This window comes from Miniopterus schreibersii (assembly GCF_964146895.1).
Source record: "Miniopterus schreibersii genome assembly, chromosome: 2".
Lineage (NCBI taxonomy): Eukaryota > Metazoa > Chordata > Mammalia > Chiroptera > Miniopteridae > Miniopterus > Miniopterus schreibersii.
Window position 1 is genome coordinate 128,552,821 of NC_138102.1, and position 72,089 is coordinate 128,624,909.

Consider the following 72,089-nt stretch of genomic DNA (forward strand, 5'->3'; position numbering starts at 1 on the left):
AACATTAAACACAAAATTGCAATTACAAACATTTTAATAAAATGGAATGAGCTTTCTAATAGAAGCAAATGTGGAAATCTAGTTATCATGGACACCAAAAATATGTCATTTGATCACCTTACCTTTTGCACAGAATCTTACTGTGTGAAGTCACCATAGCTAAAATTTCAAGACTTTCTTTGGCCTTCTGGTATTAGACAAATCGTTTACAAACCGTGATTCAGTAATTCATGGATACTGGAATATGATACAATTTTTTTGTTAAGGGCTTTCCATCAAAAATTGTAAAACAACTTTGTAAGGCTGTACAAGACTGTAAACTACTTTGCTAATATACCATGGGATGAAGAGGAAGAAGGAATAATAAGACCTTTTTTAAGGCTAAAGTCATCAATGTTATAGATGCATTCCTTAGAATACACTATGATTTACCGCAAAGGATCCTTTCCCATTAAATACCACCTGAGTACTTCAATTTTCAACATAAAAAAAAAATAAACATGAATTCACCACTGTATTTTAAAATAAGTTACAAAATGCTGACAAATGTTACGCAGTAACAATGCAACGAGAGAGAGAAACAACTTCAAAATGAAATGTGTTTTTTTTTGTGTTTTTTTTCCTGAATGCAGGGTCTAAGTATGAAATTAATGTAAAACATTTATACCCATGGCAGAGTTTTAGGATACTCTCATATGGAATGGAAAACACTCTGTAGTATTTACTATCTGCAGACACCCAATTTAAAATTTGTGTGACTTCAAATAAATTCTACCTAATATTTTAAAAGACTCCCATTACAATGTTAATATAGCAGGAAGTCTTTAAAACATTAAAACCTGTCTGTACTAACCAAATGTTTATACATCCCATACAAAAACCATAGTAGCTGCACACTCAGCAAATGCCAACCACCTGAAATTTTAAAGAAACATTGGTTAAGACAAATCTAAATTAATCTGAACAGCATACAATTGCCTGAATATTTTGAATATTCAAATTCATATTGCTTCTTTCTAATGCCAAGAAAGAAGAGTATAAGAACTTCCTCCCAGAAGCCTAGACATTTTAGCACATTTTCCATTTCGACTTAATGAAACTTTAATCATGAATCCTCTGATTTTTCTAAATCAAAAATCTCACATAACTAACACAAGGAATGCTATATGTAAGGCCACATCTTAATAAATTTATAATTTTTGGTTGAATATTTATTAAAAAATTAGTCTAAGGCTTCTAAGAGTCAAGTCGCTAAAAAAAAAAATACACCAGTGTTTAAACTGAAGATTAATGTAAAAAAACAACAAACACACACACACACTTTAAGAACAGAAAAATAGAATGCTTTGCTACAAAAATCCCACTTAATGTATTTTAGCACAAAAATGTCATATATGTACAATGGATAAACGTGCATTTAAGTACATACAACTGTGGGAAACATTTACAAACGGCTATGGGATGCAAATGAACTTAATGGATTAAAATTTAAAAGGCAGGTATCTGTAAAACGCCAAGAATCTCAATACTGTATTCTCGGTAAAGAATCAAACATAAACTTTCTCTTAAAATAACAAGCTGAATCTTAAAACACAAAGTTGGACCCATCTTATAAGACACAGAAAATGCAATGATCATTCAGATAATAAAAATCAAAATGTCGAGAGCACTCCAACAGAAAGTCTTATAGTAGCATCTCATTGTATAAAACAGTGTGTATTTAGTTATTGGCACATTTAAATATGTAAGGGAAAGTCTTTACCCTTCCAACAATTTTCCCTTCATTATAAAATGTTATGCAACATTCATTAAAACCTCTGTGTTTAAGAACTGACCTTAAAAAACTAGTAAAAAAAAAACAATGTTCTCCACAGGAGAATTAAATGAAAATAATACCCTAAACTACAATCCATAAGTTACTTGAACTCCCAATTGTAGTTAACTGCTTAAGAATATGCTAAGTAAACGGGACACTAAATGAACTAAACTATGATCACCAGCCACTGCAACTTAGTCCAAATCTTGCTTATGAAAACTGACAAAATAAACACTTCCAAATTTACACTGGAATATTCTTTCCACAATATATGTCCTCTAACTAAACTAAAGGCAGCGCGTTTCAATTCAAAGTGTTGCTTCAAGAAGCAATACCATTCAGGTGCTGTTATCACTCACACATAACTTTACTGACTGAAAGGAATGTGACTGCATAGCACCAATAAATGCTATGGCTTAAAATTAAACTCACATTTGTTTTCATATCCACTATAATTACTACTACGAAAAAAACGAAAGGTCTCCAGGACTTACTCTCTCTCTCTCTCTCTTTTTTTTTTTGGTGTCTATGTAAATAAAGACTTATCTCTTTGGGTTGTTTTTAATACATTAAAAAAAGAAGTATTTTTCAAATCATATCAGCCCATAGACAACAGAAGGGATATAAATAAAACAAGGATTGCAATTTTCACCTTTATAGCTATACATTCATGTGTTATCAGGTAGAACACGACTGTAAAATTTAACTGGTCAAACCAAGAAGTTATTTCCTTCTGACAACACTTAAAAATATTGGACTAGCAGCAAGCAATTCTAGCACACTCACACTGTCTGTAACAAGTCACGTAATGAGATCAGCCATGTAGGGAGAAGAGAGTGACATAGAATGAGCAATTAAAGGGTTCCACTGATAAAAATTGAGAAAGTAAATGAAGGATTTAATTAGCATAAAATTTCCAGTTTCACTTCAAGTTCAAACACAGTTGGATTTTTATGATTCCATTTTAACATCATTCAGAGAAATTTTTATTCTCTGAATATTTACTTACCTTTTAAGCTTACTATTAACTAATTTCCTTTGCAATATATTTATGTCCATACTTTGCATTGGGCATTGTAATTAAAATATCAAAAACTAGAAAATGATAAAAACTAGAACACCTATACACAAAACAAGAAAATCAATTTTGATACAACCCTCAAATAATGTTAAAAGGGCAAATGCATTTCAACAAGATAAAACATTTAAAAATTTTGAAAGCAAACAGTTCTGATAAACACCAATGATCCCATGCATAAATACTCTCACGAAATGTTGTAAAATAAAACTGATAATATGAATAATTTGAAACAGCTAATTTTGTAAGAACTACTGTGACAGCACACAAGATGAAAGTGAGGAACTGCAGTGCAAATTTCTGGAAGGCTTTTACAGTTGCACATGACATAATATCTAGGATACCTAAAAATACTTCAAGCATTGTCCTAAAATTTGGCGATACTTTTTAAAACCAATGTGTATTATCAGAAGACCTCTCAAAGACAATCAGATCTTAAAAACATTAAAAGCAAATTATAACCTGCTTAAGGATGTTAGTTCAAATTTCTGTAGTGATTCAAAATAACCTTCCTATAAAATGTCTAATCAAGGTGACACTGCCTATGCTAATTTTGCAATTAAGAACATATGCTAGGCAAGTGCTTATACTGGGGGCCTATATGCAAGGCAGGTTTGGGGGAAAAATCTTTGATTAACTCTACCATGAATCAATAGTTTGCATAAAAATACACAGAATTCCTTAAACGATGGAGATAGAGTATACCTATAACCTCCCAATACACACACGGGAGAATACAACCTGACGTTAATAAACATCACACCCATCAGAAATCTATATAGTAACCGGAAAATAAAACTAAGGCTCTCTTTACTCAAATCTGCTGAATGACTGTATTTACACTGCCCATGGCTTCAAAAATTAACCATAAGCACTATCAATATAAAACCACAAATAACTGCCGCATCAAGTCGGAAGTGTCAAAATATTTCTTCAATGCCAGCAGTTTACAATTAAGCATTTCAGTACATCTGTGTTGTGATTAAGCTGCATTACTGTAGCAAATAACGTATGGGTTTTTACTAAAATGTTAAAACCACAGAATTGTTTTGACCCCTAACACATTGCCTGAATTGTTGTGAAATGTCACTTTTTACAGGTTTACATACCATTCAGCAAAATCACAAGCTAACTAGGTAAAAACAGCTAGAAAAGCAGAATATAGAAATATTAAATATCCATGTAATCACCTATCCTAATATCAAAACCAAGGGCAACAGACACTTAATTAGTATGTTTAATTCACTGACCGCAAGATTAGATTAATGCATATCCAAAAATGCTATTGCAACGCTTTTTTAAAGGACAGTATAAATGTCATAGTAACATTATCTTTAGATATTGCTAAACACAAGACTTTCCCTGAGGTGTAAACATCAAATAACTTGAACAGCTTTACACATCAGCCCCATTAAACAGTTTATTACAACACTACATCTATTGTAATCAAAGTGGTGCTGTTTACAGACATTATCATATGAACATTTTTAACAAGAACAAACTACTATAAAAACAAGCATTTACTTGACATTTTTTCAGTTGCTTGCACATTATAATGGCCAAAAAGTATATAACCAGTAATAAAGTTGCAAAAGCTATAACTTTTTAAATCACACAGGTTTTCCTCAAATAAAAACAGTTAAGCAACATAAAAAATAAAAGGAGAGCTACTGGTTACCATTTATGCAGATTTGCTTTATTCAGATCTATTCCTGTTCATTTTATCCATGAATCCTTACAGGCTCAGTTCAATCACAAGAAGCAAACTGCTGGACAAGCGTCATGTTTCCCTCATGAAGACTGTTTTGTCTTGGAAGGTGTTCCTCTTCCTTCAGCTGTAATGTGTCAAAATTTGTGATGTAGATTTTGCTATTCCCCATAATACACAGAAAAACGCTGGCTTAACTATACATACACAAGTCGTGCATCTATTTCACTGTTACGTATTCTAACACAAAGAATTAACTGAAACAGTAGCTGCCTTTGTGGTGGAGAAATGCTCCCAATTTATGTGATGATTAAAACTTCAGACATTCTGATTTCATTCTTCTTGGACCTTATTGCCTTATAAATTTAATGACTGAAACAGAAGTGAAAATACAGCAGCTACTGTTTCTGTGATGGTGGAAACATAAGTCATTTTCTAATGTATGCACACTACAAAAATAAATTTTAAAAATGCTTGAATGATTTTAATGTAAATATTTTTCATTCAAACACAAATTCTATAGAATGCATTAACAATTAAATTCGAACTGAATATAAAATGCAGTAAGTTATTTTACAAATTAGTTGTATTTGACAGCATACAGGAACTTCTGCAAATGTTATCAATCAAAAGGTCCTCCATGTTACAAAATTTGTAAATATATAGCTCAGTATGCACATTTAAATAAATATAACATCCACGTACAAATCTTCAGACGTAATACAAATTTAAAACATTTACTTTACTTTCACTCTAATCCTCCTATATTTAAATATCTAATGTAATATATAAAATAACCAAAAACAAGCTAAATAGGAATCTACAGTGATAAATTTCATTGAAAACTCACATGAAGAAAAAAACCCCCAATAAATTTGATAAACTAAAATTTTTGGAATACATAATTGTGCAAACTTCAAGTAGAGATTCACAAAAGAGACAATCAATTAACTTGGATAAGTGATCACTAAAACATCACGTATTTAAAATATAAATCCCAAGAGAGTATTTCAATAATAAGATGATGTAGTAAGAGGTAAAAGAGCACAATATTTAGTGACATTTTGCCATAAAATTAAGAAATATTTTTGCTCTACAATTGAGTAATTAATATTCTATCAAACTATAAATTTTATCCTTTATGTCCTTTCCTCTCCACTAGGCTCTAAGAATCCTAAGAGCATCAGTACAAATATACATTCACATTGCCTAGCAGTAAAAAACCTAAATTTTTATAACTGCAGAAGGAAAAAACAATGTTATAATCCTGGACTTTCTCTTAAATAGTTTCCATTTGCCCATGTTTTTCAAAGAGATACTTAAACCATTTCTAATGTTACCTGTTATTGTACCCTTATTTTATTGTTGTTGAACCTTTTGGTGGAATTATTTCATTAAAAAAATCTAGAAAGGCAGCTTTAATGTTTTATTTTATTATTTGCAATGCACTTTTAAAAACTAGTATCACAGTATTAAAGAGATAAGGAATATGAAAAAACGGATTACTAAAAAATAAATCTATATTTTTTGTTATGCTGGGAGAGATAAGTCATAAAGAGGGAAAAATTATTTAAAGTCACAGTGAGCAAAACAAAAATACCCAACCCTTCCAAAAATCATGTGACATACACTGCAACTTTTTATCATTTATCACTCCAGTGGAGAATTTTACTACTTTTAATGTAGAAAATCCTGTTCGTGAAATTACAACACACACCTTTATCCAGGACGAATGCACCCATCTTTTGCATGATTATACTTTATAGTTAGAACTTTACTATTAATAAACCTCTCATTTTCACCATACAGACATAAAAATCTGGGGGATATTCTGACAGTTTTTATTTCTATTTCTAAACACTTTACAGTTATCCATTTGAAAATACAAAATTTACAATCTCAAACGAAAGCAATTTTGAAGGCAATACAACCCATTTCCAATAATCCAATTCCATATTATAGTTTCAAATTTCTAAGTAGACATCTACATAAACAAAGATATCAAAAAGAAGCTTAAAAGTGACAAATACATTCAATGCTGTTGTTTTCAGAATACCATTTGGTCAAATTTTTTCATGTCAAAGCCACACAATTACTTGCTTTAGCTATCAGTTATAAAAGGAAGATCTATGTTAACAGTTATTAAACAATGAAGATGACAAATGGAACCTACAGCTCCTTAAATAAAATCTGTAAAATGAGACTAAATATAATTTCAGAACAGAAACACCTGCATGCTGAGATTAATGTAAGATTAAATCAATAGTAACTAATCACGAGTGTTTCTGTTAGAAACTAAGCAAATTTGTTAGCATCAGTATCTCAAACTCATGGCAAACTCATCCTTCAAGTAAAAGATCCAAATGTATATTTGATATGGCTCTTTATAGATTTTTACATTAATATATCGAATTTTAATAATTCTAATATAATTTTAGAGATGTACTTTTATTAACTCAGTGAAATTAAATTCTCTTTTACCTCAAAATTTCTCCTTAACAAGAGGAATAGAGATAGGGTGGGCAAAAGAAACAGAAGTATCTAAATATAAGTTAAATCTTTTTAAAAATCAAAATTCCTTCCTGCATTGACTAGTATATATTGCACAAAATTCTGTCTACTGTAGATGTTTACAAAAAAATCCTTACTACCAAAACATTTTGTATTTTTGTCTTACTATCTTTAGAGTTAGTACTTACCTCATTTAAACTAAAGCCTTTTATTACACTATAAAACCTTTACATGATTGTTGTTCTAGGCATTTCACTAAATAAAAATGAACTTCACCACAGTCAAACAAAACTCAGCTTTGTCCTCAAAATTTCACGAAGTGGACATTTCAAAATAAGCTGCTTGTGTAATTCAGTATTCACTTTGAGAGTTAAAACATGCTACCACAGAAAACAAATTAGTAAATTTGGATAGCATATAAGGCAAACCTAGGCCTTGTTGGTTATTAGGCTTTTGTTAAACAATGCTAACTAAATATTCATTCAAAACATTATTCATTCAGAACAATTTAATTTACAAACTAGAACAATAATAATAAACTTCACACTAAGATGATGGTGAAAGAGCAAAGTGACTCACATTGGCATGGAATTTTTTTAAAAGAGGGAACATTGTTTGTAAACAACCATATTCTTAAACCACAGTGAGCAAAAACACACTATATACATTCATTCAAGGGATCACTTCCTACCCTTCTGCACTTCAATTAAGATAGCTATGTAATCTAGTCAGACAAGTTTTGCAAATAATACTAAAAGCAAGGAAAATTAAGAGTGAAAGAAGTGAGAGCCAGAAGAAGCAGGCAGTTAGGATATAAGGGAAAACACAAAGCTGGACAATACAAAGCAGATCTCAGATTACCTAAGAGTTGCAGAATAATTTTTAAATCTAATTACCACTAGTATCATTCATCAGATAATTAAAGAGAATTTAATTTTCACATAAGCCTCAAAGTAACACTAACTCTTAAGATGAAACAACATAAAAAAACCTTTTGTTTTGGCTTTTGTTTTCCCCAAATTAATGAAAAACTATAAACTGAGTAAGAAATGCAAAGTACCCTAAATCTTGTACAGTAACATCTAAGATCATAATATTTATGGCAAAAGTAATCATTCAATAAAAAGTTAGTTATTTAATCCATATTCCATACATGATGCTTAAATTTATCAAAGAAATGCATAATGATTTGAGAATATAAAAAACCTCATTTATCAGGGAAAGGGAGAGATGAATAAAGAGTATTTAAAAAAAAAATAATTTGGTTTCAACTCTTCAGTACACAAAGAGAAAGTGACTTAACAGAATTTACTGAGTAGGGTTGTTCCAAACAAGTAATAAGTGGAATGCAACCTATATGAAAATAACTCAACTATGAAAGCAAAATTATTTCTGTTAAGTGTACAATCTTAAAACACTGAAATACTTTTGTTTTGCTCAGAGTGGTCTGAGAATAGAGGCAGAAATTACAGAATATAAAGCACAATGTATTTACATACCAAAAATTTACAATACTGATATCCCATTGAAATACTATCTATTTGAACCTAGATATTATATGTTTTAATAAAAGCTAATACATTTTTAAAATGAGAGAATGCAATTAACATTACCAACAGTTCAAACACAAAAAAAATTAAGATGGGACAGACATTTACAGCTTGCCAACATCATTATGTTTCCAGTTAAATTAAGAACTTGCTCTTTTAGCCATTCATCATTCACTTTAATAGATTACATTGTTTTATTTGTATACAGACTTAGTGACATTCACTTTAGCTTCCAAGTTACTCTTACTCCATTTGGTCAATTTAAGATTTACCTGAAAGCTCAAAAGGACTCATATTTTAAAACTTCTAAAAAGGTCAACAGACCTTATTATTCAGGTGATTAAATGTGCAGATAGCTGTTTATTTTTAAAAGTTTTTCACTTGATTATATTTAATCCCATTCCCCATCCCTTTATTCATTCTCAATAAATAAGTTTGCTATAGCAAAGATATAATATTCCAGAATAACATAAATGTTTGCACTGGAAATGCTTATGTAAAATTTTTGCTTGGATGAAGGCACATAACAATATTACAACTCAATTCTGATTAATGTACAAACAAAACATGAAAATTTTGGTATGGTACACATCAGTGATTAAGAAAAATGTCAACAATAGTTTGCAAGTTAGGAATTCATAGTTAATGTCTGAATCTAAAGAAACTCAAGCCATGATATAGTTAGGTGTACCCATTACTGAAATGTAATGTTAGTTAATTCAAAGTACTTAAAATCAACAATGAACTTTAAGGAGTTACTTGGCTGACTATGTTAATTTAAATAGAACCAGTAAGAAACCTCATTAATTAATTTTGGGTACAAACTGGCTCAGAAGCCCCTGATGGAGACATCCAATCTTAAGAGATGACTGAAAATATATGCAAGTTTTATTACCATGCCTTCAATAAATAGAATCTTGTTGATAACAGAGTCTAAATAAAAATATGACTTGTAGGTCTTGTACCCCATTATATAAATGAAATGGCTGATAAGCATTCAAGTAATAAGTTGGCCACAATTCATCTAAAGCAACTGATGGACACTTATAAGTTTTTCATAAGATGAAATCACATCTATTCAACCCAGGGGGACAAAAACCTGTCTCTTTAAAATTTAATGTTTAAGTTTACATGATATAACATTCAATTCTTTACTCATATCCAGAAAAACAGTATTGATTTCAATAAGATTAATTTTAAAAGTGAAAGATATTTTGCATCATATTAAAGAAATGTTTTGAGAAGTATTTAAGTTCTATAATACAATACATAGAGGACTATTTTAAAATTAAAACTTTGATAAATATTCAAAATGCATATTTGAAATGCAAGGAAGAGTATTAAAACTGGCCTTTTCACTTCAAAGTGCCCTTAAAACTGCAAATAATGTAATAGCGTATTGGGTACCATAAAAATAAGGCCTACATGCTTATTTGCTAAATTACCCCAAAAATTATCAATTGTTAAAATGTGTCTATTATAGTTAAAGAAACTGCTATTCTATCATAAATTATACACTTGGTAAAATCTTCGATTTTGTCCATAACAATTTAAATACTAACAATTACCATCACTTAATTTCCAATGTTTCCCATGACTATGGGAAATAACTGTGTAAAGAGTAGTTACCTCAAGGGGTTTGTTTTAGTCTAATCTGAATATGCCACCAACATATAACGGAAAAATATTTGTTTACAGAATAGCCTTTGTGTCACATGCACCAGCCTTTATAGTGCCCTCCTCCCTCCCACTTTTCACATGAATAAATGCTGTTCACAGTTATAAAAATAAAATTACACGTGAAAATGAAGTAGAAACAGACAACTCTTCCCACTTTATGAAAAATGTACACAAGAAAGTTTTAAAATACAGAAAAAAAGACAATGATTATGGTTATGAATGAAACATCAAAGAAAATTATTTCAAGGTTATTCTAACCTGGGATGTATAATTTGATACAATTAAAAATTCTTAGATATGGACTACCCTGAAGCCATTTTATGGAGTAAGTTTCATTTCTTCTTTGCGAATTAAAGGATGCTGTCGTTTTTTTTTCTCTTTTAAAAACAAAAACCAGATGCTAGTAAAAGTGTCTTTACTACAAGTTGTTTTTTTAAAAGTAGAAAAGCTCTTTCAATGTTGAGAAACCATCCTGTACTTTTAAAAGTTTTAGGGACAGAGTTAGTTCCAGGAGAGAAACTTTAAATTTATTTTTTAAAGTCCAAGCACATTTTATATATATGTATATATATGAAATAACTCCTTGTATTATATATTTTAAATCACATGTAAATTATGTGAATAAGAGAATTCCAATTTATAGATTTTAGAAGTAGACAATGAGTCCTCTTGATTATTTTCTTGCTTTCTTAAGACCCTTAACAATCTGAAAGCTAAAAGTTGTAACAGCAACACAATACTTAGAGGTCAAATTTTTTTTTTACCTGTCATTACTTACCCGTCATTTGTCTCAGATGGTTCCAGAAGATTAAATTCAGAACAAGTAGTTGGACCATTTAAAATGTAGGTATATACTGTATAAACAATAGCCTCGGAGTTATAATTACCATTAATAATGCATACACTAAATACAACAAGAACAAGGAATACCCACCTTCTAACGATGACGATACTCGCGCTCTCGGTCACGCTCTCGGTCTCGGTCCCGATCTCGGTCCCGGTGTCTCTCTCGTTCTCTGCTTCTCTCTCTATAATAATCATCATGACGATCTCTACTTCGGGATTTATGGCGCCGACTCTTTTCTCGCGATCTACTATGGTCCCTCTCTCTTGATCGTTCACGTCTTCTAAAAGAAATTGCTGGATTAATGCTCTCCATAATTGGATAGTTTAAAAAGATTTTCAATATTTTTGTGTGTAAAAATATCTAAGGCAAAAATTTTTTTATAAGCCAATTTCAGACTCATGATACCCTGAACTATCAATGATTTACCAATTCACCTACAAGCATGAACTAGAAATTCCATTTTAAAATATTCACCCAAATATTGATAACCTGTCACACCAGGGCAATACGTAATATCATGTTTTATCTATTTTAACTGGTAGTCTAAAACAGACATGTATTGTTCACCAAATAATAAAGAGAAAGGTAAGAGAGAAAATTTCAAAGGACTTCTGTTTCAAGGTAAAGAATATATAAAAGGTAGTTCTGTAGATATAAAATTCATGAAATCACTCAGTATACAATGAGACTTAAACAGAAATTACCACCTATTAACACAGGTTACCTAAACCTATATGTAAGTATCAATTTTACATTTATACCTAACCAAAATGTTACTCCTCTAAGAAATTTTCTAATAATATATACATGTTTGCTGGCAGGGCTGGGAAGAGTGGTGGGAAGCAAAGAAGAAAATCTAGTAATTATGACGACTAGTAAAGACTGGGATACTATTTACATTGTTACTTAATAAAGAGAAATGTCTCATAAATCGCTTTTAAAAAAACACACCCACAGGTAATTTAACAAAGTATGTTGCCTAAAATACTTTTAGAAATTCTATTCTAAATTTGAAATTCATTACTAGGTGCTTATTTTGGACTTAAAAAGTTTAAAAGAAGGCTTTATCAGCTATGCCTAATTTGTTGAGATACAAAAGTCCTTACACTGGGTCACAATGTAATAATTATAAAGTTGGGGACCATGACAATGAAAACCTCCTTTTCCTCAATTTTTGAAGATTCTACCACCAGATAAAGTACACAAAAAGACAGATCTAAGAGTATCATGTGAAGATTAAAGATCTACCGTTCAAAAACATTTAAAATTTCAAGGTCAGCAGTAATGCTAAAAAATGGAATTTACCTAGTTAAAAAAACTAAGAATAGATAATTCATCCATTAACTCCTTTGTTCAAGAAATATTCATTTAGCATCCATTCTGTATATTCATTAGAAATATTGTAATGACAGCCACTATGGAAAACAAGTACAATGGTTCCTCAAAAAATTAAGACTAGAGCTACCATACAACCAAGGAATACCTCTTCTGGGTATCTACCAAAAAAATTAGGAAACATTTATTCGTAAAGATATATGTACCCCTATGTTCATCGAAGCATCATACATGGTAGCCAAGACACAGAAACAACCAAAGTGGTCTTTGGTAAATGATTGGATAAAGAAAATGTAGTTCATATACACAAGGGAATACTACTCAGCCATAATAAGAAAGGATGAAATACTGCCATTGCAACAACATGGACGGATCATGGGAGTATCATACTAAGTGAATTAAGTCAGACAGAAAAGGACAAGAACCATATTATTTCCCTCATATGTGGGATATAAAACAGAAAGCAACAAACAAATAAACAGAATACTCAGGCAGCCCGGCCAGCATGGCTCAGTAGTTGAACATTGACCTATGATCCAGGAGGTCACCGTTCAATTACAGGTCAGGGCACATGCCACAATTTCCGGCTCGATCCCCAGTAGGGGGCATGCAGGAGGCAGCCCATCAATGACTCTCATCACTGATGTTTCTCCCTCTCTCCCTCTTTCTGTGAAATCAATAAAAATTTATTGAAAAAACAAAACTCAGACAGACAACAGTATGGTGGCTACCAGAGGGTAAGGGAGGTAAGAGGATTTCAAAGAAGGTAAAGGGGGTCAAATATATGGTGATTAAAGGAGACTACACTTTTGGTGGTGAACACACAATATGTGGATGATGTACACTTGACTCTATGTCACTCCAGTAAAGTTATTTAAAAAAGAGAAATATTATAGTTAATAGTATGGGTAAGGCCCCTTCCACCTTTCAACATGTATAGTGAAAAGAAGTGTGAGTTAATAATAAATGGAATAGATTATAGTAGGCACTACGAAAGAAATAACAAAACATGACAAAATGTCCTGGGAGAAGACCCTTGCTAGAAGTTAAGATTGTGTTGAGGCATGAAAAATATAAGAAGCCATGCCCTGGCTGGTGTGGCTCACTTGAATGAGCATCATCCCATGGTCTAGGCATATGCCTGGGTTGCAGGCACGGTCCCCAGGTGGGGGCGTGCAGGAGGCAGCCAATGGATTTCTCTCTCGCCCCCTCCCTTCCTCTCTCTCTAAAATCAATAAAAACATTTATTTTTTAAAAAAAGCCAGGTGACAAGCTGAAGAAAAGGGCTCCTAACAGAAAGACTATCAAATACAAAAACAGTGAGATGATCAAGTGCTTGAGAAAGAGAAGGGAGACCAGTATGGCTAGAGAATAGTAAGTAAGAGGAGAGGTACACGATGAGGCTGAACAGATAGACAGGGACTGTATCACACAGTACCTCAATGTTTACAGTCTTATTCTAAGAGTAACTGGAAGCCTTTGAAGGGTTTTAAGCAAACGAACACTGGACAGTTGATTTAGAGTTAAAAAGCAAACAAAAAACAACAAAAACAACCTCTTCATTGCTGAGTAAACAGTAATAAGTACAATCAAAGTCCTATTTTAAAGTCCCAAACATCATTTTTTCTATTTGTAAAAGTAGCAGTTTTAAATAGAAATGAGACAGGAAAGTTTTACCTTGATCCAGAACCATAAGACTTGGATTCAATTCCATGAAGGCAATCTTGCAAAGAGCTGATAAGAACTTTGCAACGATCATCAGCAGATACTTTGGATTGTTTAATTAAAGAAATTGCAGTTACCAATGTCTCAATAGCACTCCCATAATCACCTGTTAGGAGAAGAGGGATTGAAGTCAAGTGAGTTTTATTTTCAAAATACCACCAAACCACCTGCAGTAGGAGTATAAAGCATTCTATACAAGAAGTGAACTTTAAAATGACCACAGAAGGTATCTTAATTTTTTTTAGTGTTTTGTCATTTGGAAAAGGCTTTTAAAAATGTGCACAAAATTAGCACAATCTGGTATTATTACAGCTGTGTGAAGCAAGTTTATCATTTTGTAAATATGATAATAAATGAGTGACTCTAAGGCTCCTGACTCATTAAATGTCAGGGCTAAGATTTAAACCTACATCTAGAATTTTTAAATTAGGAGTTTTTCCATTACACTGTGACACATAGGTTTCTTCAATACCTTTTAAATAAAGCATAGGTAATGATTTTGGAATATAAAAATTACTATATGTAAATGGTTATCTTAATAACATAAATAAGAAATATTAATACAGGAAGAAATATACAAACCAGCACTAGCATCAGACACAGCTCTTGAAATAGCACTGCTTGAGATTGCCCTATTTCTATTCATGATTTCTTCAAACTCAGCTTCACTCAATGGCGTTCTTGCTGTATCCATTTCCCTATAAAATCAGAATAAACCTTACCTCATATTCAACAGATTTTCTAAGTTAGTCTTAACAATATATAAAGCAATTCATATTGGATGCTTTTGAGAAATACCTTAGATCTAAGTATTTACTTTTCCAGATTGAAGCATGCTATTTTTCTCCTACAAAGAAAGCAAATCTAACCAAAATTCTCTTATACCACTATCTTATAGCTGAAATGAAGTAGCAGCTTAGAAATCTTGTTTTTCTGGAGGGCAGGAATGACATATTTACACAGCTACAATATATTATTTTTCAGTCACACAGAAACAGATATAAATTTTTTGATGAATACACACACACATACACACACACAAAATGTTGACTGCAAAATATAGCCTACACTATCAAGGACAGGAATCTGGTTTCATTCCGTTTGGATACTCTAAGCAGAGAGCCCAACTCACAACTGAAGGATAATAAGATATAAGATCTCAGACTATCCAGTTTGCCACCAAATCCCTAGAAAAGTATCTGGAAAATAAAAGGTACTCCATAAGTGTAAATATTTGTTGGGGGGAAAATGAGTAAAATGCCAAGATTTTCTAAAGCTACTTGACAACTTTAAAAACTGTACATGTAGCCCAGCCAACATGGCTCAGTGGTTGAGTATCGACCTATGATCCAGGAGATCAAGGTTCGATTCTGTGTTTCTGTTTTTATCTTGCTCTCCCTCTCCCTTCCTCTCTCTGAAATCAATAAAAATGTATTTAAAAAAAAAAAAAAAAAGTTGTACATGTAACCCTGTCCGGTGTGGGCTCAGCTGTCTGAATGTTGTCCCATGCACTAAGAGGTCACAGACTCAATTCCTGGTCAGGACACACACCCAGGTTGCAGGCTCAAACTCCAGTATGGGGTATACAGGAGGCAGCCAACTGATGCGATTGATGTTTCTCTCTTATCAATGTTTCCCCATAGCTCTCTCCCTCTCCCTCTCTCTCCAAAACACTCAAGAAAAAACATACTTTTAAAAAACATATGGAGGAAATGAATCCCCAGTGAGTTAGTGACTTGCCCTAAATCACATGGCTATGTAAGTGGCAGAGGTGGAGTATTCTCAACCCTGTTCTGTATCTTTTTACCATACCATACTGCCTCTTCTAATAAGAGAATATAGCACAGAAAATTAAATATCTGGGGAAAAGGCCGTAATTTTTTAAAAACCTCAGTGATGGAGTATACAGTATCTTTTACCAAACTTACAAAGTTTACATTCAAAGATACATACTAACTTACCTTCCAGGAGGACCATAGTCACCCCTATCATATGGCGGAGGTCGGCCATATGGATCTGTTGGTGGTGGACCCCGACTATCTGATGTAGGCATGCCGCTGTTAGTTGGTGGAGGAAAGAAAGCCGGGTTCACATGTGGAGCTGGCGGTGGAGCACCTGGAGGTGGTCCAGGAAGATGCGGAGGAGGAGCAAGTGTAAGGGGTGGCCCAAGAGGACCAGGTGGGCGAGGTGGAAAGGGGCCTGGAGGTGGAGGTGGTCCCTGTTGTGGAGGTGGTGGACCAGGAGGGGGGCCGTAGCCAGGAACTGGAGGTGGAGGACCAGGAGGCAGCGGACCCAAAGGAGGCTGCCCAAAAGGTTGTCCAGGAAAAAGAACTGGCGGTGGAGGGCGATCTCCTCGATTAGGAGGCCCAGCTAAAGGAGGAGGCAGAACCTGACCAGGAGGTGGAGGACCTGGTGGACCAGGTGGGCCTGGAGGACCTAAGGGTGGACGTGGTGGAGTCTGTCCAGCTACAGAATAAAGGGGAGAGAGAGAAAAAACAACAACACTTCAATAATGTATTTTAACCTTTCTGCCAACATTATACTTTTAAAGCATAACTCAGAGCAAGATTCTTTCTCTTTAAATAAAACCCACATAGTAAATGCTACACTAACTACAAAGGTAAAGTATATCCTTACAAATTTAACTTCCTCAATTTATGCTTAAGAAAAATTATTGAAATAAAAACTTTACTAAAGACAACAATGCTTAGCGATAGTTTCCATCTTTCAGCATACACACATTTCTTACAGTGAAATCACCCACCTTATATTCTACTCTGATGCCAAGCTAGAAAGTGAAACAAGGAAAAATTGTCTTGAAAGAATTTTTTAAGAGGTAAGAAAATAAGACGGATGTAAATATTCTATATATAAGTCAAGCAAGTTTGGAGAAAAATAAAGACCTTTTAGGCCAAAAATGGGTATTTCCTCTATGCTGTGCCCCATATGCCATGGAATCCTAGTTTCCAGGAACAAAGGCCGAGTTCCTTTAACAAGATGCTTGATCAAATTTCCTGGATTCCAAAAATAGCATAACAAGGAGAGTAAGTCACATCAATAATGCATTACTTGAAAAGAGAGAAAAGGAAAAGAGGTATTAGATAGACACATTTTATCCATGGTAATTTAAGAAAAATTTTACCTGGAAACGGTGGGGGTGGCCCTCCTGGTCCTGCTGGCCCAGGAAATCTGTCCCCACCAGGAACAGCCCCTGGAAAACGGCCCCGTCCTCTACCACCTTGTGGAAATGCTGCACGTGAACTGCCTCCTGGAGGACCAGCTTTACCTTCCCCAGACATTTGTCCTGATTGTGTAGCTGCAAATATCCAAATACTCATAAATAGCATTTATTAAAATAGTTCTCCGAAACGTAACCATTGTTATTAGAAACAACCATATTTCAAAGTTCATTTATACTATATACTAATTTGCAGATATGCCTTGGGACCATCCAAACTACTTGAGAAGTATTCATTAGGAAAACATTCACATCTATCTAAGTTCTTTTGAAGTCTCAAAATATCCAGGCATAAATGTATTTCCAATGAATAGATTATAAGTTACTTTCAAAATACAGTATTCTCTGCAGCAGCCAAGACCAAAATTCTCCAACAGAAAGATTAATTTCATTAAGCACAAACCCTTTAAATTTTGTAACAGTCTTTAGTTACTTAAGCCTTAAGTGCTAAAACATTAAAAAAACACCAACCACTTGAATTTCTGTCAATTACATGATCATCCACTTTATCTCTTTAAGCGATAGCATTCATAGTGGGCAATGGCAAATCTTTTCTACAGTCACTTTACCAAGTGGTGAAAGGTCTTGGTGCCAAGCAGAAATCAACGAATATTTTCTGGTTATCAGTGGTTTCTCCACCACCATAACACACATCCACATAAGTTTCCTTCAATCTAAGGATTAGAATGTAGTTTCTTCCTTTCTCTAGGATGGGAATGACAGGACAAGAATGGCAGGGCTACAGAACTTGCACACTGTTGAATAATATTGGGTTTGTGACACCTAGAGAAAAATGGGAGTAGGTTTCCAGCACATAGGACCACAGTCATAACCAGTAATTAAATCAAATGTAAAGCATGGACTTTCTAAAATGGATTCTCCAACAAACTAAATATTAAAATGACTTTTCTAGTATAATATCTAATAAATGCTAGCAACACTGATTAAAATACACATCTTTTAATAAAAGCCTCAGAGGAATTGCTTACTTTTCCTGGACTGCATTTCAAATTGACTCAGGAACTGTTTATTGCATGGAGTTACAACAGGATTCTGACCATGAAGTTCTCTTTTAGGCAACAGATCCATTAACTTTTTTGAGGATGCTTCAGATCCAACACCAACAAGAGCAAACCTAAAAGTTGTTTAAAGGGGTGAGGATAGAAAGTGAGGAGAGGTTAATGTTACTATTATTAAAAAGGAAATAAAAGGAAATAGCCTGAATTCAATTTTATCTAAGAAAACATTTCTTAAATTAAAACTATGTAAGTTGATACTTTCATCTTTAACTTTTTAAAAAAATATATCTTTATTGATTTCAGAGAGAGGAAAGGAGAGGGAGAGACAGAAACAGCAATGATGAGAGAGTCACTGATCGGCTGCCTTCCGCACGCCCCCAACTGGGGATCAAGCTCGCAACCTGGGCACGTGCCCCAAACAGGAATCGAACCCCGATTGCCTGGATCCCAGGTCGGCACTCAACTGCTGAGCCACGCCCAGCCGGGCTCACCTTTAACTTTTTAAATAACATACCATACAACTCACTCATTTAGTGTGCAGTTCAGTGGTTTTTAGTACATTCACAATTTCACAGCCATCACAATTTTAGAACATTTCACCACACCAAAATAAAACCTTATACCCATTAGCTGTCACTTCATTTTCTCTCATCCCCCAACCCTAAGCAACCACTAATCCCCTTTCTGAATCTATGGATTTGTCTATTTTGGACATTTCATATAAATGGAATCATACAATATGTAGTCCTTTGTGACTGGTTTCTTTCACTTAGCATCATGTTTTCAAGGTTTATGCATGTTGTAGCATGTATCTGTACTTAATTTCTTTTTATGGCTGAATAATATTCTATCATATGGATATAACACATTTAAAAAATCCATTCATTGATGGACAATTGTTTCCACTTTTGGTTATTATGAATAATGCTACGATGAAAAGATGCTCAACATCATCAACCATCAGGGAAATGTAAATCGAAACCACAGTGAGATGCCATTTCACACCCACTACGGAAGCTTTAATAAAAAGACAACAGGTATTGGTGAGGATGAGGAGAAACTGAAACCCTCATACACTGCTGATGGGAATGTAATGTGGCAGAGCCCCTTTGACAATCTAACAATTCCTCAAAAAGTTAAATATAGAGCCAACACATAATCCAGTAATTCCACACCTAGGTGTATATATATATATACCCAACAGAATTGAAAATATTATGTTCATACAAAGCTGGTATATGAATATTCATAGGGGCATTATTCATAATTAGCAAAAGTAGAAAGAACCCCAATGTCCATCAAATGATGGGTAAAATAAAAAAGGGGGTACATCCATATAATGAAATATGTGGCCATAAAAAGAATTAAGTACTGATACATGCTACAACATGGATGAACCTTGAAAACATTATGCTAAATAAGTGACATGGGGCCATTTATTATTGTATGATTCCATTTATATGGAATGTTCGAATAAGGCAGTCCGTACAGACAGATTGCTAATGGGTATGAGATTTCTTCTAGGGGTGATGAAATGTTCTGGAATGAGATACAAATAGTTGAACTACTTTGTAAATATACGAAAAAAACCACTGAACGCTTTTAAAGGGTGAATTTTATGGTATCTGAATTATATCACAATTAAGAAAAATACATTTAAAATGAAAAAATGATTAATAATTTTGCACAGCTATAGTATATTCTAGGTGATCAGAAGGACTTTTAGGAGCTTAGAACTCCTTTCTCCCTAATGTTCAAAATGATTGTTAGCTAGAGCCCTCATTCTGGTCAACAAAAAAATTCTGCAGCTTTGAGGCAAGATTAAATTTAGGAACAGTTTAATGAACTCATTAATTTAACAAATATTTATTGAGCAACACACCACCTTCTACCTGCCAGGCAACATCCTAAGGCTAGGGATACAATAGTGAACAAAACAAAATCCCTGCTTTCATGGAGTTTATAATGTAGTGGGAGACAGGGCAATACACAAACAAAAATACACTAGTAACAGAAAAAATAAATTTTGTACAAGATGGTCAGGGATGGAACTTTTTTTTTTTTAAACCAAGACTCAAACTCCATTTTCTTTCTTTCTTTATTTATTTTAAATATATCTTTATTGATTTCAGAGAGAGGAAGGGAGAGGGAGAGACAGAGATAGAAACATCAATGATGAGAGTCATTGATCGAGCCCGCAACCCGGGCATGTGCCTTGACCGGGAATCGAACCCCGATCGCCTGGATCCTAGGTCGATGCTCAACCACTGAGCCACGCCCGGCCGGGCAGGGATGGAACTCTTAAACAGAGTCCTGAATGAAGTGAGATCCATGTGAATATCTGGGGGGAAAAATAAACCAAAAGAGGAAACATCTAGAATAAAGGTCCTAAGAAAGAATATATTTCATGCCCAGCCAGGCTTGGCTCAGCGGTTGGGCGTTGGCCTAGGATCCAGGAAATCGCGGTTCGATTCCCGGTCAGGGCACATGCCTGGTTGCTGGCTCTTGCTGGCTCGTTCCCTAGTTGGGGGCATGCAGGAAGCAGCCGATCAATGACTCTCTCATCATGGATGTTTCTGTCTGTCTGTCTGTCTCTCTCTGTCTCTCTCTCCCCCTTCCTCTCTCTGAAATCAATGAAGATATATTAAAAAAAAAAAAAAGAATATGTTTCAGAAACAACGAAGATACTAATGTGGCTGAAACAGGGTAAGGAAGCAAAGAGTGGTAGGAGATAATGTCAGAGAGGTGGTGGAGAAACATCACATAGTGTGTGTACGCCATAGTGAAGATTCTGGCTTTTACTCTGAGTGAGAGAGAAACCATTAGAAAATTCCGAGCAGATGAATATTGATGTCACTTTTTTTCAACTTCTACTATGTGTAGTATAGACTTTAGGAGAATAAGATGAAAGCAGGAACACCAAGTAGGAGGCTACTGCATACGTTCAGAAGACAGTTTTATATAAAATGATTCCTGCTATAACACAGTTATAAAAGGCAAAGACTGGAAACAACCCAAATAACCAAAACTAAGAATGGTAAAATACCTACAGTAACATATAAAGTATAATGGAAAGAATTAAGACATTAGAGAGAACGTGTATTTACTGATAAATACTTGTTTTACTCCTTGTATCAAACACATTATAAAACATATGAATTGTAATCCTGGGTTTTTTTTGCAATAAAAATATGAAGTACTTGTCCAACATCACAAAATAAATGGAGGAGCTCAGATTCAAAGTCTTACTTAGCAACCACTGAAAAAACTTGAAAGTATATTCACTAAAATGTTAAAAGTGATCCTCTATGGATAGTTAGATTGTGGCTTTTTATTTTTTACTTCTGAATATCCTTTATAATGTTCCTATAATGACCTTATCGCATTTGTATAGTTTAACAGTTTAAAAAAATAAAGCAAAACCTCCATGTTACATTACTGTCCTGTTGCCCTGTTCCCCCACCCTTTAATCACAGGGATAGTATCGTTTCTTCAAACTGTCATCTCAATAATCCTTTCAACCGTAGATGGAGAAAACTCAGGAAAATTAAAGAACAAACATAATCTCTACACTTCCAGCTTCACTAATTTTAGTGAGCTAGATCACAACACAAATGGAGTACAAATCTTTGCCCAAGAACCTCCTGCCAATGTGGATAATATAGCACCCTACACACGCAAATAGTAAGCATTAACTTGAAGAAAACTTACCCCAAAACCGTAATCACTAGCTACTAACTTATATTACGGAAAAAAATCTTACCCCTTTGATTGGCCATTTGCCCGATTTTCAAAAAATTTTATCTCCAAAATATCATTTACTCCCAAAGAATGAACTGCTTCAGTTAAGTCTTCATCTGTTGTCCACTGCAAGACATTTCCCCCTCATTAACCATCAAAACATATTGAAGATTTTTACTGTTTCAATTCAGTTTTTAAGGGTAAACAGAATAAACAAGAGAAAAGTAATGCTTAGTGGAAATCTAAGGGCAGTTACTGCAAGCCAGTCCCCGATTTTTAAATAGAACAAAAGTACCTAAGGGCAAAATGCATTCCTTGATAATTTTCAGAAATTAGAAGATACAAACCTTTAGAGATAGGACAGGTTTTTTGTTGTTTTTTTAACTCTGAAAAAGTTTCTGGTCTCTTCCAACTTTAAACTGCAAAGATTTTACATTTTCAATAAAACCAGTATCACTTGTCACTTCTCCTCAAAGGCAATCATTTGGGGAAATAAATTCCTTTTTTTTTTTAAATGTAAGATGCAAAAAAACAAAAAATAAAAAAACACCACCAAAACTAACATGTATTAAGTACCTATCACATACTTTATATCAAATATTTAACTCTTAAAACAATCTTACAAGTCTTATTATTATTCCCATTTCACATAAGATGCAAGAGAGAGGTTAAAGAGCTTGTCCAACATCACAAAATTAATAAATGGAGGAGCTCAGATTCAAAGTTTTACTTAGCAACCACTCTCCATAACTGCACTGCTACTGTCTCCAATATTATAAAACTTCTCAGACTGGGTGGTAGAAGATTGGTCAATTAAGTTTTTTTAAATGTAAACATTGTAAAATAAAATGCTATTAAAGAAATGGAAGAGTGACACGGTTTTTAATTTTTTTATTTATTAAGTTTATTGGGGTGAGACTGTTAACAAAATTATATAGGTTTCAAGTGTACAGTTCTATAATACATCACCTGCATACTGCAGTGACTTTCAAACTTTTTCATCTCATGGCACAAATACAATACTAAAATTGTGTGACACACCAAAAAATGGTTTTTGCCAATCTGACAAAAAAAATAAAGGTATAATTTTGATTCATTCAGACCAGATGGCTATTGCTGTGTTGGCTGTTGTCATTTTTTTCTTTGACAATCTAAGGGAAAAGAGGTCAGTGCACCTGACTAAATAGTTAGGTACTGTATATTTTAAAAATTCTTGCCGCACACCAGTGTGCCTCTTGCAGCACACTGGCTGAAAATCACTGGTATATTTTATTATGTGTTCACCATCCAAAGTCAAGTCTCCTTCTGAGAAGTGACAAGTTTTGATTTCTAGACAATTTTTAAACTTTCCAGTATATAAAATACAAGTTTCTAAAGTAGAGATATAAAAATTCTATAGGACTGCTTTGGTATTTATAATGTAATACTAATAAAATTATAAATAGCTACATTAAACATTCAGTTAATGAAACTCCTAACCACTAATTTTATAGTCCCATAAACTCAAATTAAGATACAATGTATATCTAGCAGTATTTCCATAAATCAGATTAAAAATTTAAGAGCAGAAATTAGCATGCTCTCCTTCCTGTGAGCATGCGGGGCACCTTTCCCTTCCCTCTCTTCTTCATCCACAGGCTGCATATCCTAAACTGTAAGGGACTCACAAGACTTGCAAGCAAGGGAGCAAAGGGCAGTGGCAGCTCCTCCAGGGCAAACCCCCTGAACCTGTCCCCAAGGCCCCTTTTCTCTGACTTCTCATTGAACCAAAGCAGCCCCACCTAGACTCTCTCCTGTTGCTTCTTCTATCCTAAGCCTTTCCTTGTTTCACTGTCCCCAGCTTCAATATATGTACTCAAAATCCAAAGAGAGACAGAGAGAGAGAGAGAGCAGAAATTAAACTCAACAAGTCTGTAACATGAATTAGATAATGAAACTTTAAAGCCAAGAGTCACTGTCTCTTTCTCTCCTACAGTTCTGAATTCTGGCTTGAGACCTTATGTGGGCACTTTTTCTTTGTAAAATTAAGATAGCTGAAGTCTAGGAGTAGGTAAAAAGAATAACTGATTTGAAGACAAAAGAACTGAACTATATTTAATTGGAATCTCTACCAAAATAAGTTCAATGACTACAAAATTCAAAATTAGAAGATGTGGAAATTATGATGTTTTAAAGGTACTTTTATTGCCCTACTCATTGCATAAGCAAGTACATAGAACAACCAATCTAGTTAACTTCAAAGTTAACTACTGGAATAGTTTAAAATCCATTACCAATTCATATGGCAACTTTACTTACCCACGTTAGATTTCCAATGTATAACGCAATTCTCTTTCCAGTATATGTATAGACAACATTTGGTGCTGCTCCTTTACCCACATCATCACCAACGGTTGGTGGGAGAGTATCCATGTAATCCCGGTCTTCTGGGGCATCTCCATTATTTGCGGATGGAGAGATGACATCATCATACAAATCTATCTGATCATGCCCACCATATTCAGCTTCCTAGATACAGAAATAGTGCTCTAAATTATACAACACTCAGACTACTACACTAAAGAGATTTGAATACAAATTCATTCAACTATCTGTTTTTAATGTCTAGTAGAAGATCAAAAAAGGCCCAAAGATATCATCAAAAATCTTCTCTCACTTTATGCCACACACGTAATTTTAAACAAAAAATTTATTGATTGATGAAAGAGAAATACAGAGAAACACTGATTTGTTGTTCCACTTATTTATGCATTCATTGGTTGTGCCCTGACCGGGGATCAAACCCACAACCTTCGACATCATTTTAACCAACTGAACTACCCAGCCAGGGCCACATGTGTATTCTTAAACAGTGCCTATAAAGTAAATGTCTATACAATGAATGCTATTTTCCCACTATTTATTATAACATAGAAAATAATGTTCCTCTGGGAAAAGAATGGCATGGAAACATAATAACGTAATAATGTAAAACTTTCCTTGGAAGTAAAATACTCTTAAAGAGAAAGTAATAATACATGAATAAAAATAGATGAGCTTTAAAAAAACTGACACAAAAACATCCAAAAAATCAGAAACATTACAAATCTTTACTATTTTACTGAAGAAAAACACAAGTATTATTTTCTATGGTATTCAGGATCTTTTTTTCACAGCCCTGTAAAAATCTATTCGTTTTGGGGAAAAATCATGTTGAGTTAAGCTATAGGAAAGGAATGATGAAAAGTGTGTAAATAATTCCAAAGTTATAACAAATGAACAAGGGAAAGATAAACAATAAATAAAATACAAGTAAAACTATACAAATTAGTGTCTAGCAATAGTTTTATTATTCTCAGTCAACGAAGAGTTAATGCTTACCTGACTTCTTAGATTATCTAGTCAATTAGCAAGAGAAAAAGGACATGAACAAGGATCTAGGAAAGTTCTGCCACTGTCACCAGCAGAATTAAAGCAATGCTAGTGGATGTCACTTACATGCCTAAATAAGCAAGGAAGAGGAAAACAAAAAAGAAACAGATATGTAAAGACAAGAAAAATGAAAAAGGAGGGTTCAATTTGTAAATAAGCACCCCCCCCCAAAATGAAGTACAGGCATTGGCAGAACACAACACCATTTAAAATTGCCTTTGGTAACCATTACTGGGCCACACAGGCTTAACAAGGGGCTATCAAAGGAAAACCTATTTTCATCTTTCTCCCTTTCCACCACTAAGTACCTAAAATCAACGTGAAGTATTTTATTCTTACGATGCAGAATTCAGGGTGGGGCAAAAGGAGGTTTACAGTTGTGAGTAAACAAAAGGGTTTATTCTCATATTATTATTGTATTATTTTCCATACAAACAACTGTAAACCTATTTTTGCCCCACTCTGTATTTGTGAAAAGAGGCAATCAGTTACAAAACAACAAACTTGGAGCTCAGACATCACTCATATCCTCTCCCATTAATACAATTTATTAAGGATGAATTGTTATACAAATGGCACATTAAGAGGAGAGCAAATACTTTTAGAGACGATTACATGGATAGAGAATGACCTAGAGATAGAATTAGTAATATGATTGTAAACAGAGTAATATAGGCCCCATGGGAACATAGCTATTGCTCTGTTGTTCAGAAGGAAACCAGAGTAAAACTTTTTTTAAAAGAGAAAAAAAAAACCTAGACAGGGAAATACCATTTCTATACATAGCCAAAGGAACCTGAAATTTATAAAGTCGTCTTCAAGTAATCTTCTGCATAACAGAATTAACCAATTTACCAATTATTATATCAGAATCTTTACATAGCAATTTTGTTATGAGGTAGAATGTAAGACATTTAATAAGGGGCCAAAAATCTCAAGGTAGGTCAGAAAACAAAGCCATCTTTAGCAATGGGCAGAAATCAAGACCACAAGTCAGTGAATAATGCCATAAATTGTTTGTACAGCAACACCAAAATAATCTTTCAGAACTGAGTTTTGTTAAACAAAGTAACATGCTCAAATTGCAGTGACAGAAAAAAAGAGGGTAAGTTTTGTTATGAAGTTTCAATGTAGCTGAAGCTTCACGTGACAGGGTTGCAGCAGTGGTTCCATATACTTGAGATACTAAAAAGCTTCCCACAAGAGGGAGTGGGGACTTTAAACTCTCTTGCAATCCGATTCTATACCTCAAATAGAATTATTATTATTATTACTATTATACAAAGGGAGTTGTGTTTCCTCAGCAGAGACTATAATCACAATATATGGCCTGAGGGAGAGTAGAAAAGAATGCAAAGGTTATTAATAGCAGGACTAAAATAAAAGTATTTAAATTTATGCTTTCACCAAACATGTTAACACATTATTTGATTTTTCATTGGTTGTAAATCCAGGAAAACGTTAACATAAATAGACAACACCTTACAAGCATAGCTGCAGCTACACTAACCTGGTAAATCACAATCACTTACTCTTTTTGTCCGTCCATGAATTCCTACGTTGACACCAACCAATTTTCCAGATATGACTACCAATATTTAGGATCTGCCACTCTGTCTGGCTGGACTGCTTCCAATTGGTTGAAGTGTGATGCTAATTGAGACCGTGGTCCTGGGGTTTGATCTCCATGTGGACTAAGTTAGCTTCATTCTGTTCCAAGGCCACAGCCTGTACTTCTAGCCCCAACAGTACACATTTGGATGTGGTGAAAAAATATTAATGAATCTAAATACATCTGCTGCCATTACCAAAATTCAACTCAAAGCACATACTCTTTTGTAGTATCAGTAATCCTCCCTTTCAGCTTCAACATATCACACCTATCCTTCACATAAAAAATAATAATAATACAGAACATATCCTACTTTTTGTTCCCATTTTAAAAAGAGGGGAAACAAGCATATTCTGAAATTATGCAAAATGTGTATCATAGGTCATATATTAAAGTGTTCTGAAAGACTACTGAACAAAAAAATGCCTTCTACTTTGTCAAAGAGAAATGGTCAACAATATCAGATTCTACTATGCAGTCTTTTCAATTATCTTCAGAAAATTTTAATAGCATTCAAAACCAAGAAAATATCAGCATTACCCCTCTAATTATTTTAGATACCAAATACTGCCCAGTCTTAACTACTTTTCATAGTAGCTTATCACCAATAGAGCTGCACATTATATCTAACTTCCAATAATTAACAGCTCTTAGAGTTTGTTTTAAAAATCCACTAAGTAATTTTTTTTCATTCCCTACATTCTAAATCACTACAATCATTCTAAAGACTAGTTATTTTCTCAAGATTTTACACTTCAAGATTATGTTCTACATGATACACTAGTAGTTGTTGCCAAGTCAGAGAAAACCATTAAAAATAACTTAGATAGTAAAGCAACCAAAATTTTATTAGTTCCTTTTTAAAGCAATGTTCTCAAGCATTTTTCCATTATCACCATCCCCCTCCCTCCAAAGTTATTTTTAAACATATTTTCCCTAATCACCTCCCATAAAATTTTAATATCACAGATATACGGTATATACTGAATACCACCATCAGATGATCATGGTATAGCTGTACTATTCTCTTCATTCTCCCTGATAGGCCCAACACTGCCTTTGGTCCTAAAATTGCAGCAATATCATTCCTGCGTTATAATACTACCAGTAATGGCACAGCAAAGGCCACTTGTTTCAATGCCCCTCTATTTAAAAATAAACAAATAAAAGGAATTTAATAGTCATTTCCATTTAGAGAAATATAAGCAGGGGAAAGTTACATTTTGCATTTATAAAATGTATTCTATACCAAGGAAGAAAAATACTAGCACACAAGCTCCAATATCAGATAATCAAATCTAATACGTACTTATCTTTTTAGAAAATACATCATTTTCTGAAACTTTGTCTAATTATATTCTGAATAGATATTAAAATTAGTTCATAATTCCTGTAAAAAGCTCAACTAATGGTAAGGAAGCCAACTTGTTACTAAAAACATGCCACATAAACCACAAAGTGGACAATTTATAGGCAGCTGAATGGACCACACTCATAAATAATAAAATTGAATGAGAAAAGCTCTAGCTCCCCTAAACACTTCTACCCAAGTTTCTAAATCAACCTCTACCTACTTCATTCTCAACCTTACAGTCCTATCTTAGAGGGTTTTCTATTAAATATAAATTATCAGAAATAAGGTTTCACTGATATTTGTCTAATAAACCCATTTTCCAAAACTGGCTAAACAAATGGCTAAATTATATATATTATGATTAAATGTAAAGTATAATGACTCATGAAATAAAGGCAAGATGACTTATGCGGGTGTCTAGGTCCATAACTTCTAAATGAATTTTTTCCTGGCCACTACCCACATACATTCTCATTTTAAAGTTGGGTGGTCAGATTACTAAAGCAGCACTGTTATCAGAACTAAATTCTACATTAAGAGCTTTTGATCCCAAAACAAGCAAAATACACACTACTTCAATGCATCCAGTATCAGTTTTCATGAAGTTCATAGTATTATTGGCATTCCTCTTCTCTGCCAACAAAAATTCTACAGATACAGGTACACATAAAAGAGTGGATTCTACAATACACAATCTCTCGGTGTTACAATTAGGTATGTAGGTACCTCTCACCAACACTACAGTGCACTATATCTAAACTTTGTATTCCTCCTTGTTGGCATAAAATAGAAACTCAATACATGTATTTTGAACAACTGAGTTTTAAAAATTTTTATTGACTTTAGTAAAAATAAAAATCTGTGATTATTAAATACTAGGTTAGTAACACTATATCTGAGTACAAATCCCAGTTCAAATTGAAGTGATACACACCAAAGGCTAAAACAAAACCGCTTTCTTCTCAACTCCAAATTCAAGCAATGTAGAGGTTTGGAAGTAATTCAAATTCTCCTTCCACTGGAGCAACTGTTCTCGATTTGGTTACATCCAAAGACCTTCAATTTAAGAACTAAAGAGTATGCATAAATAGCCCAGTCCCTTGTGCCTTCTCCCCTTCAACTTTATTCTCTATTCTAAAATTCTTCTGAAGAAAAGAACTCTACTATAGTTTCATTAACTTATTCTTACCCCATCTCCAAACTGAAGTTTCTTCTAAGACAGACGAACATCTCACACACTTTTTCAAATGTGCTTTCCCAAAATACACACATGAAAAAAATGCTTCATAAAAGTATGACTATTTAAATAGAAGAAATGGAAAATACATACACTATGGAGAATCCCAAAGTATACAAATTCAATGAAAACTGCAGCTCACATTAAAGAACAAAGTTTTTTTGTTTTTTTAAATATATCTTTATTGATTTCAGCGAGAGAGAGATAGAAACATCAATGATGAGAGTCATTGATCAGCTGCCTCCTGCAAGCCCCCCACTAGGGATTGAGCCAGCAACCAGGGCATGTGCCCTGACCCAGAATGGAACAGAGATCTGGATCACAGGTCTATGCTCAACTGCTGAGCCACACCAACTGGGCAAGAACAAAGATTTTTAAATGTTTACAGCAGTTTAGTAGCTAAAACACTAGTCAAGACTGGCTATACTTAGTAAAACACTACTCAACTACAGCAAATTATCATAGTTTACTATAGCAACCAACGCAAGTAACGGCACCAGCTAATGTAGTGCAAAATAAATAAATGAGTAGTAATTTTGTAGTTACCGCTAATTCTGATAAAATTTCAGAAAAAAAAAGTCAATACTAACATTTAAAAAAAAACAGAATGAACCTTGAAAACTAACTATCCTTTGTGGCTGCTATTTAACCCCATTAATCTATTCAAAAGTATAAATATTTTACTGGTAAAATTATGCAACCATGTGTGAGATAAAATGCTGTAGGTAAACAAAAAGTTACATTTTAGAAAGAACCCTATAAAGTAGTTCCTCATCAGGGCCACAAAATTTTAATCTCTTTATGTCCTGCTCAGTCAGCACTAGTTATAGCAGAGATAAACAAGTATCACTCCATCCAGCTATGCGAATTAGAGAAATGCCCATAATCAAATTAAGACTGTGAAAGCCTAAAATATATTTCAAAAGAGGTCCTGAAGCTCAACTTCTAAAATTGCACCCCAATTCTTTGTTTATTGTGTGTAGAAAAGCAAAGCAAAATATATATTCCTGTAAGAAAAGCTAATAAAGGCAGTCTTAAACACTTAATTGTTCCTTCACTTGTAGGTATGGCCCCCTTTTGGATGAAATGTTATACTCAATTGATAAAGGGGGGGGGGGGAATTCCTGGAGGTCTTTATCTAATGACCTTAAAAACATTAGATCTGACTGTGCAGCACTCAAGATAATTTTCTAATCTGTCACTGACACAACTAAGGCATCATATATTCAAAATGTAAGCACAATAAAAAGAATAAGTATTTTAAAACTTAACGTTTGATTACAATGGATTACATTTAAGTCTACTCAGTTGTAATGGAGTAGGAAACATTTAAAGCTAACTGAAAATTTTTTTCTTTTCTAATATTGGCCCCAGCAGCACAAAGTCATTCCTGAAAAATAGAATGGTAAGGATTTCTAGCTTTCCCAATTAAAAAAAAAATCTTGAGCTAGTCACACATAAGATCCCTAATGGAGGGAGGAAAAAAACTGAACACATTAACCAGTAGAATTTTACTGTTTCTCATACAGACCTGGGAAATATAAAAATAAAGCTTTTAGATGCACTGCAGTTAGGCACAACTAGACTTTTAAAAATGTGTTACTACAGCGCTCTCCCCATCCCGGGAGCATAGCCCGTGACTTTCCCTTCCCCCTCTTCTTCCCTTTCAGGCCTGCATCTCCTAAACTCTAAGGGATCCCACCCACCAGACTAGCAACCAAGGGATAGCGGCAGCTCGTCCAGGGCTAACCCCCGGACCCTCTCTCCAAGGCCCCCTTTTCTCTGACTTCTCAGTGAGGCAAAGCAGCCCAAGCCGCCCGCCTAGGCTCTCTCCTGTTGCTTCTTCTTTCTTCTATTTTAAGCCCTCCCTTGTTTCACGGTCCCCATCTCTAACAAACGTACTCTCAAAAATCAACAAAAAATAAAAAGTAAATAAGAATATGTTACTACATAAAAGGCAGTAAAGACGTGAACAGCAGGCTTAAAGCTTAAACAGCACTACTCTAGTAACGAACGAGATACCTTTTGCAGGGATGCTCAGCATCAGGCATCATCACAAGTCGGCGGCCAGTTCTAGGCCAACTGTGGCCTGTGAGATACCGGGAAAACCTAGCTTTCTCACTTTCTCCCTTTCAAAACATAAAAGTAGATCCCTCAGAGGACATTTTGCTTTTGAAAAACGGGTCATATCTACAACCCTTTATTTTTAAACGATATCCTAAGAATTTAGGGCGAACGTTCTTTATTTTAATCACTCTTATTTCTTGGTGAGCTACCATCTTTTTTGTTCCATCCAATCACCCTGCTTCCAAGTCTCCCTTTTGGCCCAGACCACCTATCTTACCAGGAATTTTCATCAAAAAGGCCAAGAACTGATGGGCCTCCAAGGCACCGCAAGCCCTCGACCACCGAGGCACGGCCGGCGCGCCGACTTTTAACACGATCCATGGGTCCAAAAGTCAAAGGACTTGTTGCAAACGCGCCCACACCTAAGCCGCGGTCAGGAAGTGTGAGGAGAGGAGGAGGAAAGCGCCACGCCGAAACCTGTAGCAAACGCGGGGACAGCCCAGGAAACCCGGCGCGCGGGATACAAAGGGCGGTGAATGCGGCCTTCCATGAGGCGACCGTGCGCCGACAGGGAGACAAAATGGAGCGAAGAGAGAAATCGGAGCCCGAGCGGCTCGGCGGGGGAAAGAGGCGGCGAACGGCGCGCGCCTCGCCGGGCTTCCCCCTCGACCCGCGACAGGGGAGGGGGCGCGGCGGCGGCCCGCTCTCCCCGCCGCACACACGCGGCCCCTGTCCGGGCCTAGCGCGGCGGGAAGCGCCCGCTGGCCGCCGCCAACAAAGGGGAGCGAGGCGGCGGCGAGGGAGGAGCCAGAGACGGCAGCACTGAGGCCCGCGTCCGCGCCTCGGGCCCCGCGGGGGGCCGCACCGCCCAGGGCCCGCGAAACGACGCGGTAGAACGAGGGGCCAGGGGGGCGCCGCGCCGCGGTCGGGTAGCACGGCCCACGGCGGCAAAGGAGCGCGGTCTGCAGCGGCGCCGCCTCGCAGCCCGCAGCGGGCCCCAGTTAGCGTCTGGGCCGCAGCGCCGCCCTCTTCGGCGGCGTGGGCCCGGGCCCTCCCGTACCTGGTTGAACTCTTCGCCCACATCCGCGTAAATGTCTATGTGGTCCACACCGTCCGCCATCTTCCTCGGCCTCGGCCGCCGCCGCCGCCTCCTGCAGGTCCGCCCGCAGCGGCAGCAGCAGCCGATCTAGCGGCGGGGGCGGGGCACGTTGCGTCACTTCCGAGGCACGGCAGGGATGAGGCGGGGGCAGCTGGGGCCGCGGGGGCGGAGATCGCCTCAGCGGCCGCGCCGCCGGGCGGGCTGAGAGGAAAGCTGCGCCTCTGAGGGCGGAGGCGGTTTCTTTTGTGTGCCTGACCTAGGCCTGGGGTGGTGGGGGGCGTCCCGGCGGTTTTCAGAGCTTGCGTTTCCTCGTTGCCCCTGGCGCACTCAGACGTTCTGTGATATTTTAGTCTCACAGTTTTCCTTACATTTCTCACAGTCAGGGCTTCGGGAAAGGCGGGAGTTACGTGTCCACGGTTAGATGCCCAGCGCACCCCGGGACTCTGCAAGCGCCGTGAGAGCGGGAGCGATGGCTCGGCCCTGCGGCTGCGCTCAGAGACGGGCAGCGTTTCAGGCGCCTCGTAAACGCTAGGTACCCGCTGACCGTTATCTTGAGTTTATTTGCGTGCTACTTAGGTTATTTGCATTCTGTTTATGTGCCCAGCTCCAACTCCCGCCGTCGTCGCCTTTCATCTCCGCTTCCCCAGTTCGTTGCCCTTCATGTTTCCCCCTCCCTAGACCTGCGGTTGGTTTTCCTCGGAGTAGCTCAGCCGCCTCCAGCTTGAACGCAGCCATCCTAGAGCCCACCCAGCGCGGCGGGGGCACCTTGAGGCGAGGGGCTTCCCCCGTAGAATCACCGAACGCCCCTTCCCACTGGGGGGGGGGTGAGAGGCGGGGGGGGGGGGTAACACGGCAAAAGGTGTTATTAGGCCCAAACATCTCAATTTACCGATGAGGGGGCGGAGGCCTGATAGAATTGAAGGACTTTAACCGGAGTCACGTGGTCAATAAAGAAAAAGCTGTTACCACCATTACTTTATTCAAAAGTATAGTTTGACACCTTCCCCTACTCTTTGTTTCTTTTCCACCCATTTCAGTGTGTTTCCTAAGATCCCGGCTGACCAGAAATCGTTGGTAGAATGATAGGCCAAGCAGTACGTGTTCCCGGCATGGCGGGAAAAGCTTGGCTGCAGTCCTAGAGACCAGTCTGGTGATCTGGAGACCAATGTCTAGCCGGACATTTTCCCAGCGAGATGGCCTCAGTCACGTTACCTAATGTCTCTCATGTTCAACCTCGGAATCCTTAAAATCGGGTTACTAATATTTACCTCACCGAAGTTGAAGGTTGATGGCAGTTTTAAATGAGGCGGTAAGCAAAGTGCCCTATCCTTTTCTGCTTCTTGGAAATACAGTACTGGTTTCTTTTTTTTCTTTTTTTTTCCTCCATGAGGCTTTACAGAAAAGCCACTCAGGCTGGAGGAGGGTGCTGTGGCAGGCACAGCGAACACCCGTCCTAGGTGGCCGCGTCCCAGTTCTCAGCACCTGTGAACGTGCTACCTTACCGTGCGAAAGGGATTTTTCAGATATGACTCGGTTAAGGATCTTGAGGTGAGGAGATTCCTGGTGGGTCCAAAGTAATCACAAGTGAAGGAAGACGGGAGAGTCAGAGAAGGGGCTTTGACAACAGAAGCAGTTTATGTTCTTTCTTTCAATACACTTAAAACTAAATTAGCCCGGCGGGGCTCTGCAGTTGAACATGGACCTAGGATCCAGGAGATCCCGGTTGGATTCTTGGTCAGGGCACATTCCGGGCTAGATCCCCAGTAGGGGGCGTGCAGGAGGCAGCTGATTTTCTCATCGTTGATGTTTCTCTCTCTCTCTCTCCCTCTCCCTTGCTCTCTGAAATCAATAAAGATATATTTTTTAAAAAGCATGTTACTTATTTAAAAAAAACACAGACTAAAGATTGTGACTTCTGTTGATGCCTTTGGAAAATCAGCTGTCAATGTGGCTGTTTCTTTGAAGGTCATCAGGGTTTTTTCCCCTTCTGGTGTACATCTTTACTTTTCTCTCCGAAACTCTAAGGGTCCCCATGAGACTTGCAACCAGGGGAGCAGCAGGCAGTGGCTTACTCCCTGAACGTGTCTCCTTTTCTCTCACTTTTCAATGAGCTAACAGCAGCCCTGCCATGGCTCACTTCTTTCCTATATTTCTAGCGAGCCAAAACAGTGCACTGCTTAGCCTGTCTCCCATTGCCGCTTCTACCCTAAGCCCTTCCTTTGTTTCACTGTCCCCAGCTTTATAAATGTGCTCTCAAAATCACCTGGACTTATGCTGTGAAATCTTTCTTGCACAAAGTCAAGAACCTACACGCTACCGGCTGGCCTGAGGCAGACCCACCCTGGGCCTGGTCCCTTTCCAGTGACAATATAATCTGCATTACTGATAATTTCCATATCTGAAGTCCCAATAGGTCTGTTGTTAGTTTTTTTTTTCTAGTTATTTGTTGTGTGTTGTTTATGCTGGTTCTCACTCATGTTATCTTGTTACGATTATCTTTGTGTGCTTGACATTATAATTGAAACACTTGAAAAAATAATGAGACTTATGATTTTTTTTTTAATATATTTTTATTGATTTCAGAGAGAGGAAAGGAGAGGGAGAGAGAGAGATAGAAACATCAATGATGAGAGAGTCATTGATCGGCTGCCTCCTGCACACCCCCGACCGGGGACTGAGTCAGCAACCCGGGCATGTGCCCTGACCGGGAATCGAACCCTGATCACCTGGATCCTAGGTCGACACTCAACCGCTGAGCCACACCTGGCTAGGCCAAGACTTATGTTTTTTTTAATAAAGCTTTTTTATTTTCTTCTGGCAGGACCTTGGGGTACCAACAAGCAGGGTCACCCTAATCTAGATGATTGGGAATCTTGGGGGTGATTGATTTATTAAGTTCACCCTTACCTCCCAGGATGCTGTCCTGAGGACCAGCCCAAAACATGGTTTACCAGAGTCACAAATCTTGACAGGTCCTAGACTCCGTATTTTTTCCCCTAGATGTCAAAAGTGCAGCTCAACCTCTTAACCATATTGTTTGAATCTAAAAATGCCCCTGAGGTTAAAGCACTCTGAATATTGTTTCGGGTGTTAAAAAGAAAACAACAGACTAGAAACAGAGTCACTTGTAGTCCTACCAAGACTGAATAGCTAATGGCAGTTTCAGCCTCTTTCAAGAGAGGAATTTTAAGTCAGTCTGGAATTTCCTGGTTAGCACTAATGAGGTAATCTGCCGGATAAATCCTCTTACTTCTGCTAAGGAAAGGTGACCTTGCCTGAAATAATTCGCTCTTTTAGCTGTTTTGTCCCACCCCATTTCTGCCTATAAAAACCATCCATTTCATACAGCTCCTTGGAACATCTTTCTATTTACTCGATGAGATGCTGCTCAATTCAATAAAACCAATTAAATCTTCAAATTTACTCAGTTGAATTTTTGGTTCTTTAACACAGGATACCTCCTTACTTGGCAATGTTTAAAAAATAAAATATTACTATAGGTTACAAAAAATGTATAATCATAATGACAACAAAAAAACTCTACCTACCTCTTATTGAATACCTTCTACATACCAGCCTTTTTGTTAGATGTCTTATAGTCATTAATGTACATAGGTGAAAGATTAGAGGCTTGAATTCTTGTCTTGGCTTTACTACTGACTAGCCAAGTAACCGTAGACAAGTCCTTTACCTCAAGTCCTCCATGAAAGTCCCTTTCAGTTCTGAAATTCTATTATTCAAATCTACCTAGAATTGGAAGTCCAAAGTGCCTTGGGAGGAATTCAGCAATTGTATGTTAACTCTTGCAGAGGAACTTTGTTCTAGCCCACATGCATTAGTTTTCTATTGCTGCTGTAATAAATTACCACAAATTTAGTGGCTTGAAACAACACAAATTTATTATCTTATAGTTCCAGAAATCAGAAGTCCAAAATAGATCCCATTGGGCTAAAATCAAGGTGCTGTCAGGGCTGCATTGCTGCTGAAGGCTCCAGAGGAGAATCCATTTTCTTGCCTTTTATAGCTTCTAGAGGTGGCCCACATTCTTTGGCTATGGCCCCCTTCCCACAATTGCATCACTCCAACATTATAAACAATATAAAATAAAAATATTTGAGAAGAGTAGTAACCTGGCCAGCTTGGCTCAGTAGTTGAGCATCAACCCACGAAACAGGAGATCACGGTTGGATTCCTGGTCAGCGCACATACCTGGGTTGCGGGCTCGATCCTGGGGGGAAGGGTGTGCAAGAGGCAGCCAATCAATGACTCTCTCATCATTGATGTTGCTATCTCTCTCTCTCCCTCTCCCTTCCTCTCTCTGAAATCAATAAAAATATATTTTTAAAAATTCCAGAAATAAACAATTCGTAAGTTTTAAATTGTACACTGTTCTGAGTAGTGTGATGAAATCTCACGCTGTCTAGCTTCGTCCAGCCCACCACGTGACTCATCCCTATGCCCAGCATATCCACACTGTACATACTCCCCACCCTTTAGTCACCCTTTTGTCTCAGCATATTGACTGTAGTGGTATAGCAGTGCTTGTGTTCAAGTAACCCTTATTTTACTTACTGATGAGCCCAAAGTGCAAGAGTAGTGATGCTCAAAATTTTGATATGCCAAAGAAAAGCAGTAAAATGCTTCTTTTAAGTGAAAAGGTGACTACAGTATAAGATATTTTGAGAGAGACCATAGTCACATAACTTATTAATACAGTATATTGTTAAATTGTTCAATTTTATTATTGTTAATCTCTTACTTGCCTAATTTATAAATTAAACTTTATCATAGGGCCCAGCCAGGTATGGCTCAGCAGTTGAGCATTGACTTAGGATCCAGGAGATCGCAGTTGAATTCCTGGTCAGGGCACATGCCCGGGTTGCAGGCCCTATCTCCAGTCAGGGGCGTGCAGGAGGCAGCCGATCAATGACAACTCTGTCATCACTTATGTTTCTCTCTCTTTCTCTCTCTCACCCTTCCTCTCTCTGAAATCAATAAAGATATGTTTAAAAAAACAAAACAAAAAAACTTTATCATAGGTATGTAGGTATAGGAAAAAACAATATATATAAGGCTTGGTACTTAGTATATATAAGGTACACAGTATATATGAGGCTTAGTACAAACCTCGGTTCTGGCTATCCCCTGGGGGTCTTGGAATGTATCCCCTGCAGGTAAAGGGGACTTCTGTACCTGATATTATTCCTTTTTTAAAATCCTCACCCCAGGATTTTTTATTTTTTAGAGGGAAGAAGAGAGAGAGAGAAACATCAATTGAGTTGCCTCCCACACATGCCTGGATCAGGGATCAAACCCACAACCTATGTGCCCTGACAGGAATCAAATTCGACACCTTTCAGTGTACAGGAGGATGATACTCCAACCAATGGAGCCACACTGGCCAGGGCTGATATTACTCCTTTTTTGACTTTCCATTGGTTGAACTCAACTGGAATTCAGAGGGGAAGATATGATCTTCCCACTGGGCTGACAGCAGGGTGGAGATGGTGGAAAGTGAATCTGGAGGGGCAAAGGAGATTATTTAACCCAGAAAGAGTAGAAATGAGCAAATGTTACTTCCCATGTATGTTCATTTGTGGGATCGAAAGCTTTAATATGCCCTGGCTGGTGTGGTTCAGTTGGTTGAGCATTGTCCCCAGGCACCGAGAGGTTGCTGGTTTGGTTCCCGGGTCAGGGCACATACCTTGGTTGTGGGCTTGATCTAAAGTAGGGCGTGTGCAGTAGGCAGCTGATTGATGCTTCTCTTTCATCAGTGTTTCTCTCTCTCTAAAAAAAAAAAAAAAAAAATATATATATATATATGAAAGCTTTAATGCACATTTTAGGAGACCAGTGACTCCAGAGAAGGGATCTTCTAGGCTACGCTTACTTCTGAACCTGCTTTGTTCTAAATTCTAGCTCAAGAGTAATGAGAGTAAAGTGTATGTATTGGTTAACTCTGTTAAGCCTCTACATGGCCAGTTCAGTGGTTAAATTGTTCAACAGTGAACACATACAAATTTTATTTATTTATTTATTTAGCAGCTATGTTTTTAAAAATATTTTTTATTGATTGATTTTTTTAGAGAGAGAGAGGGAGAGATAGGTAGATAGGAGAGAGAAAAACAGGAAAAGAGAGAGAGAAACATCAATTTATTGTTCCACTTATTTATGCATTCATTGGTTGATTCTATTTTTTTAAAAATCCTTACCCAAGGATATTTTTTCCATTGCTTTTTAGAGAGAGGGGGAGGAAGAAAAAGAGAGAGAGAGAGATTGAGAAACACTGATGTGAGAGAGACACATTGATTGGTTGCCCAGACTGGGGCCTGGGATCGAGCCTGCAACTGAGGTATGCGCCCTGGGATGGAATCGAACTGGGGATCCGTCAGTCCAAGGGCTGACGCTCTATCCACTGAGCAAAAATGGCTAGGGCTATGGGCCATTTTCAAGTTTTGGCCTAAAGTGGGAAGAAATCCTCATCTATTGGTTAACACTTTGCTGCCTTTGTTTTCCTAGCTTCCTTTGTAGCTAGGATAGCATTGTGATTTAGTTCTGGTCAGTGCAACCTACTTGGAATTCTGCTAGTAGAATATGAGAAAGTTTTTATATTCTTAATGAATAGAAGAGAAATAACCTTTTCCCCGCCCATCCCTTTTTTCTGTCTTAAATGTAAATGTGATACCTAATGGAGTCTATGGCAATCATATTGCAACAATGAGGAATAAATGTGTTGTCAACAGCCAGCATAATAAAGATGGCAGAACAGATATAAATAGCCTGTGTCACCCTGGCTGATGTGGCTCAGCTGGTTGAGCATTGGTTGTGCACCAAAAGGCTGCTGGTTTGATTCTTGGTGAGGGCACATGCCCAGGTTTTGGACTTGATCCCTGGTAAGGGGCTTGCAGGAGGCAGCTGATCAGTGTTATGTTTTCACATCAGTGTTTCTCTCTCTCTCTCTCTCTCTCTCTCTCTCTCCCTTCCTCTCTCTCTCAAAATAATAATGAATAAATAAAAATTTAAAAAAAGAAATAGCCTGTACTAAAGTTCTGTTCTGAAGTATGACAAACCATTGAATAACTTCAGACATTGTTAGAAAATATATATATATGTTAAATATATGTCAAATTGTTATATATGTTAAATACATTATTCAAAAAATTAAAAGTAACCTCCCAAATCAGAGCGATATAACATATAGCCTTCACATCCTGGAGAAAAAAGGTGGGAGATAATAAATTTTTTGTTAATTTAACAGGAACCAGGGAAAGAGGAAAGAAAGAAAAACAGGAGTACAAGTAGGAAACACAAAATAAGATGGTAGTTTACATCCAAAACATCAGGACACACCCAATGCATATCAAACTAAACTCATCAATTAAAAGACCTAGATTATCAGAAAGGATTGGCAAGAAATATTCAGTGTTGAAAAGCAAGGGCTACAACCAAGATTACTCTACCCAACAAAGCTATCATTTGGAATTGAAGAACATATAAAGAGCTTCCCAGACAAGGAAAAACTAAAGGAGTTCATCCCCACCAAACCAGTATTATATAAAATGTTTAAGGGTCTTCTTTAAGAAGAAGAGGAGGAAAAAAAGATAATAAAATGACAATAAATACATATCTATCAACAAATGAATCTAAAAAAACAAAATAAATGAACAAACAGAACAGAAACAGACTCATAGATATAGAGAACATTCTGATGGTTTCCAGATGCGGTGTGGGGGGAGGGGTGGGTCATGGGTCAGTGGGGGGGAGGTGTGGGTCATGGGTCAAAAACGTGAAGGGATTAAGAAGTACAAATTGGTTGTTACAGAATAGTCATGGGAATATAAATTACAGCATAGGGAATATAATCAGTAATATTCTAATAGCTATGTATGGTGTCAAATGGGTGCTAGATTTATTGGGATGGACAGTTAGTCATAAAATGTCTAATCACTGTGTTGTACACCTGAAACTAATATAATATTGTATGTTAACTGTAATTGAGAAATAGAAAATGATTTTAATTTAAAAAACAAAAAACATGTTGGGTATTTTCTTTGAGTAGTTTTCTTTGCTTTTTTCCCCAACTGGAAATAACTGTATTTTTAATATTCCAAAGAAGATTAAGATATAATAATTATAGAAAAATGTAGACAATGCTGAAAAGTAAAAAGGAGAAAATAAAAAGTTGCCTTATACACAGAGATAATCCTATTACCATTTCATATATGTTCATCTAGATATATTTTGATGTATATGTATAAATATACACTTGTTTTTTAAAATGGCATCATAATATATGTCCCCCTTGAGCCCAAGAATACAATGGAAATATCTTTCTGTATCAGTAGATATTCCTTTGTATCATTTTAATGGACATATATTATCCATTGTGTGATTTTACCCAAATATTTCTCAATGCATATTTTTACAAAGTTGAAATAATACTGTGTATTATTTTCCAGTTTTTCTTTTTTACTTACCATAAAATAAACAATTTCTCAGGCTATTAAGATTTTTTCCTAAAGATAAATATGAATAATAAAATAAGTGGAACAATAAATCAATCTCTCTCTCTCTCTAAAAATCAATAAATAAAAAATAAAGATAAATATGAATAATCATAATATTTTATGTCTGTGGATAACTAACTTAGCTATTGCTCTATTCTTGAATATTGAAGTTGTACACAAATTTTCACTTATAGATGCTGTGACCAATGATCATTTTCAGAATAATTTTTAAATAAGACTTGGATTCCCTAGATTTTTCCTCAAAGTTATTCTAAATACAAGGGAGGCATCAGTAAAGCACTTATCGAATGTCTAATTAGTAATTAATATTTATATAATTAGCATATTTTCCCTGGGTAAGTCGAATTTGTGATTTAATAATGTTTCATTTAATGCACTGATTATATTATTCATAGTGTAGTCAGTGTTCTTAAGAAATTTATGCAGATAGGACATTTATTTCTATTTTATAAGACCTGAGCAGCTATTATAATTTTTAGGTGTTATAGACTTTTCTAGTTTCCTTTTTTTTTTGATATTTCATGGGTCAGGTCTGTGATTTATTTGATGCTGAGTCTTGGGTAACATAATCCCCCAATCACAACATTGTTCTTTTCTGAACCCCTGCTTCCCTTAGTCATAAGGACCAACCAGGCTGGTGGGGGAGGTCTGTTGTCTGAAGCTGTTTCACAGGAATCAAGGGAGAATGCCTAGCACAGAGTTGCATGGAAAGCTGAGCAGAGTGAGCTGAAGAAGAGAATTCTGGATCTGCAGACTGAGGGTGTGGGGCAGAGGCAGATATTATAAGTTGAGAATTGTGCCAGAAATGGAAAAGCAAGGAATAGAAGAATAGAAAAAAAGGTAGATTTGGTGAAGAGTCTGCAGTCTGGGCCTGTCCATGTACCTGTTTTGAAGCTGTTACTGCTGGCTTTATGGCATTTATCTTTATGCTGGCACAAAGCAGTGTGTTCAGAGTCAGGAGCAGAGCTATCATTAACATACTCCTCCTCACCCCTCCAACTTGCCTCTCTTTAAGTTCAATAGTATTACAGCTTTCCTATGTTAGCAAGTAAAAGGCTCTTGTATTAGTTTTTCTAAAGCTGCTAAAACAAATTACCACAGATCTAGTGGCTTGAAACAGCACAAATTTATTATCTTATAGTTCTGGAGGTCAGAAGTCTGAAATGAGTCTCATTGGCCTAAAATCAGTGTTGGCAGGGCTGTGTTCCTTTCTGAAGAATCTGTTCCATGCTTTTTCCATAAAAGATCAGTCTTGAGACTTAAAAAAAAGTTCAGAGGAGCCCTGGCCAAGTAGCTTAGTTGGTTGGAGCATTGTCCCAATACACCAAGTTTGCCAGTTCAGTCCCTGATCAGGGCACATACAAGAGTCAACCAATGAATGCATAAATAAGTGCAACAACAAATTGATGTTACTTTCTCTCTCCCTTTGTTTCTCCCTAAAGACAATCAATAAATAAAAAATTAAAAACAATGTCCAGAGGAAATCTTTGGCTATATGATTACTTGCACAAAGGCCCCTAGGCCTGTACCACAAAAGTCCCTTTTGAAAACTAAGCAAGCCCAAGTAGGGCACATTCTACAAAGCCTAATTCAGATGTGTCCATAGAGAAGAATGGACAGGAAGAAACTTCCATAGGACGAAACCTGGGGTCATGGAGAGGAAGGGGCAAGGATTCAGGGGAGATGTTTCCACTTCCCCCACCCACTTACCTGCTAAAATAACCCCTGCCAGACTGGATAACCTAGGAATTTAATCTACTAACAGGGCAGGGAGTCTTTGCAATTACTGCTCTGCAGGATTCAATGACTGCTATGAGGCTGCTGTGTTTTCCCCATTCTTCTCTTTTTCAAATAGATTTAATATATATATTGGCTATTCCATTCCTGCTACACAATTTCTAACAGGAAGATTGGAGGCAGATAACTTGTCTTTTAGTTTATAGGCTACCAGATCATAAGAAATTATATGCAGACATCATAAATAGGACTGAGAATTAACTAGAGATTGTGAACTTTGAGCTGGACGCAGAAACTGGATGGAACTGGTGACTTTTGCCTTCAGAGAGGAAATAAATGTGTGGGAAGAAGGATGCACATGGATATTTGGGTGACTAGAGGGGCAAAATGGGCCAGAGACTGTGAGTTGCCACTCAATGTCTCTTCTCTTCTCTCTTATTATTAGAAGTCTTTAGTTTGGCACGTGGCTACCCAGAAAGACAATTTATTCCTCAGCCTTGCTTACAACTAGATTATTCACATATTAAGTCCTGAGCAATGAATGGGATCTGAATGAAAGTGATGTTTGTGACTTCTGGGCTGCACTCTTAAAGGGAGTGGCATACCTTCCCCTTTTTTCTTTCTGGTTAAAATGTGATATGATATTAAGTCATCTGGGACTATGAAGAACAAGAGAACACTATAGGAATAGTGGAGCAACAAGATAGAAGGAACTTGGGCCCTTGACACTGTGGAGTAATATACCAGACTTTTACATGAAAGAGAAATACTTTTCTCTTGTAAAGTCAGTATTATTTTAAAGCAAATTCCAAATATATCATTTCTTTTGTTAACATTTTACCATGTATCTCCAAAAGATAAGGATTCTTGCCCTGGTCGATGTGGCTCAGTTGGTTGGAGCATGGTCTGGTGCACGGAGGCAGTGGGTTCAATTCCCAGTCAGGGCATATGCCCAGGTTGTGGATTCAATCCCCAGTGGGGGCTCATGAGGGAGGCAACCATCTATGTTTCTCTTTCACATTGTTGTCTCTCTCTCCCTCTCTCTCTCCCTCTCTCTCTCTCTCTCTCTCTCTCTCTCTCTCTCTCTCTCCCTCTCCCTCTCCCTCTCCCCCTCCCTCTCTCTCCCCCCCTTCTTGTCCCTAAAAAAAAAAAATTAAAGGGAAATACTTTAAAAAATAAAAGATAAGGATTCTCCTTTTTTAAAAAAAGAAGAGTGTCAAATGCTTTTGAGTAAAACAAATGTAGCTATCTGTTAGACAGTTGAGCATATCTCTGTAACATTCAGGACAAAGGCCTGAAGGCACAAAGATGGTATTTAAGGACTCTGATGAGATAACCTAGAGAAAGCAGTCCTCTGAGTTTGTTTTTTTCAAATCCTCACCAGAGGATATTTTTTCCATTGCTTTTTCAGAGAGAGTAGAAGAGTGAGAAAGAGACACATCCATTGGTTGCCTCCTGCACACGCCCAAACCAGGGCCTGGGATCGAGCCTGCAACCGAGGTAAGTGCCCTTGGTCGGAAATCGAACCCGAGACCCTTAAGTCTGCGGGCCGATGCTCTAACCACTGAGCAAACTCGCTAGGGCTCTCTGAGTTTAAAACAGAAAAATTACATCAGTTTAGATGAGCAGAAGTTTCTTTCACTGGTGTCAGGAAGTGTGGGGAGTTGTGAAAGACAAGATAAGTGCACATGGGAAGGAAGATTTTATGAACATTGTTTTCACTACCCAAAATTCATTTCTCATCTTGACTTTCTTTGGGATAGAAAACTCCAGTATCATTTCCTAGATACTAGTTGTTTGTCCAGAGATGGTCATGCATCTTAGTCACAGCTGATGAGACCCAAGAAATGTTTGCTGGGTTTTCTAGGAAAGCCTCTCAGTTCTTCAGGAGCTACTTCCATCTGCCTGGATGGTGTGATGTGATGGAATGTGCTGAAACTGCTGCAACCATTCTGTTATTGTGAGAGGATTCTGGAACTACCCAAGAGCCTTGGTGTCAAGACTGAGGATGAAGCCGACACTGAGTGGAGAGACGGAGAGAAACCCAGTCCTTAATAAGATGGTTTGTGTTGGAGGTTCAAACCTCTTAAAGTCAGCCCTGGCTCTGAATCTTTGAGTTACAAATCAAGAGCTAACAATTTGCCTTTGTTATTTAAATCATTTTAGATTGGATTTTCCATCATTTGTAATACAATAGGTTCTCTGATGAAAGAGGCCTCGAGGTCAATGTTTTTAACCTCAGTGCTAGTCATCTCAGTTTTAGCATGGGCAGGTGATGTGTTTGCATAAGAAAAATAACTAGCCAACATGCTCTACTCAATATATTTCTTTGGTGTTCAGTAGCCACAAACCAATATTGCTTTTTGACAGATAGGAGAATTTCCTGCAGGCTTTCTCTAGTGTCCTGTGGCTTCTACAGGAACTGGCCAGTTGCCGGGAGTAATGGTGGTGCTTAAAGGTATAAATAAATAGGAGATGTGGAACCTGCTGTGAAAAAAAGTATTCTGGGTAGAGAAATGCAGTGAGTTATGTATAAAATTGCTTTGGTTATGTGACAGACCTTGTTATCCTCTGCAGAAACACAGCAGGGAGAATTGTTCTGAGGCCTACCTAATACACCCAACCAGGTGAAGAGGAGAATGCAAAATTACATCTTTCTTTTTAAATTCTCACCTGAGGATATGTTTTTATTGATTTTAGAGGGGGAGACAGAGAGAGAGGGAGAAAAAAACATTGAACATCGATTGGTTGTCTTCAGTACACACCCCAATCCGGAATCAAACCCACAATTTAGGTATGTGCCCTCACCCGGAATCAAATCTGAAAACTTTTGGTGTAGGGGGAAGATGTTCCAACTGACTAAGCCATGGAGCCGGGGTGCAAAAATATCTTTTTTGAATTGTATCCTTCACAACCACAACCAAACTGTGTGGATAGTTTTTACAGGTAGGTATTTCTTTGACAAAATGTTGAGGGGTGCTAGTGGAGGGCTAGAGCAGGAGATGAAATGTACCATATTGATGAGATATGACAACCTTTAAGGTTGTGTTGAAGTCATGGGGCCATCATCACCTGAATGTGGTTTCATTCTGCAGCATTGACACTTCAAGTAATCGTTAAGTCAAGAGTGCTCAGTGATAGGTGATGTGGACAATTACTAAAGTCACCCCCAGATGGTTTTCTTATATGTGAAAGCAGAATCTCTGTTCCTTTCTGAGTTCCATTGAGAAACAGTGGTAGCCATAAAGACCATTTTCCTGGAAGAATATTCACACTTTTTGACAAATGATTTGCCAGAGAAATAAGCTGAAGTTATATATCTCTTATTAGGTAAATGGAAGACAGCATATAAATATTTCAAAAGATCAATTTACACCTATTCAAATTTAGCTCAGAGTACTACAGTTTGTTAAAGCTCCATAGAAAAAGGCCTATAGAAGTTCAGGCTTACTTCCACTTTTAATGAACTAGAACCTAGCATTTAGAGAAGCCAGAGGGATTTATTATTTAATTATAAAGTATTTATGAATATTGGCATTAGCAAATCAAGCACCTTCTTTGGAATCTAGATTCTAGGATAGTAGAATTAGTAGCTACATTTGCCAATATTGGGATGGAGAGGGCCAGCTCTCGAGAGCAAAAATCCCAAGTGGTAGGGCGAACGCCTGGAGCAAGAGTTCAGAGCCCCCTGCTGGCAAAGATGCGCAAAGAAGGACAGAGACCAAAAAAGTAGAAGCTGTCACCCAAACGCTGTCAGAAACGGTGAAGTGCGTGAGAATGTGAAACTTTCAGGTTGACATGGTAGATTAGGCTTATTGTCACCGCTGACAGGAAAGCTGAGTTTGTCCGGTTGGAGGACCTTGGTGTGTCCTGTAGAAGTTTACCCAACTGGCACAAATGAAGATTTGCAGAGAACTGAATAGAAGTCTAACACTTAGTAAAGAAGTAGAACTAGCAGCTGAGTCACACATCAGAAAGTCGCAAATGGTGGTTGGTCTCCTAGGGGATAAATGCTTTGATGTAGAATTGGCAATCCAAGTCTGAAGGGCAAGTTTTGCCAACAATTTCTCTAGAATTGGAAGGCATTTTTGAGATGGTAGCCTTTAGAAGTTCCTGGCCACGAACTTACAGTGTGTATTAGTGTAATATCTACCTTGCCCTGGCAGGTGTGGCTCAGTTTGTTGAGCTTTGTCCCATGCACCAAGAAATCACTGGTTCAATGCCCTGGTTGTGGGCTCAATCCCCAGCAGGGGGTGTACAGGAGACAGTCAATTGATGTTTCTCTCTCTCTCCCCCTTCCTCTCTCTCTAAAAAACAGACAAACAAAACATATTACAAAAAAATCTACCTTGACTCCTCGACTCCAACTAGGCTTATTTATGAAAAAGATTAGGAGATCTGGCTTTGTGATAACTATAGAACCCCAAAGAGGTTACTATTTGAAATTGCTGCATGCTACTACTGGACCCCAAACTTCTGAACCACCCTTGGGCCTTCTGTTTCCTTGAGGGCAAGGACTGTGGTTTTTTTTTTTTTTTAAAATCTTTTCAGCTCTGGCTTTTCCTAATACAATGCCTAGCTCATTAGTAGATGCTTAATCCATATTTGTGAAATAAATGGATGAATCATTAAGCCAGACCTATGAAAGGCCTATAATTTGGTGATGCCTCAGAAGGGTCTTTATTTATATATTCATTAACTTTTCACTTTATTTCTCTTATGTCTTCTTCCACAAGGGACTTTGAAATCTTATAAGAATACATATGATCAAATAGAAAATATAAATAATAAAGTCAGGATCATTTATAAACACATATTATAGGCAAAAACAAATCAGTAGAGTGGAATGAGTTATGCAAGCAGAAGGGCTCCATATAATTGTCTCAGCCACAGAGTCAAATTTGAGTTTTCTGCTGAGAAAAACGAGGGCCAGTCATAATTCTCTCTCTTTTAAATATGTTTTATTGATTTTAGACAGAGAGGAAGGGGGAGGGAGAAGAAAGAGGAACATTGATGTGAGAGAGAAACATCCATTGGTTGCGTCCCAAACACGCCCTGAATGGGGATCGAATCCACAACGTAGGTATGTGCCTTGACCGGGAATTGAACCTGCCACATTTTGGCGTACAGAATGAGGCTCCAACCAACTAAGCCACCTCTGCCAGGGCACGTGATGGTTCCCTTGACTACCAGGCAAAATATTCTAGTTTCTCAAGTTTTTATGGGAACTTGACTCTAAAATAAATTTCTGATATGGAGCTTTATATCTGGGACATTGAGTAATGTGGTAATGTCCTCAATGATATTGTTACAACAAGCCCAACAGGGCTTTTTTAAATCTGTGTCTTACTGCATGAACCCTGAGGCATGTCCCCTGGTGCAATAATTGAAAGCAATTTATGGGAGACCCAAATTATATGATTTAAGATGAAAATTTTCTAAAGTTTTAGCTAAATAAAAGAATGCATCTAGAAAATCCAGAGGAGTTTAAGTCCTTCAAACAATTCTTCATTAAGATCTCCTCTCTGATCTTGACTTTCATAAGGGTCATTGGAGTTTATATCTTCTCTCAAGGCCTGAAGGGTGATTGTTCTTTGTTCATTTAGAGTGGCAACATATATTATAGTTATCAAATGAGGTTTTTAAAAAGTTGTTATGAAACTTGAGGTATCTAACCAAAACATTTTTCAGGATGGACAACTTGCCAGACCTCAGTTCTGGTTCTCTATTGCTGCTGTTGACCTTAAACAAGTAAAGAACCAGATATTTCTCCAGCAAAATGGGTTTATTTGGGAGCAACAAAGAATTACAATTCAGGACATTCGGTCTAAATGAAAACCATGCCAAGTCCAGGGAAACAAAGGAGAAGACCACTCTTTTATGGACTTGGGTGGGACTGTTATAAATGAAGAGTCCATTGGAGGAAACTGGAAGTTCAAAGTATAGTGACTTTTCATTGGCTGAGTTATGGCTGAGCTGTGACTGGGCAAAGAGGAGTCTTTTCTTCTTCCTGCTAAGGTAGTAAAATAGCATCACTTCCTATGGGAGATATTGTCTATCCTTTTACTTTTAGCCATCCTTGTTGGTATCTAGTGGTATTTGGTTGTGGTTCAATTAGCATTTACCTAATGAGTAATGGTGCTGAACACTTTTTCACATACTTATTGGATGTTTGGATATTCTGTGTTATGAAATGTCAGTTCAATTCTTATGTCCACTTTTAGCTGGGTTGTTCATTTTTTCTTACAGATTTTTTAGGAGTTGTTATGTATTCTGAACATGTCTTTTGTCAGAAATATGTATTGGGAGTATGTTCTCCCAATGTGTGATTTGTCTTTTAACTCTATGAATAATATCTTTTAATGAAATATTTTTAATGAAGCCTAATTTATCAAGGTTTTCTTTTTATAATTACGCTTTCTGAGTCCTGGGTAAAAAAAAAATCTTTGCTTACCCCAATGTCATGGTAGGTTTTAACCAGAGAAGCACAACCACTAGATAGTACATAATTATATTAAGAGATTTCTTGAAAGGGATTGTCTTATGTGATTGTGGAGGAGCTGCTAGGCAAGTTTGAAATCTGTAGGGCAGGCTGTCAGGAAGGGCAAGATGGAACTCTTGGCATGGGTTGAACCAAAGATTTTTTTTAACCTATGAAAGTGAAAAAGTACTAAGCAGAAGAAACTATGTGGTGGGAGAAGGACCTCACACCTGCTTTAATTATTGAAGAAGCAGCAACATGGTGATATGGGGCAAGCACAACATTTGAAATGAAATTTTTGTGGAGTTCAGCATGTACTGTTTATTTACAAGGTTAGGATGCCCCTGTGAGATGGAACAATGCCTCTGCAGGTGTTTTATTTTTTAATTTTAATTAATTAATTTTTAATCCTCACCCGAGGATATTCTTTTCATTGTTTTTCAGAGAGAGTGGAAGGGAGAGAGAGAAGGAGAAACACCGACGTGAGAGAGACACATCGATTGGTTGCCCCTCACATGCACCCTGGCTGGGGCCTGGGATCGAGCCCGCAACCGAGGTATGCGCCCTTGGCCAGAATCAAACCTGGGACCCTCCAGTCTGCAGGCCGATGCTCTAACCACTGAGACAAACCAGCCTGGGCTTTTAAAAAAAAATTTTATTTATTGATCTTAGAGAGAGAGAGTTAGGGGAAGAGAAACATCAATTTGTTGTTCCACTTATTTATGCATTCCTTGGTTGATTCTTGTAGGTGCCCTGACTGAGGATTGAACCTGCAACCTTGGCATGTGGGGGTGATGCTCTAACAAACTGAGCTATCTGGCCAGGGCTCTGCAGGTATTTTGTTATGAGTTCATCTCCAGAAATATTTTCAGGGTCTTCACACACCACCACACTGCATGGTGGATGCCAATTAATCTTTTTTATTTTTTTAACTATATCTTTATTGATTTCAGAGAGAAGAAGCGAGTGGGAGAGAGAGAGAGATAAACATATCAATGATGAGAGAGTCATTGATTGGCTGCCTCCTGCACGCCCCCCACTGGGAATCAAGCCCAAAACCGAGGCATGTGCCCTGAGCAGGAATGGAACCTCAATCCCCCGGACGATAGGTCAATGCTCAACGACTGAGCCACACCAGCTGGGCTGCCAGTTAATCTTATTGTCAAATCTTATAAATCAAACTGTTCTGGAGGTAACCTGTATGGAGTGAAGTGCCTTGGACATCTATTTTTTAAAAATACATTTTTATTGATTTTTGAGAGAGAGGAAGGGAGAGAGATTGAAACATTGATAAGAGAAAAACATCGATCAGCTGCCTCCTGCAAGCCCCCTGTTGGAGATCGAGCCCAAAACACTGGCATGTGCCCTGACTGGTGACCTCTTGGCGCTCAACCACTGAGCCACACCCACAGGGCACGTGGACATCTATTATAGATAGATTTGGGGCTACTGATAAACAATCCCACTCTAGCCAGCACCTCTTGCTCCAACCAATAGAGGGCAGTAAGGGACACAGTGCTTTGCTTTTAGAGTAAGGGAAGTCTTGAAAACGAAGCCAAAGTCAAATTTGAATTGCTGTCAGCCTATCAAAGTGTTGGCCAGAAGCCCAGAAGTATGTAAAATCATCCTTCTGAAATGACAGATTCATCAAAAACAACTTGAAAAATATCCAGCAGATTTCTTGAAACATCATAAGGTAATACAAATTCCATATTAATTTAGAAATAATTAAGCTACACATTTAGACACATTACTCAACCATCAGGTATCAGCCATGAGAAGATTATGGTCCTTTTGGCAAGGTGTTCCTGTATGAGGAAAAGAGCTCATTTTCTTGTTCTCTGGACTATGTCCAAACTGATTCTTCTGCTGATTCATGTTACTTAGTAAACATGACATCATCTAAAATCTATCACAGAGCGTTCTTTGGCGAAACTCTTCTTCATTCTGATTAAATGTTCCACTATGGAATTTTTCAGATGGAAAAAAATAACAAACTTCTCAGTAATGGAAATTCTCATAAGTCCTTAAATTGTATGAATAAATCATGGAGGGAGTCTGCCTTAGACCAGATGTGCTACCATGGATCAAAAGATAAATGTTGGGCTTTCAGACTTGGAAAAGTAAGTTACTTTTTCCATTGCTACTTGATCTTAAGATTTAGTTTTTCAAATGTTTTTATTGATTTTTAGAGAGAGAAGAAGAGAGAAGGAGAAGGGAGAGAGAGGTTGAAACATTGATGAGAGAGAAACATCGATCAGCTACCTCTTGCACACCCCCTACTGGGGATCAAACTCACAACCCAGGTATGTGCCCTGACCAGGAATTGAACCAGCAATCTTTTGGTGCATGGGATCGGTGCTTAACCACTGAGCCACACAGGCCAGATTGATCTTAGAATTTAGATACATTTTGATTAATTCCAAGTTTAGGTGGGAGGGTAATGTGGGGAGTGGATGTAAGGGAAGAAGGAAGATGGGAACATGTATCAACATTTTTTTCCTTTTTTTAATGTCATTCTTTTCTTAAAAAAATTATTTTATTATTCATTTATTTATTTTTCAACATCATTCTTAAACTTCTTTGTCAGAAGTAAGCCTGACAGGATAGCTGTTGGGAGCCTCATTTTAATTAATTAATTAATTAATTTTTTATTGATTTTTAGAGAGAGAGGAAGGGAGAGGGAAAGATAGAAACATCGATGTTTCTGATCGGCTGCCTCCTGCACAACCCCACCAGGGATTGAGCCTGCAACCCGGGCATTTGCCCTGACCGGGAATCCAATCGGTGACCTCCTGGTGAATGAGATTATGCTCAACCAACTGAGCCACACCAGCCAGGGTGGGGAGCCTCATTTTATTTTAAACTTTTTATTTTTTTAAATATATTTTTATTGATTTCCCAAACCAAGATCTCCTGGGTCAGAGGTTGATGCTCAACCTCTGAGCCACACCGGCCGGGCTGGGGAGCCTCATTTTAAATAAGCATTAGTTGCCAGAGCAATAAAACATCTGACACACAAATGAATTTAATATGTAAAATAAATAATAAATTGTTAATATATATTTTAAACATCTCTAAATAATAATAAAAGATTGTGTTTATCAAAAATTTTCTTAAATGCACAATTTATTCTCCCTTTTTCTGCAGGTATTGCTAGACCCTTTCTTGATTGAGAATCCTCACTGACCTTCTGGGTTTACATATTTAAGCAGAAAAGGATAATAACAGCATCCTTCAAAATTTAGAATTTATTTGATCTAAGTGTTAGAAAAGAAAGTTGTCTTTTTAGGTAAAACTCACCGGGAGGGCCCTAGCAGGTTTGGCTCAGTGGTTAGAGCGTTGGCCTGAGGACTGAAGGGTTCTGGGTTTGATTCGGCCAAGGGCATGCACCTCAGTTGCAGGCACAATCTTGTGCAAGAGGCAACCAATCGATGTGTCTCTCTCACATCCATGTTTCTCTCTCTGTCTCCTCTCTCTCCCTTCCACTCTCTCTGAAAAGCAATGGGAAAAATATCCTTGAATGAGGATTTAAAAAAACCCAAAAAACAAAAATCAAAAGAAACTCACCAGGAGGCAGTATTGTGAGGTGGTTAACAGACAGGGCTCTGTGTCAGACGGCTCTAGTCTCCTGCTTCAGTTCTGCTCCTATCTGTGTGACCAGGGCAAGTCACTTAGCTCCTCTGTGCCTCAGTTTCCTATCTGAAAAATAGGGATAATGATAGAATGCCCAGCTCACAGGGATGGTGTGCCTGGAATATGGTAAGCACTCAGTAAACACTGTTTCATTTAGTGTCAGAAATCATTTTTGAGTAAATGCTAACAAATGTTAGCTGCCGTCGTCATTATTTTGGGCTGTAACTTGATTTTTCAACCAGGCTTTGTTTCTCTACTACCTGCATCTGCAAACCTAGGACTGTCCACACTCTAATGCTTGTTCCTGCTCCAACAGGAATTTTATAGCATCTGTCATAATTAAACATCCTTGACAGGGACAGTCAGTGCAGACTGGAGAAGGCCAGGACTGGAATGTAAACAGATTCCTGGTTAAGCCTGCAAGTCCGAACATGCGAACAAGTGCAGGGGACACATATTTGAGACTGAATTTGAGACATCAGCTTACATGGAAGAAGGAGGTTGTAGGGGTGAGGGGAGAAAGAAGTGTGGAGACACTACTAGACAATTGTTCTAGTACCCAGGACCCAGGACCCTGGGTATCTGGGACTTGAGACAAGCAATCAATAGGATAAATCCTCAGTACTGGAAGATCTTTGTATACAGCTGCATTCAAGATAGTCACCAATTGGTATTACAACCTCAGTCATGAGGACACGAGGATTTAGAAGCAAGAAATCAAGATCTCTGACTTCGATCTGGTGTGCTTTCTTGCCCAGTGCTCCTATTTGACACTGACCATATCACACGCCTTTATTCAGTCAACATAGAGCTATAATCCTCAGTATTCTTAGAATCAAACAAAGGGGTTGTTTGATTTTGAGACCAGTCAATCATGCCCTCTGGCTAAAAGTATTCTGTGGGCTTTACTTCTTTTTAAGTCATAAAGTAAATGAAAATTAACTTGGTTCAGAGATTTTGGAGAAGCTTTAGAATGTTGTAAACTAGATTGAAAATAATTGCTATAGAAATATCTTATCCCTTTAAAACAACAAGGAAACACTAGCAAAACACTTACCTTCAGCCCTTTTTTTTAAATCCTCACCAACCAGGGCAGGGGATCGATCCTCCCCTTCCTTCCTTTCATTTATTTTAGATCTTAGGTGGCTTCGAGGTGCTCCTGCTGCAGGAAAGTAGATGGAACAAGCAAGCCGCCAGAATACTTTTTAGACTCACAAATCTGATTTTTATTAGGAAAAGTAACTGCTTAGTTAGGAGCAAGTACTTTATCTTACAGACTCCTCCCTCAACAAAGTATGCATCTATCAGAGAACGTCCATAGATCCTAGCCTGTGAAGCCAACAGCATTTATGTGTGGCCTTCCTGTGACATTTTATTTATTTATTTATTTATTTATTTATTTATTTATTTATTTATTTATTTATTAAAATATATCTTTATTGATTTCAGAGAGAGGAAGGGAGAGAGAGAGAGAGAGAGAGAAACATCAATGATGAGAGAGTCATTAATCGGCTGCCCCCCGCAACCTGGGCATGTGCCCTGACCGGGAATCGAACCCTGATCGCCTGGATCCTAGGTCGACGCTCAACTGCTGAGCCACGCCCGGCTGGGCACCTGTGACATTTTAAATGTCAACCAAAAAAGCTGACAACATTTTAATGTTTTTTATTTGTAAAATACCTTTATGTCCTTTATCTCCTTGGGGTCTGACACCAACCTGGTGAGGGACAAGTCTAGTCCCATTTCCTTTTTCTGTTTTACAAGGGCAGGACTGAGACTCAGAGAGCTTAAGTGGCTCTATGGAAAATATACGAGTTCTGACTCATTTCCAGAACTCAATTCCAGGGTGTTGGGGTTCACAAATCTGGTGCCTCCTTACTACTGAACTGTGAAATTTTTCAATTCCACACACTTATTATTATTATTTTAAATATATCTTTACTGATTTCAGAGAGAAGAAAGGAGAGAGAGATAGAAACATCAATGATGAGAGAGTCATTGATTAAGCCCTCAACCGGGCATGTGCCCTGATGGGAATCGAACTCCGATCGCCTGGATCCTAGGTCGATGCTCAACCGCTGAGCCACGCCCGGCCGGGCCACACACTTATTATTGAGTACTGTATTTGTCTGGGTTCTCCAGAGAGAAACAGAACCAATAGGAGATGTTATACAGAGAGATTTATTATAGGGAATTGGCTCATGCAGTTATTGAGGCTTAGAAGTCTCAAAATCTGCACTCTGCAAACTGAAGATGCAGGAGATGTGATTCTAGTCTGAATCCAGAGAACCAGGAGAGCTGATGGTATAAGTTCCATTCCACATCACAGCCTGAAGTCAGGAGACTAATGTCCCAGCTTGAAGACATTGTCAGGTAGAGAACAAATTCTTCCTACTTCACCTTTTGTTCTATTCAGCCTTCAAAGGATTGGGTGAGGACCACCCATATCATGGAGTGCAATTTGCTTTACTCATTCTAACAAGTCAAATATAATCTTATCCAGAAACACACTCACGGACATGCCCGGAATAATATTTAACCAACGGTCAAGGCATCCCCACGCAATTGTGTGTACATCTTGGTGCTTGACGTTCCTGGTTCTGCCCTGTTCTTGTGTCATTCCCTGGAAGTCAGAAACCCGAGTTTCCCTTTTGCATCTCACATGACTGGCTGTGGGAGATGAGTGATTTCATCCCTATGAGTCTTGGTTTCCTCAACAGTAAAATAAGAGGGGTCAGGTTGAGATGACTCTGTAGGACACTTAAGTTCTAAAATGGTGTTTCCGTGATTCTATAATTGAATTCTAAGAAAGATTTAAAACCTGATTCAACTTCTGTTTTATTCAAAGCTTTGTTCTGGCTTCAAGGAAAGCATGAATACTACAGGAACTTACTCATCAGGTAAAATTAAAATGAAGGTGATAATGCTGTATGCATGAGTCCAAAAACAAAAACGTGAAAAAAATGTCAAAAATGACACTGTCAACTTTATACTGTGTACCATGGTAGATACAGATATAATTTATAATGCCATCCTTCAACCAGGGACCTTACCATCTGTTGGAGAGAAGGTTGGCACACAAGAAATTCTGATATGGCCCTGGCCAGGGTGGTTCAGTTGGTTGGAGCATCATCCCGTGCACTGAAGGGTTGTGGGTTCGATTCCTCATCAGGGCACATACTCAGGTTTCGGGTTCAATCCCTGGTCGGGGTGTGTGCAGGAGGCAACCAATCAATGTTTCTGTCTCTCATTGATGTTTCTCTTTCTCTCTTTCTCTCTCTCTCTCCCTTTCTCTCTCTAAAATCAATTGAAAAACAACAACAGAGACATTCTGGTATGACGTAGAGTGAAGTACAGACTATAGGTGCTATTACCAAACAGAGGGAGATCAATGAGTAAGACTTCCCCTAAGTAGGAAGTAGGACTTGAGCTGGGTTTAAAAATCAAAACCAAACCAAACCATGGGAAAGATTTGAATGTACAGAAGCAAAACAGGAGGACTTTCTGGGCCAAGGAAGAAACCCAGGCAAGAATAAACAAGAGTTGTTTGCAAGACATTGAATGGGCCAGGCAGGGATATTTGAATAGGTGGGAGTGCCAATAGAAGAAGGCAGAATAAACTTAGTATTTGAAGAAGGTATCATCTGACAGCAATGGGAGGGGAGTCTTAGAAACTAGTTACCTCTTACTGAGTGCCTGACATGTGCCAGGCTCTGTGATAAGATTTTATATATATTATCTTAAATCATTTCAACAATCTAAAAAGTAGGTTTCATTATCTCCCCATTTTACAGATAAGAAAATTCAGGCTCAAAGACACTAAAAACAGTCTAAGGCCATCCAGCTAATAGGAAGCTCCATAAAAATTCTAACCCCCTTTGGCCTGACTCCGTAGGAGCCCTTTGTTCTGCCATCCCACACCGTCCCTCCTAGAACCAGCTGCTTCTGCCAGTGCTTTCGCCCAAATAAACGAGAACTTGATCGTTTGGTGGATTTTGCCATTGCAGCAGCCAGTTACTGAGCAATTGACTATCTCGCCTGGCAGTGCTCTGATTTCGGTTGCTATGTTTATCTAAATAACTCAGTCAGTCACTTTGTGGTTTGTCTTAAGGACAGATTCTGATCCAGTGTGTGGCAGGCAATGCGATTGAGGGCAGAGAAGGCAATCAGACAACAGCCGCTCTTCTTACTGACTCCCAGAGGCAAACTGCAGAGGCAGGCCCTGTGGACAGCTGCTGTAATCACAGACCAAAGGACAGTCCTTTATTCGTGCCAAATATGGAAAAACTATTGGTCATGCACCAGTTGTTTCAGTAACACCTGCACTTCCACGGCCTTTGAGCAGAAATTAAAAACCAAATTTTAATTCAGGCATCAAAGTTATTTACATGAACTTCTCTACAATCATACAGAAGATCAGAGGGAGATGCTAAAGTTATAGTTTATAATCCCTGTGTGTCTTTTAGTAGTTTCTTGAAGAAATTGGAAGAGGGATGGTCATGTGTGTTCGAGGAGGGAGAAAGGGATCCTATTTCTGTATAATAATTTCTTTTATATTATAAAGGCAAATCATTGTATAAACCTTAGTTCTTGAAAACCTAAGTCTTCTCTTTTTTTAAAAATAGAGATAGAGTCAATACCCCGCACCCCACATCGCTGATGCAGTTCAAGCTAGAAGTAAACAGTCTGATTGCATCACGGCCGCACACCCAGCTAGCTTCTCAGCTGAGATCTTCCAAGGTGTTAATTGCAGTTGTGAATTAATCATTATTCTAACTGAGCCAGACTCTTAATTTCCTCTTGAAGCTTCTCATTATTAAGTCTTCTTGAACTGGTAAATGTGAGGACAGCATCAATGCAAATTATCATTTAGCAATACATTATAAACATGCACAGTTGTTTTTATTATGCACTCTGTAATGTGGAGTTTTATGTGGAAAAGTCATAATCAACCACTTACTCTAAAATGGTGTTTTCAATTTTTACTATAGTTCATCTTTGTGAGTTGAAGATTTTTTGTCAGGATCCCCTTTCCCTTTCACACCCTAAAACCTGCAATGAAAGCCACAATGGTTTCAGGAAAGAATATCAATAAATATTTTGTACAAGGGCTTTTCTTTTCTTTTTGTTAATTCTCACTGAGGATATTTTTTCCATTGCTTTATTCAGAGAGAGTAGAAGGGAGGGAGGGAGGCAGGCGAGAGAGAAAAACATGGATGTGAAAGAGACACATCAACTGGTTGCTTCCCAGAAGAGCCCTAACTGGGGACAAGGCGGCAACTTGAAACCGAGGTACGTGCCCTTGATAAGGAATCAAACCAGTGACCCTTCAGTGCGCAGGCCGATGGGCTACCCACTGAGTGACACCGGCCAAGGCTGTACCAGGGCTTTTCAAAAGTAATCTCTTCTCTGCCTCCACGTACATTAACAAAGCTCATTATAACAGTCTCATTATGCTGAAAACAATTCAGAAAAGTGGTCATTAATCTGTCAGGATGAGGATGTGTAAGTCCTCTATTTTCCAGGATTGGAACCAGTTTGATGTTTAGCCAGTACCCACTTTTTCAAAGAGGTAAAATCCAAAAAGAGTCAGAAATCCAGGCAGGAAGTCAGCATCCAGCTGATTTATCAATGAGCCACCAACTTGGGATATAAGGATCAGTGCTTATTCTTGAAAGGGCTGTCTTAAGGCCAGGTTCTAGGCCCGGGGGGGGGGGGGTAGAGTACCAGCAGGTGTTCTAGAACCTCTGCTTGGTACACTCATAGAACTCTGCACCCCCCTATTGTACTCATCCCAGCTGTGAAGGCTTCCTTAGTGTCTTCCCTATAAGCTCCCCAAAACTAGACACTCAGCCCATCCGGTTCAGCTCTGTCACTCTAACATTCAGCACTGTGTTATGCATTGTCACTACCTCAGTCCAAGCTATTGTCAGTTCTTGTTCAAATCATGGCAATAGCCTCCAGACTAGTCTCCCCACTTGTACTCTTTGCTGACTCTGCCCCTCCTCCTCTGCCTCCCCTTCCTCTAGCTAATTCCTTCTCACCCTTCTCTCTCAATGGTCATTTTCTTGGGAAATCTTTCCTTGAAACCCTGGTCTCCCTGGTACTCACACCAGTAGCACCTTGTGCTTCTTTAGCATGGCACTTTCCCTAGTTTGTTATTCTTTCTTTATTATTATTTGGTTAATGCTGGTTTCTCTAATTTGACTTGTAAATTCCATAAGTGCAGGGAATATACGTATTTTGCTCAGTGTCTGGAACATAAGAGGAACCCTAAATATATGTTGAATTAGTTCGTGAATACTTCATGAATACTTAACTCGAAGAGAACTAACGCTAAGAGAGGACTGAGAAGTGGAGGGCCCTGAGGCTCATGAATCAGGCAGGAGGGCAGTTACCAGAACTGGGAGAGAATGGAATTAGAGCAGCTTGACGCAAAGCCACTGAGAAGTGGTCTGGAAGGGCGGAAACACCTGCCTCAGCTCTGCAGGGGCCTAATTTAACTCTCCCAGCAATCCTGATAGTTCAGATTGTCAACCTGATAGTAAGGTCATTGGGGGCAAACTCAACGCCAATTTGGGGTGCAGCAAAGAAGGAAACTTCATTCAGTGCAAACAGCTCAGCTGTGAATAAAGGACTGCTGTTAGGAAGCCCTGGGGCTAGGCCTCGATCCAGCTGGAGAGCTCTGCTCTGCTCCTTGGGGGTCTGCTCTGCCCCGCACCGGCCTGCTCCACTCTGCTCTGAGCCGGTGTGCTCCAGGAAATACAGTCTTCAGCCTTTGTAGAGCTGGAGGGGAGCTGACATATAGAGAGATGTCCTGGACCCTGGTCCCTGATTGGTCCATCCTCATGCAAATAAGGACTCCAAATTCTCACAGTTTGATTGGTCCAAAGGGCACTGTCCTGATTGGTCAGAATGGGGACACTCTGATTGGTTGTTGAAAAGCTTATGGGGAGTATAGCTGTCCAGCTCCAGCTGTATGGGGAGAATCTCAGTCCTATTGGTTGAAGTGGGATTCCAGGGACTCCCTTATAAGGCTGGCTCTGAGGGCAGGAACGCCCGAAGGCAGGCCGGTCAGTGCAGGCTTGGCCAGAAAGTGCTGTTTGCATGGGAGGCCCCTGCACAGAAATGGCTGCCAGGCTCTGTTTTTAAAATTTGAGCCCAGTTAGCCACCAGGAGCTCTTCTTAGTAGGTGTCTCCTTTCTTAGGGTACACAAGATGAATAAATTACACCTCGTCCGAGGTCACATAGTTGGCCAATGAAAAACCCAAGGCTCAAACGAGCTCTAAGTTCAGGTGACCCCTTTTACACCAAAGAGCTACTTTTCTTTTGTGTAAGAACAGTCAGGTAGCAGATGTATAATTACTAAGGTGTTTTCCTGGGAGTTCTCCTATCTTGCTTCTGCTTGTCTCACTCTCAGTGACAGCAGCATTTGTGTTACTTATTTATTCTTCTGTGATGTCCACCTTGGGGACCAAATTATGATGGCTATTACCTAGAGGTTTGTGCAGAACATCTGTATTCCAGGTTTTGCTGCGGGTAATTGGCCTCCGCCGGCTCCCGTGGGCTCTGTCATGGCCAGAATGCTGATGGAGCTGCTCAGGAAGCCAGATGGAGGCTTGGTGACCTTGTGGAGATGCTAGTGGCAGACAAGGGGCAGAACAAGACAGCAAGCGAGCTGGAATATGGATGCTCCTGTCTCAGGAAAGGCTTTGGACAGGACCAAACAAGCAGGCTCAGAAAGAAGTGCGGGAGACAGGCTGTGCAACTGCAGGCCAGAGAACATCCTGCACCCGGTAGACAACACCGTCAGCCACATTCCCACACGGACTGGGGACGGGTGAGAGGAAAGACACACTCCATTTCGTCAACTGCTTCAGTATGAAAGCTTTCTGCGAGGGAGGAAATCTGTGGTATTCAGGGAAACACATTCCTGTGCGGATCGTATACTGCTAAAGGCATTTTAAGGAACTGGAAATAATATCACCTACTCTCTCTTTGTACCTTTGTGTTTCTTTTTGGTTTTCTTCATTGATCCACATCCTTGGATCTAAATAATTTTGTAGAAACAGAATTCACACCGAATGAGAAAACCTTTCTTTTTAGAAGTAATTTCTCCTGAGCCACTTGGAAATGGTAAAACCCTGTCTCTGCTTTAATTTCATGACATTAAAAGTACAGTTTTATACATGGAAGGTATCAGAAAATGGTAATATTTATGTATTTTTATTTTATTTTCAATGGAATTTGTTGGGGTGACATTGGTTAATAAAATGATATAGGTTTCAGGTGTGCAATTCTATAAAACATCAATTGTATATGGTATTGTGTGTTCAATACCCCAAGTTGGTAATATTTATTGCCTTTTAAAAATTTACCTAGAATTCTTATTTCTAGCTGTTTATGCAAAAATGAGTTTCTATACTTTTGTTCCTTTTCAAGCAATTTTAAAAGCTTTATTTCAAATATCTGTGCCAATTTCTCCTTTTACTTATGAGGTTTGTGCTAAATGACCCCCTCAGACAAATGCCTTAAATGAAAAAAATGAAATGGCTGTAGGAAGAGAAACACAGACGTCCCTTAATTTACAGGCTGTGGAATATTCTTTTTTTATTTAAAATTTTTTCAAAAAGATATATCTTTATTGATTTCAGACAGAGGAAAGGAGAGGGAGAGAGAGAGAAACATCAATGATGAGAGAGTCATTGATCGGCTGCCTCCTACACATCCCAGACTGGGGATTGAGCCCGCAACCCGGGCATGTGCCCTGACTGGGAATTGAACCCCGATCTCCTGGATCCTAGGTCGATGCTCAGCCTCTGAGCCACGCCCGGCCAGGCTGTGGACTAGTCTTCATGTGTCTTTGGTATTCTTTCGTGACTTTTGTCTTTTTAGCTAGATAGGCAATATCTGCAGTGACATGTGAATGTATCTATTTTTTATTTTTATTTTTGTTGTTAACCTTCACTCAAGGATATTTTTTTTGTTGACTTTTAGAGACAGCGAAAGGGAGGGAGGGGAAGAGAGAACCATGGATCTGAGAGACACACATCGATTGGTTGCCTCCTGCGTGAGCCCTGATTGCAGTGGGGGATCGGATCTGCAACCCAGTTATGTGCCCTTGACCTGGAATCGAACCGTGATCTCCTGGATCCTAGGTTGATGCTCAACCTCTGAGCCATGCCTGGCCAGGCTAAAATGTTCTCTAAGGCATTATATTTTCCCCTTAGTTGTGCACATTCTTGAAGCACGAAATTTACAAACATAACTTTAGTTCGCTGGTTTGAGGTTCTATCCATGAAATGAAAGCTTGTGCTTTCTTAGTCTTTCCAATGTTTTGAACTGAGAGTTGCTATTTAGACGTGTGTCACAGAATCTCAGGGTATGAGGGCCCTTTTGGAACTTGTCTGGACAGCATAGGTTTCCTTAACATCCTTCTTGCTCAGGAGCTTGGCCTTCGGTCTCAGTGAAAGGCTCTCAGTCCTGGGAATAGGAGCTTCACACCTCCCTCTGAACTTGCTGCTTGTGTCTGTCCTGCAAACCCCAGGCTTCTATTGTTCTCACTCCTGTCTCCAGGATTTGAAGCTTTAGACCTTTCCTGACTTCCCAGCAGGCCTCTCCTGAATGTGTTTCAAAGCTGGGACCCTGGCTGCACCAGAACTTCCCAGGTGGCTGTGGAGAGTGCTGTGTTGTACAGTGGTGGGTGATACAAGGAACTGCTAAAACTTGAATCCAGGAAAAGGCAGTCTAGGGTCCCAGCTCCTTGTGACCGTCTTTGTGGGGGTGCCAGGAGCACCTCCTGACCTTCCTCAAAGAGCTGAGGCGCTCCAATGGCTCTGCAGATCTTTATGTTTTGCATCCAGTGAAGGATCACCTGTCTCACTTGTGGACAGAAGAGAAAGTGTAGTTCCCCAAAGAGAAACAGTGGCTCGGCGACCACTAAAGGATGGCACGGATGTGGCATGGGTCATAGCTCAGGGCCTTCAGACTCCTCTTGGAGACATCACCCCTGCATCCACCATGGAAGATACAAAAATGTGTCTCAGGAGTGGGAAGTGACTTGTCCAGGGTGACACAGTGATTCAAGGCAGAGCTAGTACTTCCTTTAACATTGGATTTCCCTACACAGAGCAGGAAGTCCAGGATGATACAGGCACAGACAAGAAGGCGGTTCTTGTCATTGTCATGGAATAGAACTATGGACATGGGCAGTCATGCTGAGCGTTGACTGCCCACCCTACCAGGAGGCCATCACCTGTTTTCTGCCCCAGCACATACTAGCTGCTGTCCATCCTCAAGGCTGTGTCTTGGCGCCAGATGGCTGCCGGAGGAGCAGCTAAACCATGTCACCATTTCAGGTTATGTTGCATTACCTCATAACTCCCATAATTTCACAGCACATCACTACATATGACTGCAAATACCATTCTAGGTAGCTGTTGAGGTTGGAGAGACATGCCCATTCACGAGTTCTTCCACCCTGTGGCTCCTCCATTCCTGGGACACCCATGCCTCCTACATCTCTCAGCAGAATTGGGGAGGCCATGGAGAAATGCATGAGAGCATTTCTTTTTTTTTAAAGTTATATTTATTGGGGTTACATTGGTTAATAAAACTATATAGGCTTTAGGTGCACAATTCTATAATGCATCATCTGTACATTGTATTGTGTGTTCATCACCCCAAGTTATGAGGGAGCATTTCATAAGCTAGGTCTGCACTGGCATACACCAGCTCTTTTCTTTTTCATTGGCAACAAATGACACTGTCATGTGACCACAAGGGAGGCTGGGAGAGGCAGTCCAGCTGTGCTTCCTCCAAAGAGAAAAATGGATTTTGATGGAGAGCTGAAGTTCTCTGCCACAATGAGTAACTCATTCAGATTCACAGCATTTTCCAAATCAGTAATGAATACTTATCATATGCCAAGCACCATACCAAGGGCTGAAATGCAATTTGACTGAGCAGCAGTGTTCCTTGGAGAAGCTCCACATTGAATGAAGATGATAAAACATGGTGTGAAGTAACTGACATCTGGGAGAAAATGAACAAGTGGATGGGCTCTGGCAGTTCAGTGAATAATTCTAGATTTGGAAGCTGCCTGGAGGTAACTGCAGGTTAAGTCCATGTTCAAAGAAAAAGGAGACTTGGTGGCTGAAGGAAAATGGCAGCAAAACCATAGAAGTAGGTCACTCATGTACAAGATTTAGAATGAATACTATGCAGCCATAAAACATATATTTTGGAAGAAATAATAGGGATGGGTTAATTGCTAATGTAAAGTGAAAAACTGACTAGGGATATAGGATAACCCCACTTTTAAAAAATGCTCTATGAATTTAGATGGCATTATAGAGATATGTTGAGTTGTAATCTTCTAATTAAAACAATATTTTCCTGTTGATATGATGGGGAGGATTTCGCAAATATGTTTCGGTTGTTATACTAATATATTTTTAAAATCAAGCACACGGAATGGTGAAGTAGACAAGTTATTTCCAACACTTTTTTTCTATTTATTGTGGTGGGACCCTGGGCATGACTCAGGTGCCCATAGAATAATCCCTGAAATACTGCACTTGACAACTGTCTTATGCTTCTTACAGTGAGAAATGCCAAAACAATGACTTGCACTGGAACGTGCCCACAAGTATCGAATCTTACAGAATGTAATTCAGACTGAAAGCAAGGATGAAAAGATGTTTATTTGGTGTTGGCTTCTATTGCTGACAGAAGCATGAGCCCTGCGGCACTCATGTCATTTCTCACTAGACCACCAGGGGGCAGCATTGCACCTCTGCTTGGACAGATAGCGCTTGGCCTCCAAGGTTTCTGTACTAGGTGGCCTTCTTCAGAACGTGTTTTCTGACATCAGAAGACTGATTTTTAAAAATTTTTATTGATTTGAGAGAAAGAGAAACATCGATTTGTTCTACTTACTGATGCATTCATTGGTTGGTTCTTGTATGTACCCTGAACTGGGATCAAACCTGCAACCTTGGCGTATGGGGATGATGCTTTAACCAAATGAGCTGCCCGGCCAGGGCATCATCAGATTTCTAGAGGAAATATTTACTTCTCTTCACTGATTTCACTTGGAAGCTAATGAGAATCTACTACCAGTACCAAATATAGGTTGAGCCACTGAGAGAAAAATGTCCCTTGTGACTAAAAGACATGAAAAATGATGTGTCCAACCCCTGTCCTTGTCCACCTGTCTTTTCCACCACCTCTTCAGTCATGAATAAGCCTCTGGGCAAAATATTAACCTTCTGAGTAATAAATTAGAGATAATTGTCCATCATGTGTCCATATCTTTGTGACGTCAATCTTTGAGCAGCAAGTGGCTCATTCCTAAGATTGTGGAAATGTCGCTGAAACCTGAAGAGACACCATGAATGAGCTGACCAGATCTTTGTGGAAGCCTGCCCAAGTGGGATATCTTTTCAGCACAGCCACGGTTGGGTCCATACTGTCTACTATGCTCCATGCACTGAGTCTGCTTTGCCCTGGGGAGCATGAATTAAGTCCTTGATAGCCTCAAACAGCATCAGGGTGAGAAGTGAAAAATGGGTACAATGGTTGTGGAAGAGAGATAAGGTTATGATTTTAATAACTGGGCATCCTGCCTACAGCAGGTCTCCACTCTATGATATTTTCATCGCCACTCAGCCATCTGAGAGCAGACTCAACACCCTGGTTCTGACCCCTAGACCATCACCTGAGAGTGAAGATGTGACACAGGACACCTACTATATAAGATCCCTCTACCATGACAGGGAGATGTAGCAGCTCCACCTAATACATAGAAACAAACACAGGGAGGCTGCCAAAATGAGACAGAAACATGTCCCAAATGACTATCTCCTCAATAATAAAATGCAGATGATAGACCTCTGCACAGGTTTGAAGCAATTCAAAGAGAAAACCCAAATATATGCATGTTTAGAACATGCACCTGGCATTCAGTAGCACTCAATAAATATTTTCTACTACCCCCAATTCATCCACCCTTTAATCCCAAATCTCGAGTTTAATCTTGCTTTGGTGGTGTTTTTATGCCCAAATTTAATTGTTGTCATTAGCTGTGTCATTCCCACTAGACTCCAAATTCCAAGCAGGTAGGAATTATGCCTATTTAATTCACCTTTGTAGCTAAGGTGCCTATTCTGGCTGGCAAATAAGCACTAATAGAGTGCATATTTCATAAAACCAAAAAACCCTTCCTTTTAGTAACAACACGATGATAACAAGAAGAAAACTGCTCAAGTTTTAGCTTTTGATATTGGAGATCCAGGCTGAGATGGTTTCTAATCTTATCAAATAAAATTCAGAAAACTGAGGCTGTAGTCCAAAAATAAAAAGACCCTGGGCCCTTAAGAAATATAAACAGAAAATACATGCTAACCTGTGTGAGGGGCAAGGGTTAGAAGATAAAAGGTTTTATTCAACAGATTCCACCTATGAACAAATTATGGCAAATACTGGAGGAAAAAATTCCTTTGTGGTCTTCTAGATACTGTTGGTAGGCTCAATAAATACCCATGGGAGCCAAATCAGGAGTTTTGCAAAATGTGTTGGGTATACTGGATGGTACAGATGATTTTATCTAGTGCATGGATACATCTGTCTCAATATTCAAGTTGAATATTTAACAATAAAAAATATATATGCAAGAAAAATATAAGTAGCACATCATTTTTTAAAAAAATTGATTTTAGAGAGGAAAGGAAAGGGAGAAACATCTATTGGTTGCCTCCTGCATACACCCCGACTATATACACTGCAACTGGGAAATGAACCCGTAACCTGGGTAGGTGTCCTGACTGGGAACTGAACCAGCGACCTTTTGGCGTACGGGACGATGCTCAACCTGCTGAGCCACACCAGCCACTGTGCACATCACATTCCTGATTTCACAGGAGCAGCAGCTTCACAGTAATTGACCATAGAAAACGCCCAGTGACAGGTGTGATGATCAGGGATGCTCAGAAGTTCCCAGAGCATCAGCTCTTTTTTGGGTTCCACCCAGGAATCCAACAGCAGCTGGAGTAGAACTGATGTCAAAAGGTATCTAATAAAAAGGTGTCAAGAAGGCTAAGGCAGATACGGAGTTTTCTTCCTAGTGCTCTAATGTCCAATTCTGAATAAAGCTCGATGAAGGGAAAGGAGTAATTATAACTGATTGCCAAGTGCCTTATTTGTAATTTACTGACATACTGGAATGGATGAGAGAGGCCACTGTCTCTTTTACTGACTGATCATAAACAGTATCATTCTTCTAAGGGAAGGACTCATTTTCAGGAAAATATTTTAATAAATTGTTCACATTTTTACTTAAAATTTCTAATGTTTAAATTTTTATTTTAATTATATTCATTATCTGTTAGATGTGGTATGTAAAATGATTTTTCCATTTACAGTAGTGGTATATAGAAAGTTTATATATAAAGTTTATATAAAAAGTTGCTTTTAAAAATATCAACGTAGTGCAATTACTACAATAAAATCTTTAAAAAGTAACCTTTGAAAATCACTGCAATAAAGCCAAAGCAACAAGTAATGGTTATATTTAGAAACTTGGCTTTTAAAAAATAAAACAAAAGCCTTCCCATTACCTACTCATAATTTTTTTCTTCTGACTTTACAGCTAGCCCACAGGGAGACAAACTCACACTTAGGTAAATAAATCTTAATTGTTTCACTAAGATCTTTGTGAATTATGTTACTGCATTATGAGAAACAACATTTAAGAGGATACAGTATGTTTGTTTCACTGGTTACTCTATTGTGTATCCAGACTGGCCTGTATATTCACGAAACAGACACTTACCTCTCCTTCTCACTGTTAGTTCACCAATACTAATCCTGAGTGCTATTATTACCTTCTTGGTCAAGGACAAATAACTCTAGTTCTTTTGGACTAATACAATCCAGAAAAAAAAGTTTACAATCACACTTATATATGACTTTTAAAAAATAACTGGGTGTATTTCTAATTTTAAAACATTCCAGAAAAACCCCCCACATTGCTGCAGTAAAGTCATAACCCAAAGAAGAAACTGTTCAACATCCTCACTCTACAGGATAAACTCACTTTTACTCCCCACGTTCTATGAATAAGCACTGTTTCAAGGCTGCCGCGCTGTGACTTTCAATAAGTAACCTAAAATGAGTGAGCTAGATTTAGGTGATTCTAAGTAACTCCACTAGCCTTCATTAGTATAAACATTTCTGCATAACTTGTTGCATGCTGATTCAACTCTAAATAATCTGGTTTTACCCACGTGCAATTTGATGTCTTTCTGGTTTATCGCTTCCCTGGACTCAGAACAGAATAATACTTAAGGGATTTGATAAGGAGGCCTTGCTTTTTTTTGCTTATGGGTTGTTTAATCTTGGAACAAAATGTAAGATTACAAAAAGGAATAAGCCTAAATATTTGTTATCAGTAGAGAGAGCACGCACTAAAAATCTGCATTTATTTTCCTCAAAACCAAATGCTGGGACATAGTTATACAGGGTGGGGCAAAGGTAGGTTTACAGTAGATCGTACAGAAAATAATACAATAATAAATAAATAATAACACAAGAATAAACTCCGTGTTTCACGTACTCACAACTGTAACCCTACTTTTGCCCAATCCTATATTTAAATACTAACCAATGGCATCAGACATTCAATTTGATGGATAATTACAATAGCCACATTCCAAAAACCTTTATATACACAACCTAAAGAATTACTCCTAAAATCATGCCAGACCAAGGCTGCCTGGAACAGATTAGGGTCAACGCATACAAAGACATATATACCACTCTTTACTATAAAATTTTTCAAAACCCCATGGAGAATAAAATAATTTATATTTATAAAGAAAAGATGAATATTTAAACACTCTTATAAACAACAAACTAAGAAAAAAGTAATCAGAGTATTACTTCTTACATATAAGGCAACTAATGCCCACGTATCTCAAAGTCCTTTACAAAAGGAGACAGCTTAGTAAGTTCTAGTTCAGGCCTTTTTTGTGTGTATTACTTTTTCTTCTTTTTCTTTTCATCTGCTTCCATTTTAAGCTTAACTTCTTCAGCTGTAAGAGCTCCCAGTTTCTTGGTCTTTGCTTTCTTAACCTTTTCCTTGATGGCAGCCACATCAATTTTCGTTTCAGTAGAAACTAGACAAATAAAAACATAATGTATGTAATTCTTTAGATTTTGCCAAATAAACATAAAGAGTATGTATTTAGAATAATAACTTCAGAATACTGTTATAATTGAAAGGTCATGTTCCAAAATAAAAAACACCTGCCATTGGCCTAAAGGAAAGTCAGAAACTTCTTTAAGAGAGAAAAAAATAATCATAAAATACTTTAAAAATACATTAGTGAAAGAACACATGAAAATGCCATTATAGTTTAGCTATGTGAACCAATTACTGGATTCAATTATATTAAAACTACATTCTCCCCCTTAAATCATACTTGAATTTAGATTATTTTTACTTATATTATTTTCCACATTTTGGAACTTTAGAGTACTCATTAATATGCCAATTTTTCCATCTTGCACATTAAAATAATTTAAAATTACATTTCATGAAGAATATTACATGTAGTCCTTTCAGCTTCCATAATTTTAATTAACCATGAAGTTTTAAGTCAAAATCTTCATCTAATACCACATAAAAATGTAAAGTTTTTCTAAATGTTAGTTCAATGAATGACTAGTAAAATTTTATTTAACAAGATTTTGGTAATAAAAACAATAATTTGAAAGTATTTAGAGGGCCTAACAGACCTCAACCATCTAATCAATGCCAAAAGCATGAAAAAAATAAAGGAAGCAGCAAAAAACCCACAACTTTTTCTTATCATTTAAAGAACAGTATTCAGAGCACAAAAAATTCACAAGATAAAATATCACCATACAAACTATCCAGCAACTTGAGGAGCAGAGATTTAAAGCCTCCACTATAGTGGAACAGCTACATTTTTAACCCTAATAAACTGAGATAAAACTAACTATTGAACTACCTTTAAAGTACATAACTGACATATTGTACAAAATGGAAATATGCTTATGACATTTTTAACTTTTACATAACCAATGATCTACACAGTAGGATATAGGATATTTACAGAGGTTAACACTGATGTAAGATAGTAAAATAGTAAACGCTATATCTGGTTTTGACCAACAGGTCATGTGCAGTGCTGCCAATGACACCCCTCCCCTCATTGTGCCGGGCCACTTTGTAGAATTACTTTACGAAAAGTACAATGTTACTAATGGGAAAGAAAATGCAAAAGAGGAGAGGATGAATCAGAATGAGGCTGGGAACGGAGAGAAAAGGCACCCGAGTACTTCCTCTGAGCACCTGTGCAATAGCCCTGAATAAAACCATCCCATTTTTGTTGGCGTCCTTTAGCCCAAGGTGATGAGAGATCCATGTTAATAACACAGGAATCAAACTTTAAGCCACAGATCACATAAGAGAAGAAAAGCACGGCTTCTGATAAGCTCTTTTTGAAAGCGCGATAGCACAGCTCAGGGATCTCACGGCTTTACTCTCATTTTTAGAGGAGCCACTGCTCTGATTTATGTCTTTCAAAACAGAAGGTCCTTCCCAAGCACATCCAGAGGTGAGGAGAGGACTATCAGTCTGGGTGCTTACATGGGCATTAGCTGCTACTGAAGTATACGTTACCCTCAGTAGTTTCTTGTCCCCAGGATTAGTGATTAATAAAATGCTAAGTGAATTAACAGAAGATATGGTTTCCTTACTTAGCACTCAAAGAGATGTAGGTAAATTCACTAAGGGTTTACTTTTCTCCTAACAGACTTTTACATCATACTGAGAGTTGGAAAACAAGTTTTACCTTCCTTAGGTTTCGCAGCTGGTTTTTCTTTAGGTGGAATAAAAGCTTTGTTTCTTTCCTCTTGTCTCTTACTGAGAGCTTCTGCTTGTTTAGCCTACGTTATTAATAAAAAACACAATGAAAGACGATGTACAGTTAAATAAGAATTCAAGTTTCTATGAACTTTGCTATTTATGTTGTGAGCTAGACATAGTCTTACCTTTATTGCTTCCATTTTCTGTCGCTTCTTTTGACTTGCCTTCAGAAAGTATTCACCACTAGCCAGTTCTTTATCAATCTGTTGAAACCAGTATTTACAATTACAGCAGAAATAATGTAGATAAGAGTCATTTTCTAAGAAGGGAATGTCCATGAGGTAAAGACATTGGGGTCAAAAATCTATTCGTTCATAAACGGAGTGAGAAAAAAGGAAGTGTACTCTAAGCTGAAGGGGATACGTGCACAAAAGCACGGAGGGAGGAAAGGAGGTGATGTGCTCCTGGAATATACAACAGACTGCTTTTATGTAGGGTGGAAGGTCAATAACTCAGAAAAGTATAATAGGAAACTGGAAAAACAGTTTTGAGGAAATTTGAAGAAACCTGAATGTCAGGCAAAAGATGTGGGACATGATTTAGAATAGAGTGGGTTTTTTTAATGTAAGATTTATTTTTCTCTCTCTCAAACCTCACCCGAGGACATGCTTAGAGAGAGGAGGAAAAGGGAGAAGGAGAGAGGGAAACATCGATGTGAGAGAGATATGCTCCCCGACTATCAAATCCACAACCCAGGTACGTGCCCTGACCAGGAATCGAAC

At 38.0% G+C, this 72,089-nt stretch overlaps 2 protein-coding genes across 5 annotated transcripts in view; both read right to left on the reverse strand.

Moving 5' to 3' along the window:
* Positions 1-2,693: 2,693 nt before the first annotated feature.
* CPSF6 (cleavage and polyadenylation specific factor 6) lies at positions 2,694-33,123 on the reverse strand. 4 transcript variants are annotated; one of them, XM_081129742.1, is made up of 11 exons: positions 32,990-33,123; positions 24,547-24,756; positions 22,271-22,374; positions 18,478-18,623; positions 17,393-17,566; positions 17,154-17,264; positions 16,212-16,716; positions 14,833-14,948; positions 14,203-14,356; positions 11,278-11,470; positions 2,694-4,729 (listed from the first exon to the last, which is right to left on the reverse strand). In XM_081129742.1, the coding sequence occupies exons 1-10, from the start codon at positions 33,047-33,049 to the stop codon at positions 11,281-11,283; spliced, it is 1,770 nt and encodes a 589-aa protein (XP_080985868.1). In that variant the 5' UTR covers positions 33,050-33,123; the 3' UTR covers positions 2,694-4,729; positions 11,278-11,280. The 4 variants fall into 4 exon arrangements, with proteins under 4 accessions (XP_080985868.1, XP_080985869.1, XP_080985870.1 ...); XM_081129743.1 differs by having other exon boundaries at positions 11,278-11,467; positions 32,990-33,122; XM_081129744.1 differs by lacking the exon at positions 17,154-17,264 and having other exon boundaries at positions 32,990-33,122.
* A 34,624-nt stretch (positions 33,124-67,747) lies between these two features.
* The window catches only part of LOC308554011 (KRR1 small subunit processome component homolog), a 13,868-nt gene continuing 9,526 nt past the window's right edge, over positions 67,748-72,089 (reverse strand). Inside the window, exons 8-10 of the mRNA XM_081130695.1 lie at positions 71,493-71,570; positions 71,294-71,387; positions 67,748-69,589 (exon numbers count right to left, since the gene is read on the reverse strand). Of these exons, the coding sequence (XP_080986821.1) occupies positions 69,450-69,589; positions 71,294-71,387; positions 71,493-71,570 (312 nt within the window). The 3' untranslated portion in view covers positions 67,748-69,449. The remainder of the gene's footprint in view (positions 69,590-71,293; positions 71,388-71,492; positions 71,571-72,089) is intronic.

What these genes read in the sequence shown, in the direction of transcription:
- CPSF6 (XM_081129742.1), bottom strand. Translation starts at nt 33,049, where the DNA reads ATGGCGGACGGTGTGGACCACATAGACATTTACGCGGATGTGGGCGAA. An exon ending in TGGGCGAAGAGTTCAACCAG is followed by an intron (nt 24,757 to 32,989) that starts GTACGGGAGGGC and finishes TTCTGTATCTAG; the next exon opens with GAAGCTGAATATGGTGGGCA. An exon ending in ACATTGGAAATCTAACGTGG is followed by an intron (nt 22,375 to 24,546) that starts GTAAGTAAAGTT and finishes AATGTCTTGCAG; the next exon opens with TGGACAACAGATGAAGACTT.